The sequence below is a fragment of the Buteo buteo genome, chromosome 6 (assembly GCF_964188355.1).
Source record: "Buteo buteo chromosome 6, bButBut1.hap1.1, whole genome shotgun sequence".
In the NCBI taxonomy this organism is placed as follows: Eukaryota; Metazoa; Chordata; class Aves; order Accipitriformes; family Accipitridae; genus Buteo; species Buteo buteo.
This window is the reverse complement of record NC_134176.1, coordinates 42,378,469-42,450,557: the sequence shown is the minus strand read 5'-3', so window position 1 is coordinate 42,450,557 and position 72,089 is coordinate 42,378,469. Positions and strand designations below refer to the sequence as shown.

The following is a 72,089-nucleotide window of genomic DNA, read 5'->3' as shown; positions in this document are numbered from 1 at the left end:
AACTTCAAAATCTTAAGCAACTGGATCAACATGCTAACAAACCTCTAATGGTTGTGCACTGGTAAGAAGGAACCAGAGTGTCCCAGAAGTCTAGCGGCCATCCAGGCATCAGCCAGTTGCCACAGCAGAGGACCCTTCTACATGGCCAGTGGATTGGTGTGAGAATACACAACACACAGGTAACCAGGCAACTCAATATTCTTTTTGAAGCGTGTCATGGTTTAACAAAGCAAAGATACAGTATTACTGGTTCAAGCAGCTGCATGAAATAGCTTTTTAGAAACAAAAGCAATTTTCACAAATGTTTCAAGCTTCTCCAGCTATAAGCTAAGCATGAAGATCATCCCATCACACATTTTGTGCTGTCTCTTGACCTTGAAGTTATTCACGCATTGTCTCACTCTAACTCATGACACAGTGTACTGTGCCATATCCTGCTATAAATTTAATCTCCATATTTACATTTGAATGGGAGACACTTAGCTGTCCACCAACACAGCAATATACATGCTCTTGTTTTGGGATCAACTTCAAGTCATTACATGGAAAAAGTTGGTCGCAAAGTACAACCATTTTCATATAGTTGTCATAGTTGGCACTGCCTGATCTGCTGCAGACTTGCCCAAGTGAATGCCATCACATTTCTTATAACTGCAAGTAAGCATACTTTCTGCATACTATCTACTGCCACATTCTCTCTATACCGGCAAAGTTAACATATCTTTTAAACAACTCTGAGTTGATTTGAACCTGACCATTTTTATGCAAATACTGTATACAGCTTCTGCTGATGATATTCAAAGAATGTTTATTATGCTTTCCTAATGGAATTAGTTACATGTTTTAAAATACATCAGTTTAGCATACAATACAAAGGAGACGAATATTCAGCATCAATTTATCTGCCTTCTGCTGTTCTAGCCACCCCAAGCAAGATCAACCTTTTCAGAAGTTGTTATCTCTTTGGCAGTAGAAACTGTCAGATCTTTTTCCTCATAGTTTTTGCAGCAAGAGCTTTGGTAGATCTTGGGCTACCCAGAACAGATTCATAGAATAACTGAGGCTGAAAGAGACTTCTGGAGGCAACCAGTCCAGCCTGCTCAAAGCAGAAATAACTCCAAAACTAAATAAGGTTGCTCAGGGTCTTGCCCAAATTATTTGGAGACCACAAACACAAAACAGCCTCCCATGAGGAACAGCACAAAAGCAAAGGTGAAACTACGCTACAGGAAAAAACACAAATACTTCATTTTTTTTACACATTCATTACCCTTTACATCCCTGTCTAGCATAGATTCACTGAAGAACTTCCACCTAATCCATCCCCTCATATGAGGCAGGATTGGTATGCAAAAATCACCATACATAGATCTTCATCTCACTGATACTTAAAAACCTCAGATTTTGTAATCTCCCAAGGTAGTTCTTGTCCTAGTGCTACCTTCCTAACTGTACAAACAGTTTTCCCTTAAAATCTAATCCAAATCTCTCCTTGCAAATACAACTCTTCACATTCTTACCTTGATAGATACTGAGAATATCTGGTCGATATCTTCACTGCAACTACCTGGCATATATTAATATATTTTAAATCATATTCTTTTCCACCCAGTCCCTTTCATCTTTCTACATAGGTTACATTTTCTAGAACTCTGATCTCTCTCCCCCATTTGTCTATCACTCTCAAAACATGGTGCCAAAACTGGATACTTTTCTATCTGTTTATTTGATTTTTCCCTTTTCTAACCACTTGTCTTTACTGAATTTCATCTTACTGGATTTTACATAATTTCTTCAATTTACCAAGATCATTACAAATTCTAATTTTGTCCTCCAGAAGGCTGACAATCCTTTCTGGCTTGGTATTATCTGCAAATCCTATAAGCCTGTTTGTCCTCCCATTGTCAAAATAACAAATGAATATACTGAATAGCACTGGACCCAGGACAGATTTCTGATGACCACACTTGAATGTTCTCTCAGCTTGACAAAAAAATATTGATAGATTACTCAGTCTAGTTTTTCCTCTGGTTGAACCAATCTTATGTGCATTTTGCTTCCTGAGTTTGCATACAAGAGTGCCATCCAGCACTATGCCAAGCCTTACTTAAAATCAAGACACATCACAGCTGCCATGTCTACTTTTCCACTAGGCTGACAGCATGAACACAGCTGGTTCAAGCTTTGATACTAATTAAGATATAACAGATACCAATTTGAATATCATGTTTCAAAGTTGATCAGAAATGGTTATCCATACAGGTACACATGAATTCAGCTGCTCAGCATGGTGTACTGCAACATTTCTGCCCAGATTTCAGCCTGTGCCTTGCAGGCAGGAGTCCTGCACCAGACTCATTTGCCTCCCCTCTATGGTGGACTCTTGCCAGTTGTTGGGGAACCTCTGTGTTGCATCCCACACGCTCCAATTTGCTGGTAGTGAGTGAAGTCTGGACTCCCATTGCTTCCCACTTCAAAACATGCGAATTGGGAGTTAGGTGCCCACAAAGCTTGTTTAGCTGGCAAAATTATGAAAGGATTTTGTTATTTGTGTGGGTTTGTTTTTCTTAAAGGAATTCTGTTGTGTTTCTCATGTCCTCTGACTTCCCCTCTCCGACCTGTTGTGCAAGTCTGTTACTGTTCCCACACACCCAAAAACATGGGTTTGGTCCTTACTGCTATGACTGTTCTATCTTCTTCCCTGCCTTCTATCTCTTGTTGCTCTTCCAGTGATGAGCTTATCCCTCAATCTCTTAGTCAAATATCTCCTGCCTGTGCTGCTCTGTTCTGCATAGGATCTTCCTACTCCAAACCCCACCAAAACTCCTGTCCCCAGCACACCAGATCACTCCCACTGACTTCCAGTTCACTCTTCTCCTGGTGACCATCAGAAACACATGAGATATCACAACAACAGGCACTGTCTATAGCTTTGGGACTTTAAGGATGACCTTCAGTGTAGAATACCTCTTGCATCCTGAGATAGGGACTGAAAGATGCTGTGATTCAAATTCTCAAGTTCTCAAATGTGTCCCCTCTCTCCTTAAAGTTGCCACAGGCTCCCACATGTTAATTGCGAGTGTAAACTCTCCTGTCTTAAGTTTAATTCTTTAGGGATATAGAACAGCAAAAGCAAACAGATCCAGAATTAAGAAGAAAGTTTTCTAATTCAGTTGCCATTTGCTTAAGGGACAAAGAAAAGATAATGCAGAGGGTGAAAATTTGTAAGTAGTTTCACAGCAGTTCACCTTCCTGGAGAGTTTCTGTGTTCAGATAAGCAGAAGAGCCTTTACTTATCAGGCTCCTGCTAAGAAGTCCTCAGCCATTTTCACAGCAAAAGCTGAGGGGAAGGTAGAACAGCTTCTGCCCCAGGTAACCACAGACCCTGACAGGCAACCTTGTGGCCCTTCCTCTGATACACTAATTTGCCATAGGTGGAGCCAGCCTATTATCTAGGATGGCCCAGTTTCAGTGGGAGAGTACCAAAATTCACAACCGTTGTTGTACCTTGCTGCTATGGTCTTGGATGTACAGTCCAACACAGAAAGAAGAAAGAATGAAAGAGAAGGAAAAGAAACACAGTATTTAAATTGAGTCAGGTAATCAACATGCACACAACAAAAAGAATCCAACACCAAGCAGAAGTAAACAGCAAAAGTAAACAGATCAAGGTGGATTCCCAAGCTTGTGCAAGCTCTTATGGATGCTGTAGTGTCAGTGAATATCTGCCATGCGGGTGTAATTTCAACAAAGATTCACGGCACTCCACAAAGAGGAGCAGCTGAAACCAAAGTTATTTAGCAGGCTAACAAACAAGAGTTTCCACAAATGCATACTCCCACTTGAAAAAAAAAAAAAAAAAAAAGGAAAATTCCTTCCACTGTAGACCCTGCACTTCAGCATGGAATAACCTTAAAAGCATAACCTTAAATCTCACTTTTACATACACATTTCTATTCACCCACATCACAGTTATATGAGGCACAAGTATAGCTAAATGAAACTTCAGTGATTTCTAAATGTAAGCCATATGCTCAACCTTTCTGACCTCTGTCAGATTCTGCCTGGGTTTTGCTTCAAAATTTTATGCGGATAGTATTTGCATGTAAATTATCATACGACATCCTAAAATAGGACTGCATTGAAAACTGCGTCTAGGGGTCTCCAGAGATGGCTTAAATTTAAGCAAACATTCAGATACACTTTACAGATGGCCTGAAAAAATGTCAAATGTCTTAAACATATCGAGTAATATTTGCAGTTACACACCCTCAGTATCTGCTCTATTTGCACTGTTTCCTATTGCAATTCTGCAAACACGGCTGTAACCTGACATTTTTGTATATGAAACCGGCAAGTTTAAACTGGTGGGTAATTTGATTTGTAACAAAATACAAAGCCAGCCAAACTGGTTCTGGGTTCAGATTTCTCTGTAAATATTGCATGTGTCCAGTTATAGCTTAAATCCTGATGCAAGGACAGTCACGTGGCATCATCTGTTCATTGTCACCTGCACAAGTTCCCTGGGTGGAGCTGATGGGTGAGCTACATACCCGGCCTTTGTATCTCATACTTGGTTCCTATGGAAACTGCTATAAAGCCATGAATTCTACATAAAAACTTAATTGTTTCCTCTGAAACTAATGGTGTGGTGCATTTCAAAACAGGAGAGAAAATGCAGAAGAATACAAGAAGACAGATTTACATTCAGGCCATTATGTATTTGAATATCTTTTTAACCTTAAATGTGGCAAAAAATAGTGATGGCATAGTTTTGAAAGAAATCAAAGATCTAAAATAATAAATGGCTTAAGCTAGCTAGATCTTAACTGACAATCATTGCCCTAGGATATACTTTAGAAAAGTGATTTTCTGACCCTGTAAAGTGACTAATCCTTGGAAGAGCAGTTGCGGAGATCATATATTCACACTCTTGTCTAAGTGCTTAAGTACTAAAGAACAGACAGGAACCATTTCAGACCATAACTGGTGTTAGTGCACTAAGTAACGTCAAAATTTACAATAATATTCCTAATACTCATATTGAGACCAAAACCAAACACTAATCCAAAAACACTAGTACAGTGTACTAAAAATATGCTTTTTAAATACAGGTGTTAGTCAGGGATGGGAAAGCCTCTCAAAAGAAAAACGTTAGGACATTAAAATGCCTAGCAAAAGCAATTTGATATTGATGCCAGTGAACTGAGCTACCCTATCTCTCACAAAAAATGTGGTCACACTCCTGCCCTGATCCATCCAAACCTGTTCAGGAACGACCTTGCTCTCCAAGCATTGCACTGCCCCATGCAAGAGCTTCCCCTATCCCAACTCATCCCAAACTTCTTTCCCTAAACCCCCTTTCACCAACCTCTCTTCCCTTTCCAAGCCCCCCTCCTGGAAAGCCCCCCACCTCTTTAGCTGTCCCACCCAGAGATCCCCCCTTCCTTTCACCTATTTGAAATTTTCAACCCATCCAAGCAGTTACTTCTCAAAACTGTCTCACATTTCAGTACTTCTCTACCCCGTCCCTCTTCTCGCTCTGCGTAGACAAGACTGCTACCCTCACTTCAGACCTAACCCTCTCCTCCTGGCAAGCTCCTACCTGTCACTGGCAGTCAACGTTGCTTTCCTCTGGCCACAGCAGCCAGTCAAGCTCTCCTCATCCCTGGCTCTCCTGCAGGTTCCTACCTGGAAAAGGTTTCACTTTCCCATATGGGCTGGACTCCTTGAAACCCACCCACCCACACCTGACCACCTCAAAAGGCAGGAAAATGAAAATTAATGGATAGACATAAGAAATACTAAAAACAAGCCTTAAAAAGCTTTGCTGTGTACATAAACAACAAAGCATCTATTAAATAAGGGGAAGGAGGGAAAGAATCCTCCAGCCTGGTTTGAGATGGGATGGAGGTGGACTTTTTCCCGTGGGCAGACATTTGCAGCTTTTAAATCTTCTGCTGATTGCAGACCCAGCATGACATTTCCACTTTCCATAAACTCCTGTGAAAATGTTTCCACTCAGCCTAATGAAGCTTGCCATGGCTCCTCTTCACCCTCAGTCTTCAGCTGCTGCCTTGTATGGGAACTAATGAGATAACCGGCCATATTTCCTATCCATGTTTGCATTGGAAAGCTTAAGCACCTAAAACAATCACTTACAGATGCTCTGCCAGAGCAGAGCATCTTTCAATGGGTCAGAGGCACCTGAGAGGAGTGTATTTATATAGGCTAGGATTGTATCTCTGTGTCTCCAGGGGACCCAAATAGTCGTTTGTATTTGTATTGGGATATATGGGGAGGAGTACTGTGCCATCTCTTCACTTTGTTTTGCTGCTTCCTTTTGCCTTCCCAAACCCTCCTCTCTAAACTTCCACAGGACAGAGTATAATAAAGGGCATGTTACTGCCAGAGGACTTCTCCCAAGCACACATCTAAAACACAGCACGCTTAAGGGCTTGTGGCAAGTCAGCTACACATTTGGTGAAATAAGGGGTCTTCATTTCTACAAGCCTTGCCTCTTCCTGGTAGGCACGGACCAGGCAGGAAGGTGGGTGAAGCTTTGTGAAACTGCTGGGAAGGGGCCAGGGAAAAGCAGCAGAATTTTTGCTTGTTATTGCTTTAAATCTTTTTTTTGCAGCTCTGGAGAGACTCCTTGGTAGATTACTTCATGGACATGACCATGTTTGTTTGAAAACTCTCCCAGTGAGAGATAATTGTTTCCGCAGTCTGATAAAGGCAATGTAAATTAATCAGGCATATCACTACTTAATCCTTAATAGATGCTGGTGCAGAGGAAAGAGGAAAAAAAACCAACCTCTTAAATCACTGTACTCATGACACAAGATTACAGAAGTGCCCCATAATGCAGCTAATTAGATATGGCACTGGATCAGTGCTAATGAATTTAATTTCTTCCTTCTTCCAAATGAAGATATGAAGAAAAAAAAAAAGGCAGGGGCAGGGGGAAGATGTATATCCAGCTACTGTTTATTCCTGTGGTGTATTCCTCCAACACCAGGATAACATTGTTTATTATTCTTACTTATGATACTTTTCAGCAATCTCTTTAAAGGCTTCTAAATTCTTAAGGAAATGGGGAGGTTGCAAGTTCAACTTAAGGACATAGCAATTGAGTCAGTATCTATTTCAGCCCCAAATCCAATATATCCACACAGAAGAGTAGGATCTCCATGGATCTGAAGTGACAGACACAGGGTCCTATATGGAACTTATCTACAAAAGCACTAACATGACTTGTACTCTTTACACTGGCAATTCTAACTGGAATTCTGATAGGAAACCTTTTGAACATGACCAGGAGGCTGATAAGATTTTTGATCAGGCCATTCAGGTTCTGTGCAGATACTCTTGAATGATCCATATAAATGGGGTACATTCAATAACAGAAGACAGAAGTGAATACTAAAAACACACCCCATATCATATGTACCTATTACACCGTTCATCCAGATGGACAAAACCATGCCAAAAGTAGGTGGCTAATCTTGAATCACAGGCAGACTAAAAGCTTCCCTCACAATTAAATGAGAAAAGGAGTTTCTTTTAATTAAGCCAGAGTTTGCACTTAACAATGTGAGGTTATAGTTTACACATCCACTTCTGTTCAATACCTAGGAGATGAGAAAAGCTGTTGCCAGGACAGACAGTTATATCCTACCAAATGATCTGTGCTTGGGATTCAACTTTTCCAGTTGGTCTCCACCATGATACAATGTTTACTGCTGACCATCTGAATTCCTAATGAGGAATAGCAGCATTCCATCTTCTGGAATAAAAAGCTGGAGCTATAGCCCTGAAGAGAAGTGTCTATCAGAGCCATGTTTGAGTGACAGTCAAGCCTGGGGTAAAAGTGAAACAGAATAAGAGGATAAAGTTAAAATTCTTTAAGGGTCTTGACTTGGGTTACTTGGATGCTACTGAGAATCCTTCCAAATATATGTTACCTTTCTCCCCTTCCTTTATCCCCCAGTACTGACCTGTCCTGCTAGTGATGACCCTTTCCAAGGCAAGGATATATCCTATTAATCCCTTCCGTTCCTCCATTCTTCTTCATGGAAGTCTCAGTTCAAACACGACAAAGATAACTGATGTGTCAGAGACTCATGAGGATAAGTGCTACAAAATCCTGTTTTCCCCAGTGAAAGCAGGGCTTTTGTAAGCATCTGCACATGCCTTCAGATCAGGCTGCATAGGAAAACATAAGATTCACATTTGGGCAATCTTCATTTTCACTCCCCTCTACCACCATCAATTTGGAACAGAGGTGGGGTTTTTGTTTTCTTTCCCCTCCTTTTAGCACTAATGGGTCAGTGAACTTTATAGCTTGAAACCTTGACAGAACCATCTGTTCTTCATTAAAAGCCATTAATGGCAATGATAATGGCACTAATTAGGCTGCATGCAAGCATACACAAGCTTCAACAGCTCCCGAGCTACAGGCAATCAAAGATCCAAATTGAACCAGCTGTTGTATGGTATCGATAAACATTAATACCCCCCACTCTGCCTTGACCCAAAGTACAGGGACAGGCAATCGCCATCCAGCTGGACACATGGAGCAGGTGCTTCTGATACACATGTCAGTCAGGGTCTTTTGCCTTTGTTTCCACTGTCCTTCCACCATTTCCTCTTCCTTGTGTGTCAGGAACAATTGGGAAACACCACCACAGCCTGTGAGCATGTGTACTCCATCACCATCTGCCATTTTTAGTTCTCTTACAGGTAGAAGTGAGTGTGCATGCAGAGCTTGGAGAAGCATGTCATTGTGTTACACCTGGAAACTATTCCCAGCAAATGGCACTGACTTGTTACTTCCTCCAAACCTGACTTCTGGAAATCACTTTGTTAGTCCCTGCATTGGTTTCCTAGTCTTTAAAAGTAGAGACAGTACCACTGCACAGGCATCTGTGAGAGCTGCTTCAGAAAGGTTAGTGCTATGAAATCTTTGATGTGAACAACATCTGGAACTTGGAGCTATACTAATAAGACTTTCCTTTTATTATAACAGGTAGATCACAATAATCAAATGGTCAAGACCCCCAAAAAGACTGATTCATAAAAACACCATACATTGCAGCAAAGCCTGCTGGATTAAGTAGTAGACTTGCATGTGGAAAACTGGAAATCTAGGCCTGCCTCTGGTCTCAGGTTCCTCTGTAACCATAGGCAGGTCTCTTTCCTGCTCTTACCTTCCTCTTTGGGAATAAACATCTGTAAAAGAGGGATGATGAAACTGACCTCCTTTGTAAAATGCTTTGAGACACATTCAAACCAGTATTTTATAACAACAGTCCAATAACAGTACTCCTGGGAAGTATATCCACACACACTCTCCTAACAGATGTATAGTGTTGTTCATGTATGTATACTTAAGGTATATTATAAGTATAACGTTCAGGTATGCATAGTAGTAAATGAGGAACACGCTAGTTGCAACATAACCATCCACTCAGCACATTATGCATTCAGAGTCAGCGTAGTTGCTGAGACCCTTCAGACAACAGTTACTATGGATGCAAAACTGGCAGGGAGAATAAGCCAGAGCAGCACTGCTATGCAGCTGGTGGGAAACTTGGTATTTCAAACTGGGCTAAGCCCACCAATCAATACCAGGTTTTAAAATTAATTCAAAACGTGGAACAACCAAGTGCCTTGATGAGACTTTGAGCCAGAACCGAAAGAAGAGAGACTCAATCACTCTCCTATAGTGTGACTTTCTCAGAGGTGACCATTTTAGACTGACCACACTAACTCTTTGCTAATACCAAAAAACTTGAGCAAGGTCCCAACCTGTGTGGTCCACTGAGACAAACCACTTCGTCACCTTCCTGTTGTCAGGGGAACAGCAGCACATTGTTACCCTGTTCATAATGAACTAAAAACTCCAAAGAGGAATGGAAAGCAACAGCCAGAAGTTTTTAACTCCAGTGAATCTTTAGCACAAAGGACAGGGACATCTTGGAAAAATAAAGATTCTGAGAACAAATCTGATAACGTCCCAGCTATGAAGACAAGAACCACCTAGTCCCCTGTTTTAAAAGATTAGAAAGGTCCTCCACTTTTTGTATTACCATTCATCTTACACAACAGGGACTATTGTCTCAGCTGAACCATCATGCCCTAATAGAGGCTGTTTCTTCAGCTTTTGCTGCTTAATCTGTAGTCTCAGTCTCCAGACAGGAAGTCTTAAATAGACTAATCCATTCCTACCATTCTTCCATGATCATAACATTATATCAGCCAGGCTCCCAAAATTCTCTTTTCAATTTCAGAGAATGAATAACTGGATCAGAAGTAGTTTCTTGATATTATAGCATCTGATAAGCAATGTTAGAAAGCCGTACATTGCCTAGCTGGTTTGCAGAAATATCTAGAAATGAGATACCTTTCCTGTATAACAGGCTAGTGTACAAAAAACACTAACTGTGAGGTACATGTGTTAGTGCAGCTGTAAAAAAAGTAACTAGGCAATTTCAAAAGCAATACACAGCTACATTCTTTCTGCTTTATAGAAAGTAAAGTTTTGGTTTTACAGTGAACTTTTTTTTTTAAACACAAAGTACAGCATAAACCACGTGACAACTCAGCGTGCACAGACTGGAAGTGCTAGAGGACAATATCATATGAATTTTTCATACAGCTGAGTACAACATATATCAGCTAGAATCATGCCTGCTTAAATGCGAAGCTCAAATAAAACCAATATCTTGGTTTGAAAATCTTTATATTCTGACCTCCAGGCAATGCAAAATAGAAATTGGAAAAAAAAAAAATCATTCTTTTAGAAGGCAGGAGCCAGGCAATATCACAGTATCTATGTTTTAACAGCCTGGGTTTCCCAAAATGTATCAGTGTCATTTATTCCAGTGGTAATTTTGTATGCCCTGTGCTTTTTTGAAAGACACATCCATAAGCCTCCCGTACCTGTTTTCACCATACACCATTGCCCCCGCTCCCTCTCAGCCCTGCCCCAACCCACAGCAATATTTCTCTATAGTCAGATGTTAATAAAATGGTGTCCCTCTCTAGAAGCAACTCATTACCCAAGCAAGTTGAAGGAGGTTATCAGGAAGGCGGTATTACTGCACAGTGACCTGTGAAGGTTATTACTCCAAGACGGGAGATGATGAGGGGGGAGTACATGAGGAGATGCCTATGGCAGAGCAGTCCTATCACTATGCAGCCAACACCTGCTTTTGCATGGTTTTGTTCATCAATTCCCTTTCTTCCCCAGAGGGTCAAGATGAAGCTACCTGTCAGTCTGCAAGGGGTGCCTCCCAGCACACGGCAGCAGGGTAGGGAAAGGCTAACTCCCCCCAGGCAGCAAAAGGTGAGGTGCTTGGGCAGAAAGACTGGCAGCACCTTGCTGACAAGATCCAGGTTACAGGAGCAGCAGGGAATACCTGTGTGCTGGGTAAGATGGGCTGAGCAAAGAGAGCTCTGCGACCAGATCACGAACCATCGTGATGCTTTGCGGTGAAAGGAAGGAACCTTGGTTCTGTCCCTGAGGGGCTGGGGTCCCAGTCGTGAAAGGGCCAGGCTGGCTTAGGAGGAGGCCCATCTGAGTTGGTGCTGCTGAAGGCTGGTTATTCTGGGCCAGAGGAGTTGTCAGAGGGCAGGCTATGCACAGATCATAGCGATCAACTGTTCCCCGGGCCCTGCGCTCCAGCATTGAGAGCGCACACAGAAACAGTCAGGGAAGGGGAGCTACTGCTCTCATGGGACAACCTAACTGTTGGACAGAGGAGTGCTGAGGAGCAAGCCCTTGACCTCACCACTGTTAGTTATTCGTGAATTTAGGGCTTTCAAACAACAAATCTAGTCAAAACACATGAGCAAATTCAGACAAGCTGACTAATGAAGATACTACGAAAATTGCATAATTTGTTTTCAGTTGATTCATTATTCACAAAAAGATTCCACGTAGTTGAACTCAGGTCTCGGTTTATTAAATACCTCCTCTCTCCCATTAGTTTTCTCTTTTGTTTTGCTTAGACGACAAGCTCTTCAGAACAAAAGCTGCCTCTTCCCAGCCTTCTCCACAGCACTACACTGACAACAGTCCCCAGGCACCTCTCTAATTAAAGTAACTTTGTCAAGCCACAGAAATTAAAAGGAAACAAAACAATTCCCATTCATGTTGCAGAGGTTTGAACACACTGAAAGTATAGATCAGAAAGATCACAGGGTGTTAAAATTCTTGTGGCAGAACAGGCTCAGTGACTACCTTTTACAATTTATATGTAAACTTCATGTTTAACAGGAAAGTATGGATAGGAAGCACTGAGTAAGCATAGGGTTCCTTTTAAGTGTGTAGGAAAGGGACAACCTGACACTGGCCAGGGTTGCCCTAAGCTCAGGCAGCATTTGGAGACAGCTCATCCAGGGGATGCCTCCACAGAGTACAGTTGGCAGATGTTGAGCTCATTTTTACCTGTACTCCGAGACATCCCAAAAATCTGGTAACTGCATTAGCACAGCACTGAGCTTGAATTAATTACCACAGCTCTGGCTTTTAATTCAGGTTTTGTTCGGCAACAGAGGAAACCTGAATTTTCGATTCCTCATAGCAGGTTAGTAGTGGCATAACTGCACAATGCAAAATACTGAAGTGGTACGATATCACTCTGCTGGTTCACATTTTATACTGCTGAGCCCCAGCAGGGTAGGAGTTATAGAGTACTCAGTGGGGAATGACAGATTCAGGCTCATAGCTGGCTAACAGAGACATAATTCTTCAGCTTAGGGCACAGGCAGTGTGTACTCATTTTAGTCCGAATGCTGTACAGATATTCCCCAAAGTAGCAAGATGTCTATCCTGCTTGCATTGGAAAACTTTCCTCCTCCTGGTGGGACAGTGTAACCATCCTTACAGAGTTGAATGAAGCTAAGAAGGGAAGGCTCTTGGTGGGAGAAAGGATTGCAAAGTCTAATCTGCTGTAATGGATTAATGCTGTCGTGAAAAAACAAGCTAGGCTGAGCTGTCAGACCCTCTTCTCTTAAATATCTAGGACAGCGTTGAAAAATGCATGTGCCACCATTGCTGAGAAATGGACAACTTTTTTCCATTCCTCTTCCATTTGCCGGGTAAACAGGCCAATCGCAGAGTCAGCAGCCATGGCAATTTCTGAATCAATATTTATCAAGCCCTTCTCCAACTGCTATTTCATGCCTCATTGGTCAGAGAGCATCCTCTCCAAGTGAGCCAGAAAATCCTGACCTTGCAAATGACAGAGGAGCTGCTTGAGGATCACAAAGTAGAGCAGCTCCTCTAGCTTAAAAAAAAAAAAAAAAAAAAAAAAAAATCACAATTCATGTGAGTGCCCTCATGGCATTACACATTCTTCTTCCACCTCTTTCCTTTCTCCCATCCCTTCTTTCAGCGGCAACCCTTGAAGCTAAAGCTTCATTTAAGAGCCCTACACAAACAGCTTGTTCATTAGCAAAAATCAAGCTACATATAAAGGACATTAAAAGCCATGGATACCCGCAAGGGAATCTGTTTTGGGCTTTGGTTTTTTTTCTGTCTGTACTTTTAATGACATAGAAGATTGATTTCTTCCTGCCCCTCCCCTAGGCATAGTAAGTGAGTTCGCAATTATTCCATCAAAAAAAAATGACTGCAACAATTAGGGGAACAGACTGACAGAAAGACAGACATTTGGGGGCACAAAGATGCTATCCTCCATCCTAGCACTCCACAGAGGAGACTACAGAGGGCAGAGAAACCTGAGAGGCCAAGTGCTGTAAAAGATCACCTCTGGAAAACAGATTGCCAAAAATCAACCGACAGCTCAGGGACATTTGAAAGGAAAGAAAGCATTGCCCTTCCTAGTGAGAGAAAATAACTTGTTATAAAAACAAGTATGTCTATGATTCTTTGAAGAGATGAACTGGTGTTACTTACTAGCACACCCTCTGAAGTCTATGGATTGCCTCCAGGACCCATTCAGGCAAATCAGCATTAACTGTGCAGTTTAGTCCAGAAAGGATTCACAGTGCCACACAATCTGGTACCACAGCATGTCCCCCTGCTGCAGCTTGACATGCCTGAGGTTTTCTGGGAAAATACATGTGTATCTGAACACCTCATCAAAACATACACTGAAGGCTGAAGGTGAGGAATTGTTCCTGTCAAGAAGAAACTGAAAACAAACACAATCAAAGTGCAAATGTGAAGGATCAGAGAGGAGTCATCGCTCCATTTTTTTTTTCAAGCAGAAGAAGAGAATGTGTCCAAGCACACAAGGAAATTACACCTTCGAGTTTCCTCTGAGTCCTAGGCTAAGCAAAGAATTTCTGAATCTTTGACCACTGTAGTGTAGATGCCTTAGGCCTTCTCTGAACAAGTCCGTTATTCAAAACAAAACAACAAATAATAGGGATGATTGCTGTGCACATTTTCCTCCCATTAATCCCCATTATCTTCTGGGAACGCTTCTCCCAAAACAGTTTCTCTCTACTATTTCTCCCCCTCTTTTGCTTACTAGCTAATACAAAGCTGCTCTTTTTATTTTATTTTCATTATTTTTTGTAGGGTCTAGCAATAACCCACTTTGTTCTTTTCAGCTTTCCTGAACAGGTCCTCCCAGTTCTTCAGTCTCTCCGACTCTTTTCTGAGCTCTACTCAAAAGATCACATGACCACATTTCAAATAGTGCGCTGCACCCTGCATTTGAAATTATCTACTCATTCAGAGGATAGTCTTGTTCAGGTGAATTTTGCTATGGGACATCACTTGGATGTCAGCTCCAAATTACATGAAGTGATACAGCTTATCACCACCTTGCTCCCTGGGAAGAGGCCGCTGTCTGTGCACACCCAAGCCCAACTGATAGCATATGTCCATACATTCCATGTGGTTTGCTCAAAGTTTTATGGTTTTAATATTTTATACCTTCATTGAAAACTGGTTTGCTGCTAGATAACTGTATAAGTGAGATTCAATAAATGATCATATATTAACATTATGGTTGAAACAATAGACAAAGGGTAGCTGGGGAGGTAATTACAAAAGTGTAGTCAAGTGATTAACCAGCAATTATTCAGAAGCTTTGCAGTTCTTTGCTCTCATGACTAGACATTCCTGTACACTCCACGAGAACAATGTTGAAACTGACCACATGTGATTAACGCAGTTTCAAGCTTCAAGATCGAAGAACAAGGACGAGAATTAAGACTTCAAGGACAGCCAACAAGAACTTCAAATGGGTCGGTGGTCATAAAAGCAGCCCGTCGACTCAAATGGATCCTTCATTGCACATGATTGGATGTAGGCAATACTGATAATCAGTTATAATCATTTTTATGTATATGTATACTAATCTGATTAATATGTAATTAGTTATTCTATATAACCTGTTTGTGCTAAAGCTGTGGCATGCATGCTAGGTGGAATTATCCCCCATACATCCAGCACTGCAATAAAGAGCACCTGCTTTCTAAAACTCCAAAAAGAGTCTTGGAGAGTTTCTTCGACCAGCTTTTCAGTATCTCAATGATTCCAAGTGGTGCTGTGTTCCTAAGGAGCCCAAGCTGACCTCTCTCAACCGCTTTGGTACAGGTTTATTTCTCCAGTTAAGCCATGTTTCATATGATTTCCCGTTTGAATTCTGCTGTATTGACTTCTGTCCAGATTTCAAGACTTTTAGTTGCCTTTGTATTTATCTGGTACTCACAACGTTTTCCACATTAGCAGCATCAGTGAACTAATGGGCTATTTGTTGTTTCCCAGATCATTAGTCAAGGCCTTGAACAGAATAAGCCCTTCAGCAATACCCATCTTTGCCCAGGACACTGCTCCTCAGCTTCATTGCTACCAGTTTACCATTTCTAACATATACAGCCCTCTTGCTCACTCACAGAACATGCAATAGCACCTTCATGCATACCGATGCAAATGCATTTTTCATCACTTTCACTGTGTACAAAATACTTTAATGAATCCCAAGTATTTGGGATTCTTTCTGCATTTCTGCCAGCCAATCAACTAGCACCATGTTTTCCTTGAGATAAATATATATACATATGCATCACAGATATAGCAGCTACTGCAATGGAAAAAAAAAGAATAAAACCAAATCTTATTCCATAAGCAGTGGGACAGAGAAAGTTCAGGTTTTTATGCATTATCTCCTGCTACATTCTCATCCACATCTCCTAAACCTGACTTGGTAGTTTCAGGCTCCTGTGCCTTTCCCTGTTTTATGGAGTGGCACACCAGAAGGGCAGGATGGTCTGTGGCCAGTCTGGACCCACAGAGCTACTGAATGGGCTGCTAGTAGGCATGTGTTAACTGGCCAGCTGGCTCCTACCAGACTGAGCCGACGTGGGCAGAAATAGCCGAGCCATTCTCTCAGCAGAGGCACTAACAGATGCCTACTTCTCTTCTACTCAGCCACCAGTTCCCATGAAACACACAGGGACTTGATCTATTTGCTGTCTGTTCTGTTACATCAGTTTCAAATTGACCTGTGGGTTCAAATGTTATTAGAGAAGGTCTGAAGTGTAGCAGGATTCCCCAGACCTCATCCCTGAAGTAACCAGTCTAAAAACATATTTGCGTTGGTCTGCACATGTGCACACTTGCAGTGACAGTCATTTAGGAGTCAGTCATGGTGGCAGATGCACCATGTCAGGATCCTAAAGGCTCAGCAAGAGCGGTTCCTGCAGTCAAGCTCTGTGCAAGACCAGGGACCAAAGTTTGAAATTGCATTGGATAAATAATATATTTTAAAAGGTGAGCATTTTTTGAGGTGAGGTGGTATCAAAAGACCTTATTCTGGCTTCCCAGCCTAACAGTCACTGGCAAGTCCAAAAGCTGTGAAGTCTCAACCTCCACAAAAGCAGAGAAGGGGACTTGGTCATGGCAACAGGAGAGGAAAAGAGGGAAAGGCTTGCACAGGGATTACTCTCCCTCTGTGACATACTTCCATCGAGACCTTGGGCAGCTACCTTAGCAGTCTGTGCTGTATTTTCCCATCTGTCAAACAGGAGAAAGAAACAGACCATTTTGAGCAGGCATCAGGCTGCTTAGTGCATTAGCATTTGTAGACTGCTTTGAGATATACTGACGGGGGAAAAAAGCCAAATCCTGGTGGGGGTGGGGGGCAAAGATCAAATTTTGAGGCATCAACTTTAAAGGTGTCCCTCAGGGTTCAAATCTAAGGCCAGATCTATTCTGAAATAGTCTATTCTGTTCTAAACAGCAGAGTGCACAGGCAAAAAAAGCATGAAGCAAGCCTTTCAAATTTGCTGTGCCAGCTCAGAGCTCTGGGACAAGAAGTTTCCTCTAGATGAGTAGGCCTTGCTGATTTACCTTCCCCAGATGATTCAGAAACTTTGACTGATGTACAATACCACCAGTGATATTTTCATTTTTTATACTTGGTTTCCTTCTCCACCCACCTCTTCAAAAAGGACTGATTTGCTCCTACATTTCACTACAAGCTTATGCATCCCTTTTCTCTGCTGATGCCAACCAAGTCCCTCAAACAAGGCTGTTGCATTTAACCTTCAGAGTTCATGAGTCAAACAGTACAGTGTGACCAACTCAGTCTGCCATTCTATGGGCACATCAGTGATGAGATTACCCAGACTGCCAGCCAACCATATGACTGCAGCATCCTAAATAGCTTCCAAATCAAATCAAGGGTAATAATATATTGGTGGCTTGAGAGAGAAAAGCCTTTTGTCTCTGAACAAATTTATTTCTCTCTGAAATTAAGACCTTCTGATTTCAATTTCACCTCCTCTGCTGCTGCTGAAGTGAAGCTGCTAGAAGCACAGATGATGTGCAGCAATGTCCTCTTTAGGCTAAACAAAACTTCATAATAAACAGATGGAAGGACTTGGCACAGCTCATTCCTTGGGCACCCTGAAATAGGAGAGCATTTTCCTTTGCCTATTTTCTCCCATCTCAGATAACATCTGGCTCAGTCAGGGAGATCTTACTGCAGAGACACATTTCCTTGCTGCAGGCCAAACAGGCCTTCAACAGGAACCACAGGAATACACACTTTTGTGCTATCAAACACCACCACATCGAGTGTGCTTTTGCAGGCAATGTGGAAATCATATGACCACATATAAACGTGTGTGCGAGAGGGTGGAAATCAGATGGCCACACCATATAAACAATGAAGTTGTGAACTGCTATATACCTCTGCTATAAAGAAAAACACTTGCTAAGTTATATATAATATGCTAAGAATAGTTGGGAAGGGGAGCTCCTCTAGTTTGCTCACACATGCCTTTTCAGAGTGAAATAACTGTACCGGAAAGATTTTGCTTATACAATTCCTAGAATTTTTTTTAATATGTGTATACATGCACATACAAATCAGTTAACTCAGAAATTCTTAAAAGCAGGACTGGCATGGTATACACACCTACTGCATTTATGCAGTTTGCTATGGCTGCAGTTTTTACAGTAAGAGGCAATGAGGGGCCTTACAGAGAGGTGGCCACGTAGACAGAAAGATGAGCTCACCCAGAAAAAGCATTGGGAACTGGATACCCTCCTGAAGAACCCAGGAATTAATTGATTTTCAGGCCTAGATCAGTAAGCAGTTCTGTGCATAGCAGCAAATGACACACATACAAACTGGAAAATATTCTTTGCAGTCTCACTTTGGCCTGCCATGAAAAGGGAAAAACAAATAAAAAAGATACATCATAACAAAAACTCTTTAGAAACCTCCTCAGGCAAGGAATATAGGAAGGACTAAAAGCTTTGATGGCATTTAGACTCCTGGCTACACAAATCTCTTCTAAAATAAAGCAGTCTCTAGAATAGATAGTCAGATCAGACAATGACAGAGCAGTAGTTATAAGTTCATGATCTTTCAGATGAGACATAAAACTGGGTCCTGACCTTGTGTGATCATTAAAGATCTCATAACGCTTTTTGCAAAAAGAGGGTTGTTAATCCCACTGGTCTGGAAACACTCCAATTTAGGTAGCTACTTAAATCAATCTTACTGATTCATCTAAATAAGTACTCTCCTCTGTTCTCCAGTCTAAAATAACATGTGGCATTTCTGTGTGCTGTAATACACGACTGAAAGTCCTCCCTATCTCAGCATTAGGTGAAGCAATCTTTGTATATGCACGCACTGCCACTCCTACAAGGGAGTGATCCTTAACGTTTGCTAAGGAACTCGGAGATGCATAGTGCAATGGATAAGAAATTTATTAGTGTTCAACACAGTTCAGCTTTCATGAAACCTTTTCCACACTAGACTAGTTAGAAATCAGAGCTTCCCAAATTTTGAGTGCTAACAGACAAACTACAAAACTACAAACTACAGAAGAGTAGAATGCTTATGCCTTTGCCACTGAATAAGCATATCAGACAATATTCAAACAGAGACAAGACCGGGACAGCTCGTTATTGTCTGAATTACAGCTGCTGAACACATCGATCATCAGCAGGTGAAACTATAGGTGGTCCATACCACTAAATTTTCAAAACATAAGGATAGGGCTCTTTGATAGGCATTAAGGGAGAACACACAGGTTCATCCTAAGCACAGCTTCCACCCAAGATGACTCATAAGCATGTCTCATTTTCAAAACTTCTTTACAAATAACATCACCAGGGGTCCCAAAACTCCTTGTGGTTCATTCAATATGGAAATCCATAGGAGTGGATATGGGAGCAGACAAAACCAAACAACAGAAGCATCAACTGTGCTATTCAGTAAGGAGTTAGTCTCCCAACATAGTTAATAATTACCTTCGAGAGGAATAAAGCAGCAATAAAATCCTGAAGGCACACACAGTTTGAGCTACAGAAGACCTGAAATATGGATGTAGTAAAATAGTATGGAATTTTTACTCTAATAAAAGTGTAAGAGGACAATCACATCTGTCACCAGAAAGATTAAGCTTTGACAGATGTAGTGTCTTAACGTGACCATACCTGCACACACATATAAGAACACCCGGGCCAGGGTGTGCCTCTAGATACTAACAGCAAAGGCTGATTTTGACTTAAGCTTTCCATTCACAAATATCTGTTGAGGCAAGTATGTTATTATTGTGCAGCTAGATGAAAAGGAGAGCTCATTATCAAAGCAGCACTCAATTATGATTACTTACAGCACTTGCCTCTCGTGAGCCTTTGGCACTACTAAACAGAGGCCATGATTCCATTCCCATTAAAATCTAAGAATAGATTCCCTGGGGAAAAGATCAAGGCTAATCTGCAGATGATTTCAGAGATGTTCTCACCTGCATCTTCCTACAGCAGAACATCCAAGTTTTCTTCACCAGGAAAGCCTACTAGGTTACCATTTTCCTGGTCCTCACTATCCATTTACCTCAACAGTCACAGTACCTAACAAAAAGCCAAACACAACCTAAGAAAAAGGATCCAAAACCAAGTTGTTTCTTGTGGTGAAGCTTGCTTCTTTGATGAGCCTACAGAATAAGAGCACATGACAGCTCTTTTTTAACACATGCAACTTTCTGGTAAAACATTGTGCGCTGAAGTCAAGAGAGTACAACCCCAGTAGGACTCTCATGCTCACTCTTTCCTGTTCCTCTCACACTGGGAACAAAGCTGGCAAGCCAAAAAGGCACCAGTGAAGTTTAGCTTACGGTATGCAGTAAGGAGACTATGTGAACATTTACCAGTTACTGATTTAGTACAATTTGTTGGAACAATATGCAGTTACCAAAAAAGAAGCCTGAACTAAACCACAAACTACATTTATCACGCTCTAAGAACCTTTTTCCTGTAACAATTAATTCTGCATAAATAGTCTGTTGATGATGAACCAGAAAATAAGAATTCCATTTTGGGTACAACTTTGACACCATCACATTTAAGTTCACTGTAGCATGAGAAATGGTAACGTCAGAAAATTGGGAGAACCTTCCACATTAGAACAGCTGCTAGCTTAGTAATTGTGGTCTCCCACATCATGAAAGATTACCCTAACCTCAGGCTATTGGTCTTTCTGGGGTGCATCATATTTTCTCTCTAGTTTAGACCAGAAACTGCATTCTGGAAAATGTTCCTGGCAAGGGTTTAGTATGACTACAAAATTGCATTTTTTGTTTAAATAAAGGCCAAGAATTCCATGCTAGCTGTAGGCTTATTCCTTCTTTCTTCCATCTGCAGCGAGCTATAGGAATTACCCAAATAAATAGCTACAGAAAGCAGTAAGCAAAGATTGCTGGTTCAAAGGGAAAGTTAGGTTGCAAAATTGAGAATAGTTTGTTGATCTCAAGAGTATCTTGGTAGCAGAAGAGAGTCATACAAGGAAACAACTTACTGTCCCTAAGGCAATATTGGCAGTTACATACTAATTCTAGAGGAGCTCTGCAAAATGCACATGGGCACACCTGCTAACTTTTCCAACAGTGCAATGCTTGGCCTTTGTGGCACCAGTACACACTGGGAATGAAACTGTTTGACTCGTGATGCACAGGAGTAGTTATTTACAGTCACTGCTGAATACAAATACCCAAAGTTCTGCAACCTATTTTTAATTTGCAGATTGTACTGTTACAAAAAATATAAGCGCCCCCCCCCCCAAAAAAAAATTGACCTTCAGAGTTGACTATAAAATATAAAACTTGCTGATAAGAGCTCATTGCAAAGAAGTGCGGTCAGCAAGCCCACACTCTCCTCCATAAATATTTTAAGTGTTCACAAAACAGTACCAAAGAGAAAAAGACACTAAAAAACCCGTATTTTGCATCCCCTTTCCACCCACTCCTTTTAACAGTGGACAGACAGGAGAAGAGCAATGGCAGTTCCTGCCCAAATAATTTCATCAATCCAAACCTGATCAATCTTACAGCAGACACTACCAAGAAGAACAAAAATGAGCCACCATCTGTGGCATCTTCTGGGTGGCAGCACAACTAACATTTTGTGAGTGAGCTGACACTCATGTCAGAGACAAGAGACACACGATGCTTTAGCAGAAACTTTTGTATCATTCTAAATTTATTTTTGATAATCTATATTGAAAGAAATATTGATGCCAGGAGTAACAAGCTGCTTTCTTGTGAAGGATGCTAACATAGCTCCACAGTTGCACTCCACACTTGTGTGGCTGTCATTGTATCGTTGTGGTGTGGCACAAACCAACTCCCCTCCGAAACTGCAATTCACTACTGGCAAGACAATACCTGAAGTTAATTCAGAGCTCTTTGCACTTCTTGCTGCTCTGAAGAGATCAAAGAGCCACCCTGAAAGTGCATTGTGGTGGAAGCTGCTAACAAAAGCCCACATGCGCTGAAGAAGCCTGGGATATTGTTTTGGAGACATGCTCATTCATTTTGTGAGGCAAAAAACTTACTGTCGTGGAGGCAGTAAAAGTGAAGAAAAGTCACTTGATACAAAAGCGCCAGTCTTCCTTTCAGCAGACAAATCCAATAGATTAATTGCTAAAGCGTCATCAAATATCTGACAGAGCAGACCCAAATGGCATGGTGTGCTTATACCACCTACGCAGCAGGCAATCTGAGTCTTAAAAGTGAAGTTACAGCCTTCTTTGCTATAAGGTTTCCAAATGGGCATGCCGCTCACGTTATTTATGGACATCTGCCCAGACTTTCAGATGAACACCCCAAGAGACATGAGCTTCCACCTCAAGCTCAGTGGCAGCATCTCAGTTCTCCAGTTTAACTACTGAATTACTGATTGCTTCTGCAAACAGCCAAAAGAGTAAGAAAAGCCAACAAAGAACTAGAAGTTATTATGATAAGGGAAAATTCAAAATAGAAAGGCAGAGACAGGGAGGGAAGGAGAGCCTACTGAAGGACAACGGGGACACAGAAGAAAACACAAGGGGAGTACTGAGGAGGGGAGGAACCCTGTGGAGGGAGAGGGGGAACCACAAATTTCACCTCAATGCGAGAGACCCACAAACAACGGCACCCGAAAGCTGAGCCACCCTCTCCACTCACCGGCTCGCTCCATCCTTCCCTTTGTCCCTTCCCAAAGCCTCAGACTGGTCACTGTGGTCGGGGAGCAAGGTTGCGCTGTGGTGGGACCTCCACCGTCTGCTTTCCCGCTCCCCCATCCCCTCAGGTACTGCCAGGATTGGGCTTCTCCCGCCTCCCACCTCCACACAAGCGGCTGGAGGAGCCCGGGGCCTGCCAGAGCCCCCTCAGCGCACCCCAGGGCCCCACAAAACCACCCCAAGGTGAGGCCTCACCCAGGACAGCACAAGCACAAGGCTGAGGACTCAGGCAACCCTCCCTCGTTCCTCAGAGCAAGCGTGAGGCAACTGTCAGCGCAGCACCCAAACCCACAGCAATCACCTCAGCGCACAAAACACATGGTTAAAGCCACCAACTTGGTCCACGGCCTTGACAGCCCCTACCAGCCACCGGGCGCTCCAGAAAAGCAGATAAAATGGATGAAACACAGTATTTTCCTCCTGTCGATGCTGCTGCTGGCCCCTCCAGAAGCTCTCTGAGGGCTGCTGCTAGGCCCAGGTGTCCCCCGTTAACTCCCCCAGCCCCCCAGCTGCCACCCCTTAGGACAGGCTCCCAGCACCTAGATTGTTCCAGAAAACTTCCTTCCAACCTCAGCAATCAGCTAACACAGCAACCTCAGGTTTTAGCATACACTGTCACACCTGTAGCTGTGCTTTGATGATGGTAGTATTTCTAGGTCACACAAGCCCTCTTTTTGTTGTGGCCAGTACAAGCTGCTGCTTCATAACGAGCATTAACATCAGTGGTCTGGTTTGTCATCCATGTTAGATTGGGGCAGGGCAACACAGAGGGTAGATGCCCCGGCCTTCCTTATATACCTTAGACTTTGTTATGACGTCCATATACAATACTTTCTGGAAATATCCATCGCCCTGACTGGATTTATGAGCTGGTTGCTCAACAGGCAACAGAGTACTGCAGAAAAGTTGCCCAGGGCAATACACTGTCTAAAATGTCCTTTGTTTTAAGATGCTCTGGTCAGATCTGTCGTTATCTCAACCCTTCGTGCCCCACCTTGGGTGCCAACATGGGCTGTCGTGGTTTAACCCCAGCCAGCAACTAAGCACCATGCAGCCCCTCACTCACTTCCCCCCCCCACCCGGTGGGATGGGGGAGAGAACCAGAAGGAAAAAGGTAAGACTCCAGGGTTGAGATAAGAACAGTTTAACAGAAAGGAAGAAACTAATAATAATGACAATAATAATAATAAAAGAATTGAAATATACAAAACAAGTGATGCACAATGGAATTGCTCACCACTCGCCGACCGATGCCCAGTCAGTTCCCGAGCAGCGATCTGCACCCCCCCAGCCAACTCCCCCCAGTTTATATACTGGGCATGACATCCCATGGTCTGGAATACCCCTTTGGCCAGTTTGAGTCAGCTGTCCTGGCTGTGTCCCCTCCCAACTTCTTGTGCCCCTCCAGCCTTCTTGCTGGCTGGGCAGGAGAAGCTTGACTTAGTCTAAGCACTACTTAGCAACTGAAAACCTCAGTGTGTTATCAACATTGTTCTCATACTGAATCCAAGACATAACACTATACCGGCTACTAGAAAGAAAATTAACTCTATCCCAGCCAAAACCAGGACACCTGCACACAGCTATTGCTCAGGGTCAGGGTTGGCTGGAGGCTCACCACAACACTGCTTGTGCAGTGTCTAGTCCTTTTCCACAATATGACCTTGGTTGGGCTGAATTCAAGCTATTCATGATCTTCTTCAGGCTGGGGCTGGCCAGAAATCCACATACAGCATTTTTGCAACAGCTGTTTTGAGGCTCAAGATTACCACAAAAAAAGAGAGGGAGGGGAGCACACACAGTGGCCATTTTACCCCTGCATACAAACACCACTCATCACAGAAGACAGCAGCAGCTCTGAGTGCATGTCTTCACTGCGCATCCTCCATTCAAAGGGAGCAGGGGGGAAAGCTAGTTTTTTTAAAGACTAGGGCAGAGGCCAGTAAATTACCATAAAGTTATTTATACAAGGGATATCACAGGGCCAGCTTTCTCATCCCATTTCTATTTCTAAGGAGAACTTTGCAGAACTAGGAAGGAGCAAAAGCAAGGATTAACATGCCTTTCTGCTCTACTTTGACACCAAAAGAAATGCATTTGTCTGACCCGTAGTATATTTATACATCCACATCTTATGGCTTGTTCTATCTGTCCATGACTTCATCAGCAAAAGGTGTTTAGGGTTTGCCTGATATTAAGTGGCCAGACAGAATGCATTAGTCTAGAAATGGATTATTAAATTCCACTGTCAAACTGAAGTAGTCAATAAATACAGTGGAATGCAAGTGCTTTAATCATATAATGCTTCACGTATAGTTTGCCATTAAAAAGTTCCCATACAGTGGGGTTTCAGTCCTATTTTGATTTCTTCCATGCCTAACTCTTTACTTTCTTCTGCCAGGCTTTGCCCTACCTCAGTGTGTAGGAGTGAGGCCAGCTACCAAGTTGCCTACCTCTTCTTTGGGAACTGTCCCTGCTCAGCAAAGTGGGCCAAGTCACCAAATACGGATCCTAAACCCAGGAAATTCAAACCACTCACGCAGTCAAAGGATCACAAATCAACTCCATTTCTTCTAGGTAGAAAAGGACATGCTTACAAGCTGATGGGAATACTCTCCCTCCCCTTTCAAAATGCAAAGAAAGATTCAGTAGAATGGAGTAAACTGCTGCCATTGAAGTTATGGGATGTAAAACTAACAGCCCCACCATCTGACCTGACAACTCAACAGCAATACTAGAAGGATTATCTTCAACTCACCTCTAGTCCAATCAACCACTTGTTTTTTAAAACCACATTATTGCTGCCTTCTAAGACAGCTCCTGCTGAATTTGTCCCAATACAGATTCCTACTGTTCCTACATGGAATAACTAACATCAGTAACTTGGATGAAACCAAGCATCTTCTAGCCACAAAGGAACAGAAGATGGTTTGTTTGGGTTTTTTTTCTTTCTAAGAATTAAAAGACAGCATCTTTGGGAATTTTTTTATTTGGTTGTTGGTGGGTTTTTTGTCTTCTGACGACAGTTATCAGAAAACATATGCTGTTCTGAGTTAGAATCACTTCAACCCCAGAAACCTATTTGTGGGTCTTATTTCAGCAGAACTATTTTCTTCCCAAAGAAATCTTAAACATTTGATAAGGAGTTAAGAAGTCATACCAATTTTGGAGATGGTTTTAATTTTCTTTATCTCCTCACTTACTCTGATCAGGATTAAACTGGATTAACAGAACTGGCACACTTTGGTCCTGCTTCAGACTGCATTCAATTTAAGCTTTAAGCTTCCATTCACTCTACCAGGATTTTTCAAAAATGCTCCTGCTGGCAAAGCACTGAATGATTCTTAGCAACCAATCACATCAAAAAGTATTTAATTCTCCACACTTTCTCCAAAAGTATATGCAAAAATTTAAAAAGCAGAAAATTCAAACCAGGTTTAAGCGTTAGCTCTTTTGGGGTTTATTTTAAGTCCCAATCGCACTAAGCCGAGAAGGCTTGCATTTAAACTAGATAAAGCAATGCCCTCTAGTGTTCTGCAGAGAAACCTGGTACAAGGCTGCCCAAAGCTTGATCCTTTCCTTCCCGGAGTTCACAAAATAAATGAAACCCACCTCCTCTCTCATCACCTACAAATACCATCCATGGACAGTTTTTTTACCGTCTTCCGACCTGCAGCACATGACAAATCACACAATACCCACCCTGCACCTTCCCCACAAACACACAGGATTTGGTACCCTGTGTTAGTGGACCACCACACAAACAGAACGATGCCTTTGGCTTGAAGAGCTCTCTTACAGAGCTCCAAAGCTTAGTGATTTCTCCACAGCAGTAGCATTCCCAAGATATTGATAAATTGCAAACAGAACTATCCAAACTCAAGAAAGTTTTAAATAAAGGAGAGCATTCTCATAATTCCAAAACAACCTGCAGAGCTATCAAAATATTTATTTACACCCTGTACACATTACAAAACTCGGCATTGCAGAAAAGACTGGAAGAGTTTTTATAACTGGAGGTCTGAAAAGCAAAAGACAAAGTCCTTCATGAAGGCTGCTCTTGAACGGGCAGCTAGGAGTCCTTAAATTTTACCATCCATTGCTCTGGAAAGACAACTGCTGGGCTCTCACCATCTAGACAGAATAGAAACTTGAATGCCTTTGATTAAACTTTTAATGACATCAAGTATTTTTAAAATAATTAACAACAAAAAAAACCATGTTGACCACTGTGCTTTTGTTACTTTATGTGCCATTGATCTGCAGCAGAGAGAAACCACAGATCAAAAGCTGCAATAGAAGGAAAAAAAGCAGGGGGGCGGGGGGGGGGGGGGGGGGGAAGAGAGAGTTTAAAATGAAACATCAGTTCTGCCCATGTCCTATCTGAAATAAGGGGGAAAAAGATGAAACAGTATATTTTCTGGTGACCTAAGGGGGACTGGTACACTTAGAAAACTGCCAATGTAAAGACAGCACCACAGCTATAAAGCTGCTAGCTTGAATTTGTTTCTTGTCTGGAACAATTTCAACAGTTAGGAGCTGGCCTATTAACAGTGTTTCACACTCTTATTAGGACACTCACTGGAGCAACATTAATATAGGCATGGTTTCTTTGGAGGGAAGCTAGCTTGGCCTGTTTGATAGACAAAAAGAGAGAAGCTTAGGTCTTCAGGCCAGGCATCACCCTGCACCTTCCAGAGGAATTTATTCCTAAGAACAAAACAAAAGAAATAACTTTTACAAGTTTTGCTCATAAAAGTTCTCCAAACAAAAGCCTGCCATAGTGACTTTAGTTCTGCAAAAAATTATTGGATATAAACGAAACACCCAGTGAGTTCACACCTAGGGTAAATTCTGGACTTGACCTGGCACTTGTGATGAGCCTTTTAGGACACTGTACTGGTAGTTCTTGTGTCTGAGGCTGCAAGACAGAATTTGGATGTAGAAGTGGGATCAAATTAGGAATTTTTAAAATTAGGTTTAAGCTTAGGAACTCCACTTTACAATTTAAACTACATTCCCCTCTTCTCAGAGGGCAACCAATACATATCCTAGCTAAACAAGCAGATACTTCTTTTCCCCTCTAATGGGGAATGGTTACTGCCAAGCATCCTGCCCTGCAAAGAAATTATTTATCTTGTTATACATGTAACCAAATTAAGTGAGAAAAGAAAGCAGTTTAGAGACTATCCAAAAGACAGCCAAGGGAAGACATCCAGTGTTTATACCATTGCACTAGGAACTATTATTTCTTTGAGGTCTGACACAATATGTCTGCATGACTGTCACAGAACGCTGTCCTGGAGAAACTGCCTGTATATATATTTTTTAAAAAAAGAAGCTCTCAGGATCAGCTTCTTCCCTGTTGCATTGTAATTTTATTTGCAGGAGATGGTGTGGGGAAAGGACCATTCAAAATTCAGGGTCCAAAAAAGCAAAGGAAAGAACCCACAGTCTCCAGCCTGACTGAATGAAATAGCTTTTCCACTTCCTTCTGTTTATTCAACAGTCCAGTGCCTTTCAGACAAGTTCTCACCTTCTCCAGGGAGAAGCAGAACAACCTGAAACAGAATTGAGGAAAATGCTCCACCATTCATCATGGAAGACCACACACATACTGTCATATCTTGAGAAGATGTGTATTGTTCTACAGGGCTGGGAGCATTCTACTAGTGCTTCACTTTGCAAAGATGCCAAGAGCGTCCAGGTAAGACACTCAAACTGTCTCAAATGCACATAGGTTCATCAGTGAAGCGTAAACTGAGCTTTTCCATTCTTCACCTTGGCCCTCTTCTTGCATAATTGTTTTGCTATGAGACTAGCACTAGTGCATTCTTCTTATTTTCTTTGTGTCACCATCTGCAGGTACTTCAGTCGGACGGGAGGGAGCTGCTCATAAAGATCAAATCCCAAAGGGCTCTCTGCATTCAGCAGTCTGTAGTAGAGTAGGTGCTTTTTCAAGGTCTGAAGAAAGAAACAACAGTCATTAAGCGTGTCTGAAAAGAATCTAATCTTTTCCACCCTATCTCCAACACAACATAGCGACCTGCCAGATAGTATAATTCCATCAAGCCCGACGTATTTAATTGTATCATCTTCAATAGAAGAGCTATAAAAGGTGAGTTTCTTCCAAGAAAATTCACTTCTGATTTGCATAAGATCTCCTCTTCTGAACACAACTCCACTGCCTCCTCAGCAACCCCTCACAATGACTTCTTGACAGAAGCCCAAATCGGGTTTTGAGTGGGACCTAAAGAATTTACCCTGGATGCTAAACATAAAGGGCCAAATGACACAGCTCTGTTGCACAAATGATAGACTTTGGCAAGGTCCCTGAAAAAAAGAGAAACCTTACATCTGGTTTGGGTTTGAGGGAAGCATCCAACTAAGAGTTAAGGGAGATCACTGCTGGCCACCTATTCATAGTTGTGTTAGAATCATCCCTCTAGGACCTCTCACTATCCAGATATAATGCTGCTTGGGCAAGAGGCATGGAAATACAGTACAGGAGATTCATCTAGGTTCCAACGGGCTCAGTGTTTTGAGTTCAGTTACTACAAGAACTGGGTAACAATATTTATAGCCATTCGCAGGTCAAAATCCTACTGCTAATCACCCCTCATTCTCAAATTAGCAGTTAAACACAAATTTCAAAAGCCAAAGTTAAATCTGTAAGAGTACCATGTCTGAAAAACTTAAGTCCCAGTGGCACAGACTGAACCTTACAGATCCTACCTCATCCACCAACAGCCACGTCTTCCGCAGCATGCTTTTCCGAGCAGCATCAGTCTCCTGGGAACAAAACACATACTTTGCTTAATATAGCACAATGCTACCTTTGCCTACGGGAGTACAGCACTCCAGGAGGATGCTTTGCTCATTATGATGATGCTCCTAAGAGCAGGTTGTTCCAGCAGAAAGGGCTTAAGATGGCTATTGCTTGGATCCTGCCTCCCTCCTCCTTCCCCTGACCTGAAACTCAGCCAACTTCTCAACTTTCAGGTAGAACTGTAGATCAGAGAATTGTTAGCACAAGTAATCACTGCTAGAGGCCCCAAGGCCATAGGAAGGCTTCTGCTTGGTTATTCAAGAAAACTGAAAGGAAAGAGTACTCTACACCTTAAGATTGCCCCAGGCAGGGGCTAAATCTATTACAGGCTCTCTCTGCCTGATCAGCTCTCTCATCCTCCCTGCTTCATTCTTCCCCCTGTACCATAGCCCACATAGTTGCTGACTTCAAAGGTTTATGTAGGATTGGCTACCATTAATTCAAGTGGTTTAGGACATAATGAAAAAGAGCTGCTGTCCTGTCTCATATGTGGATTCTCAAACAGCTGACCAGTTCTCAGAACATTTGCTTACAATCTTTGTTTTCAAGCCCACCGTCAGTTATTCACCACAACCACACTGGACCCTTGGGAAGAGCAGATGCAAAACCCAAAGCTTCCAGCCCTGAGGCTCTGCTGTCTGTTACCTACCTGTGTCGTGCTGTCTTGGGAGAAAATAAAGCTGTTCACATGAGCCACAGCCACCACATAAAGAACAGGGCACCAGGTGTGGCGCAGCGCACCAGTGACCAGCGTTCGGAAGTACAGCCGCAGGAGGTTCAGGTTATCCTCAGGAGGGGAAGTGTATCGCTCAAGAGGCACAGGAAACTGCAACAAACCCACCCAGAGGCAAAATTACAATTTTTGTCAGGGTCTAAGTAGCAATGGGAAGTTCATGACTTTAGGGTGCCCTTCCCCAGCCCTTCCCCCAGTGCGTGCACTCCTATATAACATCATATACCTTGGTGGCATGACCCCCACTTGGAGCAGAGCTGTTGCTGCCCACACCAACTTATGTGACACACCTTTAATAAAGCATCCTCAAGACCTCTTCAGCTCTATGGAGAGATGTTTTACTGGTTAAATCACTGCAGTTGCTTTTTGGCACAGGTAAGAAGAATGGTTTTAAAGTGAGGAGGCAGAGTACTTTCAACAGCACCACAACCTGCTAATGTACCAGAAAGGCTTACTTTGTCCTATGCATTTAGCCAGAAAAGGAAACCAGATATATCTGCCAGAGTTAATGTTGTTAAGTGAAGTTTCGAACATTTTCTGACGTCGCTCCCTAGCTTGGAAAAATAGGTTAGAAAAGCTTTTAGAAACAACTTGGGTTTGCTTGCTTCTTCCTTCTCCAAAAGTCCAATTTTTGTTCTTCTCAATTTTGAGATAAGTTCTCTAGGGCTAAAATTACGTATTTCACTTTGGAGCATCTTCTTCGCATGATTAAAGACAATCATTGTTTTTACTCAATTCAAAAAGCAGTCTGCCCGCTAGGGTATTTTTAACTCAACTGAAGACAAAAAGGAAAAAAACCTAAACAACCAACACCTCCTCAAGTGATCTTGCTCAAATTTTCCAAAACATAGTTTGTTTTCAAGCAACGCAGCAATGAAAACATTGTTCAAAGTATTTGGCACTTAAAAAATTTCTAAGCACATGAAAAACAATCTGCTTTGAAATGTTCTCCATTGTAACACATGCCACAATTCTGGGATGTGGTGTTGAGGGATCAAGACGAGATAAAGCACGTGATGTAGAATCAAGGCTTTCATCTGGAAGATGGTGTTCAGCTCTGTTCCTACAGGTATTTGTGGAACTGCAATATAGACAGGGAAGGACTACTGCAAACATCCAGAGAACTTGCCATAAGAAGGAGGCCAGAATATCTTGGCTTACCTGGCTTAAGAAACAAAGGCTCATCTGGCCATAATGATATAGAAAAACTGGCCACAAGGCTACAACCAGAGCAAAAGTGCTGCAACCACGCAGTGGAAAGCACTGATCTCACATAAACTGCTGGTTCACAGTTGTTTGGAAAAAAAAAATTTTGAAAGGTTATCTTTGTATTAGCAAACTTTAGGCTAGATCAGGTATTGTCTGTCAACTGACATAGAACTTAAAGCCAGCTAAATCCCATCTCTTGTGCTCTGCTCATTCAAAAGAAACACAGTCTTACACTTGGCAGATGAAATTTTCTTGCCGAGTTACCCAGCAAAGTACAACTCCAGTATAACTAAATGTGGAAATATGGTTCAGAGGCAAAATAACTGTTTGTCCATGCATTGGGGAAGGAAAAGATTCTCACCAAGGTGAGAAAAGACTTAAAGGAAAGGTAATTGCTGGCAGAAGAACTGTCCTGGTTTCAGCCGGGATGGAGTTAACTGTCTTCCTAGTAGCTGGTACAGTGCTATGTTTTGAGTTCAGTATGTGAAGAATGTTGATAACACTGATGTTTTCAGTTGTTGCTCAGTAGTGTTTAGACTATGGTCGGGGATTTTTCAGCTTCTCATGCCCAGCCAGGGCACCTGACCCAAACTGGCCAACGGTGTATTCCATACCATGGGACGTCCCATCTAGTTCAGGAACTGGGAAGGGGTGGGGGGCGGGGATTCGCCACTCGGGGACTGGCTGGGTGTCAGTCGGCGGGTGGTGAGCAATTGCCCTGCGCATCATTTGTACATTCCAATCCTTTTATTACTTACTGTTGTCATTTTATTAGTGTTATCATTATCATTATTAGTTTCTTCTTTTCTGTTCTATTAAACCGTTCTTATCTCAACCCAGGAGTTTCACTTCTTTTCCTGATTTTCTCCCCCATCCCACTGGATGGGGGGGGAGTGAGTGAGCGGCTGCGTGGTGTTTAGTTGCTGGCTGGGGTTAAACCACGACAAGAACATAGGGTGCAGACTAGCCCTTCATACATACAGGCTATAAATTAGGAGATACTCAATCATTAGACCAAGCAGGGTGTGGGACAGTTTCCACTGAAGACTGAACAATTTCACAGTTCCTGCCCTCCACATATACACACCATCTGCTCTCAAAACAAAAGTTCAACAGGTTTCTGAAAATGATTATGTGACAAGGGCCTGCACCTACAGGGGCCGGACTCTGTTCTTCAGACTTACAATCAATCAAGCTGTTAAAAAAAAAAAAAAAAAAAAAAGAGAGAGAAAGAGAGAGAAACAACAACAAAAAACCATATACACTGCTGTCACAGCCCTAAATCAAAAGAACATTGCTCTCCATTCCTATTCTATTGTACATTCCATGCATTGGACTTTCTTCAGAGAGAACAAAAGCTTCTAAGCAAAGAAAGCATAATTATTCTACTGCACAAGGAGGGATGAGGAAGAAGGGCAAGTGCTTGGAGGATGCCCAAATCAAGGTTGGAGAAACACAGGCAAGAGCCCAGTAACCCAGAAATATGCAGTGACAGGCAACCACCATAAGCCAGGATTACCTGCTGGAGTGGCACTCCCAGTGCCTGTAGGATACTTGTGTGCTCCCCAAAAACAGAGAGACGCAGATGAACGCTGAAACGCTTCTGTAGAGGTAGAAGAACAAAGACTCCAAAGAGTGGATCTCCAAAGGAGACACCTTCAAACTGCTCCAGAAGACTTATATAGAGATCGTGGAAGGACGCCAAACCAGGGAGAGGAGCATCCAAGTTCAGGGAGTCCAATGCCTTGGGTTGGCAATACACAGAGAGAAGGGCAGCTGTGTAGCGGTGAATTGGTGCTTCTAGAAAGAGGTCACTGCCTGTGAGGAAGACACACATAAGCCGTGCAAGTTTGGCAGCAGTAGGGATGCTCTGAAGGGTTTTAGCACGCCAGGTTTCTAGCAACAAGACCCACTGCAGGTTCCAAGTCACAGTGTTGACGAGATCAAGTGGGAGAGAGTTCAGTACAGCCCCACGTGTCTCTGCATTAGTCACTTTATTGTAGAGGCTGATAAGTGGAAAGAACGACCAGTCTGAAGGCAGGATGGGCCCTTTGACCTCAGGAAGCAGCATTGACTGGATGAGGTAATTCCGTCCTTGGTAGAATGCTTGGGAACGCATAAAGGTAGGCTGCAAGTGGACAAAATGAGAAAGGTAGCAGGAGCGGATAAAAGGCAGATTCTGGTACGATTCTCTCAGTAGGGCACCACGGGTAGCCTTTGAAAAAAATGCTGCTGCAGAGCCAGGCTGTGCCAGTTTGGCACTGGTACCCAGATGCAGGATATCAGAGAAGTCAGCTGCTTCTGGCCCTCCAGCTTTCCCTTCACTGTAAGATAAAGACAGGCATCAGCTTAAGAAACAAAAAAAAAACCCCAAACACCAAACAAAAAAACATCACAGAAATTAATCTCTACAATCTTCCTGGATTGGGGACAATAGTGTATGCACAGCACTTGCAACACTTTCTACAGCATTCAGCTATGATAATACTGAGTGTCTGTAAAGCATCAGCTATCTTGGCATTTAAAGGGAATTCACAGAACTACATTTGGAGTTAGCAATACTAAGGCCCTGCTATGAAAAACCTCTACACAATGATCATGTAAGGCCTGCATGAATCAGTAAGACAACTCTCGAAATAGTAGCATTGCAGCTGGCAGAGGCAAGGTCAGGGGAACCATACAGACTGGTAGTTAGAAACTGGGGGGCGGGGAAGAAGGTGTTAGTCAAATCCATGTGCCACAATCTCAGAACAGACACTGACCATGGTCTCAGATTACTTGCCAAATTCTCACAAAATAGTAGCTCTATAGCAGGTATTTGAAAAAAACCCAAACCAAACCAAAAAAACCTCCCCCCCCAAAAGAAACAAACAAACAAATAAAACCACCAAAACCAAAACAAACCCCCCCAAACAATACTAACAAATCAGCCCACTCACAAACTTCAAACTTTCCTTCTTTCCGGAAAACTATAGTATCTCCTTGCACCACCTTGGTCCAACCTCCTACAGAAACGCACCATAGCAAATTTCAAAGAGACTGCGATGAACAAGATAAACTGCTACTATTTTCTTGGCCAGACATAGGAGGCTTCACATTTAAGATGCTCATGACTTCTTCCAGTGCAAGGTGGAAGACATCACAGTTGTCAAATCAGCAAAAATTTGTGTAAGAACTTGTATAATAAGGGTTTGAGGAAGATTTAATATGCTTTTCAGGCTATATCAAATTCCCATGTATTTTCTAGACTCACTACTTGCCACAGATGAGATCAAAAGAAAGTGGTCACTTTTCTCAACATTGGTACATCAGAGAGAAATCTGCAACCACATTGCTGGTCTGATTAGAAGGCTCTGTGACTAGAGAATATACCAATGAGTAACTAAAATCTGAATACAGGCCCTACTGAAGGCCAAAAATTATGACAAAATTGCAATGCCAACACATACTTCTTCAATTTTCCCAAGTTTTCCCATGTACCAGACTACAGAAAGGAAAAAATGCAAAGCTTACGGAAGAAACTCTGGATTAAAGGCAAGATCCAGTAGGACCTCGTAAGCCAGATGCTCACTCCCTGGCAACAGACGGCTTAGCAATGCCATGGCAACACAGTGATGGAGTGAGGCATGCTGGGCGTAATCCGGACAAGTGCCTGCCTGTACAGGAAACAAAACAACAGATAAAAGCACTATATCATTTGCCAACAAGGCAATCAACAAGGACAGGAGGGTCAACCAAGACACAGATCTCACCAGAAAGTGAGAGACTGAGGCAGACTGCAAGAACTGTCAGCATTCATATCAAGATCTTTCTGCTTCCCCTGATTGCCTTAGTCAGACATCTTTTTAAGTAGCACACTTGAAAACTTTGTTCTCTCTCTAGCCCAAAGACAGGCAAAAATATAATTTTGCCATCCAAAGTATTTTGGATCTAAATCCCCACGTCAGTAACTGTAAGGATGTTATTTGCTAATGGGGCATAAAATACAGCTGAAGAGTCACCAGACCTAAGCCAGATATGAGAAAGACCATGGATGCAAAAACCAGCTGCCAGTCTGACACCCTGAGTTGGAGAGGCCAAGGTGAAGTCAATTCCTCAGGTGAAAGAAATTAAAGGAATAATAATGATACCATTCTCCGAGCCAACGCTAACACAAAGTACTGCAGATGATATTCATGGCGCAGGATCCACGCAGATGAGGGAGTTACAGAGGGAGGTCTCATCTGCCAGCTTTGATGCAGATAATCCTTCAAGCCTCTGAAGCCCAGCACAGAGCTGTACTATAAAGAAATCAGAAGTGGAAATGAATACTACTAAGACAGTTCATGCTTAGAGGAAAGTAAAACATAGCTCTCCCCAAGACCTAGCCCCTACCTTCTCACAGGAGAATTCCTGTGGCTACTCCAAGAGGGATATTTAAAAATAGCCTGATAAATATCTGCTTCTCTGCCTCAGGGCTCACCTGCATCCACCATGACCATCCCCATCACAGGTAAACAATAGTCACTGCCTACATTTTCCATAGTGCTTTCTAAGGCAGAAGTCTGGCCAGTGGCTTAAGATGTTTTTCTCTCATCTGGCCAGATATTCCTATTAGTAACCAGTCAGCTAATTCAACATAAGGTGACAGAGGAAGGCTTTCAGAAAGCTTATGTTAGGTACTCCATCTCTCTGGGGCTCTGACATTTCCTCTTCAGAGTTTTCAATCTTCCATGACCCTCTCCTAAAAATTCAGGACAACCAGAAGCAGGAAGAAACCTCTTCAGTCACTGTAACACTCATTCTCTTAATTTTATCCCATTTTTCTTTGTTATATATGCTTCAACCATCCTTTTCCTCCTCTGACACCCAGTTATTTATCTTGCTTAGCCAAACAACAGTTATTTAACCCTTCTCAACATTCTTTATAAATCCATCCTTTAAGCATCATCATCATTCATCACCTGCTCTATAATTCCAGCTTCCCAGTGTCAACTGGATATTGGAATTCAAAGACAGAAGATATTTTTCAGATCTTCATCCCACCTGTTCTGAAAATTGAGGCATTTCTCCCTATAGTACTTTGGTATTTTTAAAATAAAAATACACAATAATTCCTTTTTAATAGTCCTACTGACATCACTCTTTAGGCTGGGAAGATACAAATACTAACCACCCTGACAAGTATGTCATCATTCACCTAGAAGTTACAGTGAAAAAGTCTATTCTCACCTTGATGGTCAGGCCCTTGTGGATGTGAGTGATGCTGTTGATGAGAAATAGGAGGGCAGTGAGGAAGGGGAAAGGTGACTTGGAGCCAACCAGGCTCAAAGGAGGTTTGCCTCCAGTGCAACTCAGAGATGCAATGCTGAAGACAGATTCTGGTCCTGGGGAACAGGACAGAGGGTTGCACAAAGCAGAGCATGGCCTGTGTGAACAGATAAAGAGAGAGGGGTCAGGTCAAAAGCACTCATACAACTCAAGAATTATCTTGTAGGAATGTTACTATCTGGACTGTGCCACACATTGCAGTAAAATGGAAGCCCTAAAGACCGTGCAAGGAAAAAACCTAGTATCGCAGTTGGTCAAGTAAACACTATCGCCATACAAGCTGTTCAGTGAGCTGTCATGAATTCTAATCTTCAGCTAAATTGTTCACGACACGCAGAAATACTGATGCAGTGACAGCAATGTCAAACATTTGAAAGCATTGGGCCTTTGATTAAAAAAATAAATAAATAAATACACATTTCCCCATGTACACACGTAAAGCAGGCTAATAAGGCTGCCCACCCACTCCAGACATTTCAATAATAAACTGGCAGGCAAAACCAAAATGACAGCTTACATCTAAAATTGACATTGAAAGAATGCTGCCCCTTATATACTCATGAAATGCGTATTTTTAAAGTCTATTCAGAAAGGACCTAGCTTTAACATAAGTGAACATGACCGTGCATACCGCTGTTGGTGTGTGTGCTCACTCTCCACGGGCGAAACTACAACTTTTCACACCAGCAGTGTTTGTGGGGCCCACACTAGACATACTATATCTGTACAAGCAAGACCACTACAAGGAAGAGTGATCATAAGCATGTTGCTCAATGGTAATGGGGCGATAGGGCAAATCCTGTCAAAGATCCATATTGTTACTCCATGACAGAGAACTAATTATTTAAACGCATTGCTTTTCCTTCCACTGGCATTACCATGTAGGAGATGTGTGAACACATCTGGGGCTCACAGAGTACCCTGAACTCCTGGTCCTAATCTGCCCAGAACGTTTAGACTAGATTTTCAAAATATTAAGGCAAAGATTAGCTGACTCCTCATTTTTACCAGCCAGCGTAAGAACAGCCTAGGAGAATTCTTGCTGATGGGCTTTTATAGCCTGACCAAACCCATTGTTTTCAGACCTCAGGGACAGGCAGAAAAGGGTCTAAGGAGTGCCCCTTTGTTGGAAGCTTTGGTGCTAAGAACTTCAGACCTCAGTTCTCAGTCATGAAAGAACATGGGCCAAACTGTTTGGTGACCATTCAAGTACCACTTAAAACCAAAGATTTCAAGTGCCCCTTATATCAGATGTTCTCAGAAGCAGCTGGATGTCTCCTTGACTACAAGTTAGGCCTTTTAGGTTCCCCCTCTCCAGAGGATTGATCACAGGCTAGGAGGGAGGCTCCCTCTACAGCAGAAAGACAGAATATCTGCAGTGCGTAACAGTTCCCAGAGCCAGAGACAAAGCTTATGTTATCCAAATGTCTGAAAGAACAGTTTGGTATCTGGCCTTTCACTTTCCTGCAGGGGCTTTCAAAGCCTTAATGAAGCTCTGCAGGAGCTTAAAGCAAGTGTCTAGTTTAAATTATTTTAAACAAGCAGCATCACACAGAGCACACGAATGGTACATGCACACACACACTCACCTCCTCAGTGTAAGAGGGACTCAAACTGATGTTACTTTTTTTTTTTTAAACCAGCGAAACCAAAGAAGAATCAAAGCCAAGAGCAACTAAAAACATTCTGAAATTGATACAAAAAATACAGCTACATAGAAAGGCATAGATGCAGACCCTGCAGCAGCACCAGTAGGAAAGGAGGAACTGGAGAACCTCAGTGACCATCACGCTTTTTGCTGCGAGGGGAGAGAGGATAAAGCAGGGTGTAGACAGAGCCCTCCTGCACTCTAATTCACACATATGGGGGCATCTATGTACAGGGAAAAGAAGTGGGAGGGGGAAACTGCCACATAGTACAGTATAGAAATGAGGCTCCCTTAGCTTCTGGCAACAGCATCTTAGCAGTGAAATGATTTTACCTGAGCAAGTCCCACATACTGTGCATGGCTGGCTGGCTGAGAAGGGGCTGCAGCACCTCAGATGTCAAACGTTCCAATTCCTCTAAGCAGTCAATTGGATTAACTGATGGCTGCAGACGACATGGAGAAAGACAGGAAAAGATGGTGAATGAAGGCATTCCAGTGAGGGCAAAAAGACAGGTTGATTTAATTGCTTTCTCTGTGTTTATTATCTTTTTGCCAGACCACATCATCAACATAGTGGTACTGCTCTAGGTTAGAGCTGGCCTCACTGCTGGTAGTGTGGAAGCTGAGAGCTGGCACCTCAAAGTGTTCTCACACTCAAGTATTAAAATGCATCACAAAGATTTCTTAATTGGCTGGAAGTAAGGTATGGGATCCTTGGGATCAAGATTCCCTAAATGAAAACTTGCCCTAAGTGGCTATATCCCCCTCCCTATACCATCTACATGCTGATCTCCCCATTTAAATTGAAGATGACACAAAGGTGATCAGAACTACCTTAAGAAAGCAGAGTGGCACCATGATGGTCTCCAAAAAAATTATTATTAAAACAAAATCAAATGCATAAAGTGCAATTGACCTACCCATCAAAGCATGACTGTGGATGAACACTGCACAGAGGAGGATCTGTGGCTTTAAGAGAACCATCCAAATTCTTCCAACCCTAGTAAGCAATATTCCAGGTTGAAGAATCATGCTGGCAAATTTTAATGTTCTTTCCCTTCATTAGCATGCTGCTTTAAGATACAGAAATACTTATTTCCATGACAGAAAAATCAGATTTTTCTACCAGGTGAAATCCCCCTCCAGAAATCAGTAAAATCTACAGGAATATATTAACCTTAGTTCTTAGTAATCTAACAAATATATTCCAAGAAGGCCCCCGTACACACGAATCTAGTTACTATACAAGTTGATTTTTTTTTTTTTTGCACTAGTCCATTCAAACACGCTACATGCAATTTCATATTTTTTTTAAATCAGATTAGCTAACCACAGGTAGGTGATTGAACTTCTTTTTAAGTGGAAATAAAAAAATCTTATGCCATAGTTCAAGGGCTTAAGAAACTATTTTGTCAGCCACTCTTCTGGGACATCTATAAAGGTTAAAAAGGAATATTAACCTCTTTGTTATCTTGGTTCTCTAATGCTCAGTTCTCTGATGACAGCATGTGAAGGGTACTACCAATCCTTGGGGCACTGAAGACATCTTTGAATCATACTGGCAGTTTCCACCCCAGCCACAACAGACTCAGTGCTTTGGGCAAGTTTCAGAGGAGTTGCAGAAGTGTGAATAACTACAGCCATTAAATTACCCCCACACCTTGACGACAGCTCTCCCAGGTCAGAACTCGGGCATGTCAGTTGGGCAGTAAAGAGGAAAATTGCATTTATCTTTAGAACATGAATCTTTAAGGTAGCTAAAGTATTAGACATTACTCTTCAACAGCATCACACAGATGTGTCACCTTCAGAAAACTCACTTTAAAAGATGACCACATACTACAACTGTAACTGGGTTACAGAATTTGACCTTGAATGTCAGTGGGACAGCAAATAAATTTATTTTTCTTGTTTCCTGTCCAAAGTTCATATGGCACGACCCTTAATGCTCAATCTTCCAACCAGATTATTGCAGCGTAGCTGTCCACATGTAAGCTCTCAGACCACAGCAAATGCAAAAATGTACAACTTGATTTAGCCCACAAGGAGAAAGGACTGCCAAACTAAATTAGGTCATACTTGCTTCATGCTTTGGATCTCTGCAGTAAATCAGAACAGTCACAGCACTACCACATACCTTGACTGAGACTCTGAGCCCAGAGCAAGAAAGTAAGACAGCGATATTTGGCACTGCTAATGTGAAGGATCAGCAGACTTATCTGGCCCTAAATGCCACACAGCCTAGATATGAGCTGTGGTAAACAAAATCTAGTCCTCAGCTAGATGCATCAATGTTTGTCTTTTTCAGCATTGCTTGTAAGTTCAGGTTTTCAGATGTAATACACAAGCTGATGATGGTGAGATGAAAAGACAACCTGTATTTTCAGGCCTTACCTGTTGGCTGCAAGCACTGTAATAAACTCCCAAGTAGATCACATAAGTTGTGGTCAGAGGCTGGAGAGTTTGCCAAGTTTCTGTCTGGGATATTTCCTGGAGGAATTTTTTCAGACTGGTCTCAAGGAAGGGCTGTAAGCCTGACACTTGATTCCACGCTACTGGAGGAGGTGGAATCTGTTCACTATCTTCTGAGCTATTACTGAAACACAATGGAAGAAAGAGACAGGATAGCAAATCTGTCTCAGAAACAATTGTTTCTCTAGATCATCATTTTTATAGCAAGATTTCCAACTGCATGGAGTCTGGAAGGCGATACTTGACAACAGCTACTAGGGGGGAAAAAAAAAGTCTTTGCAAATTCCCGCAGATCAGACCAAATCAATTTAGGCAGAAAGGACAAATGCAGAATGCACTACTCTGTCCTTGAGCTATGCTCTAATTTTACCAAACACACTACCTCAGTATCCAGCTTTAGTTAAAGAGTTTCTTGCTTTTCACCAGAAAAAGTACTTGTGTCTTTATCAAACCCTACTGCTTTGATGTCTATCAAAACCAACAACCTCTTAATCCTGACCCATCTTGGTCTCTGCAGAGAGGTTCTTTCTTCCAGACCTCAGGGAGGTTTTCTTTTCCCCAAAGTGAAGGTCAAAGGAGCTTCCTAGCTCCTTTCAGCAGGGCATTTGGCTAACACTGCCCTTCTGCCCCATAGCTGAATGGAGATTTTTACTCCTGCCTCTTACCAGGCTAGCAGGCGTACAGCTGTCAGACTAGATACCGCTTCTGACCTTGTGTCAGAGGAAATATACCCCACCATGCAGGGATTCACATGTGGGACAGTAAACCATCCAAAAAAAAAAAAAAAAGGAAAAAAAAAAAAAAGAAAAAGGTGATAGCCGGGTCTCCAAATCAAAGAGAAGGAAGACAGGATGCCAACTACTCAGACAGACAGAACTGGTGACAGAGAGGGCCTACCTGCTCAGCTTGGCCTGCAGCTCTGCTGTGTAGCCTGCTGTTTGTGTCACGTGTATCAGCAGAGTAACTACTGCCGTAGCTCGCTGGACAGACAACTCAATCATAGGGCTCTTCCCACGGCAAGTGCCGAGCAACTCAGGCAGGGACTGCAGTATCCTCACCAGCACAGGGTAGAGATCCCTACAGCATGAATCACAGAATAGATGAGGTTGGAAAGGGTCTCTGGAGATCATCTACAGTTCAACTCCCAGCTCAAGCCAGGTCAGCTAGAGCAAGTTTGCCCAGGAACATGTCCAGTTGGATTTTGAGTATCTTCAAGGATGGAGAGTCCACAGTCTCCCTGTGCAACCTGCTCCAGTGTTTGATCGCCTTCACAGTAAAAAATTTTTTCTTACACTTAAGTGAAATTTTATGTATTTCCATTTGTGCCCATTGCTTCTTGTACCTTCACTACATATCACTGGAAGAACCTGGCTCTATCTTCTTTACAACCTCCCATCACATATTTATAAAGACTGCTAATATGAGATTATGAGAACCATCACCACCACCAAAATAACAAAAGAAAACAGACACGGAAGAAAGATGACAAAGGAAGAATAGTATCATTCCAAATTCATCTGAATGGAACCTACCTAATACTCTGCCTCCAAGCATTCTGATAATCTCTTGGAAAAACTACTTTTATTTTAATTCTTTTTTTCCCTAGTTTTCAAATTCTCAGCCAAAGTATCCAGTTATAATCATGCAAATTTAAGGAATCTTCTGCTGTTTCTCTTTCCTCAACATTATTTACAGTGCTAAAAAATAATATATAGTTTTTACTCTTTATTAACCAATACACCTGATTGGGCTGGAGAACAACATGCTGTTGCAGAGAGAGAATCTCCCTTCTAAAACTTAATACTGACCTCCCTTTTACTCCTCTTCAGAGCAACTGCACAGCCACCTCTGTGCTTCCAAGTCAGTGCAGTGACAGGAAGAAGATTCAATGCTTGAGGTAGGTCAGACTTCTCCCAGTGCAGACCTTGACGGTCAAGCACAAGAACTGAAAGTTGATGCAGCATGCAGTTTGTCTGCATCAGTCTGCCTCCCTTAGCATGCACCCTCGTGACTGCTGCCCACAGACTGCCTTTAGATCATCGGATTTAATCCTAGGTGTGCTGCAAACTATGTGTCTTGATGTCACATAAGCACAGATTATTCAAAGGGGAAAAAGATGCAGCCCTAAAAAGTTAGGGTGATCTCCCATGGTATAGAGGAGAAACAACAAAATACAACTGCTTAAACAGAGGAGATAAAGAACAACCAGAAAATACTCCACAAAAATAGCTTTAGAAACTCTGAGTTTTACTGCAGGAGGCCAGAGAAAGGGAGATAAGACTCTCTGAAGGGAATAGAGACTGAGCCTGGAGATCCCTGTGTTTGTCCCTCTGGAAGAGGATGTCCATTTTCTCTGTTGTGCCCTCCACCCCTATTTCTCCAGCTTTGGGCTATACCTGTAGAGGTCGCAGGCCTGACCATAGCCAGCAGCCACAGCCCACAACCGGAAGGCTTCAGTGCTTAGCCTGATGGCTTCTTCCCTTGGCAGGAGCAGATCCAGCGGGTCTTCAGCTATAAATCGACTTAACCGACTTTTCATTTCAAATTTGTTAAGCTGTAAAACAAACAAACAAAAAAGAAAAGAACAAACAACAAAAGAGACAAAGGGATAAGAGACATCAGTTGCATGCATCATTACTTCATTACTCTGACACACCAAAAGAGCTGCAGATTTCAATTCAGCTCATTCTAAACTCCTCTTGCACTGTTCAAATCTGCCTTTATCTTGTGTAATCTTAAGGAGCATACTACAAAGGATCGATAAATGGTCAATGGCTATTAAGAGAGAAGTATTCCTGGAAGGGATGCCTATGTGTTACCTAATCCATTCCTAATGCAAGTCAACTACACCTAAATCATTCCTGACGGAGATTTGTGTAGCCCACACACACTCTTGTTCTGGATGCTCTCTGCAGCATTTAGCTGATTTTTAAAAAATATATTATCATCCTTCTTTAAGTAGTCATAAATATAACTCTATTAGTCAAGATTACATGTAAAGATAAATCTTATGAAAAACACTGTATACAAAAGTACTGAATTGATGCCAATATTCTTTTTGGGAGGTCACACTGAATGGCTTTCTGAGGTCCTACAACCTAAATCTTTCTATGATTCTGTGTTTATTTTATAAAAAGGGTACCTCCTGCCTATTACTTTTATAAGATTGTAGAATTTTGATGCCTTGGAAATGTTCTGAGGTTATTTTAGTATTGAATTAAGCATGACATGACTCATTTGCAGTTCTCTAGAAATAATTTTTATCCTCCCCAACAACTGGGTATTTTTGCTTAACCATAAAAAGGAGCTTCTCTTTCCTTCTCCCACACATACAAAAGCTTGTGTGTGCTCTGTCTAAACAAATGAGATAACAATGTCTTTTTCACAACACAAGGACATATTATGGATAATTTAAAATTCAAATGCTTTAGACACATCTTGTAGGGAAATCAATGCACACCAGCAAGAAAGCAAAGGAGCTGATGAATCAAACTCTGAATTCTGACACCCCTCCTACAGAACAGAGGGCAAAGTCAAATTTACTTCCAGAGGAGAAAGATGGAAGAATTTTGTTGTTCGCTAAAATAAATTCCTACATTGATGATTTTGATTTAGTTTTTTATTATCTTCCATTCCCATGTTCAAGTGCTTGTAACAAGCCATATGAGATTGCAACAGAACCAAAGCCTCAGTGGCATGAACCTTGTAAGCAATTTTTTGCATGCCTTGAAACACCTACAGTACGCAAAGCCTGAAATAGAGTAAAATTCAGAGATTTCATCTTACGTTCCTGGTACCACTTACAGCCTTTAAAGATCCCACTATCCATTATCAGCACATTATTCTATGTATTTTATAGCACAGACTCGTGTTCTTCTGCTGATGTTAGCAATTTCCTGGATGGCAATTTATTAGATGCTGTTAACAATACTGAACCAAAACGCCAAAGAGGTGGTCTGTAATGGGTACTGCTCTTGGTAGATGTTATGCATTTATAGCACCAGTGTGATGACCTATATGAGTGAACGCAATTATCTCTGAAGTGGAAAACCTGTCCAGAAGTAGGTAAGAGGAGTTGGAAATACTGATAAATGACCTCAGAATTATTAAGACAAATTAATGGCAGGGAAGTTCAACCAGAGTTGTAAAACACAAGGATAGTGATTAAATCTCTGGTTCATAGAGCCCTAAGCTGCCTATCACTGGAACACGGGCGAGTACAGAGCATCACACACCAATGTGTGCTCTAAACATCTACTATTGGTTAGTATCACTGAACTGTGCTATGAGATTTTGCGTAACTGCGCTACATAAAATTTAAAAAAGTAGATAAAAGCTTGAGACAGCTCTTCTAGTGGTACACAGCAGAAGGCATTATTATGACACTGTCAACAATTCCTTCAAAACACACATATGCACCTTCTGCACAATGATTGTTTCAGCTTCAGCTCAGAGTCACCTCCAATCAATCCTCTATCTTTACTTAGAAAGTAAGGCATAGAGAACAAAGGTCTTTGCAGGCAGACAAGGTCTTTGCAGGCAGAAAAGGTCTTCTGAGAATCACTTACCAGCCTGGCTGTTGCATTGCGGCCTCCAGATGCCAACACCCTGATGAACTTCATAGCAGTGGCACAAGCAACTCCATGGAGGCTGGTCAGTAAACACCCTGGTTCAGCCACTTGGGGATCCCACTGAGTAGGGAGAAATTCCCTGACAATGGTCTCAATCAACCGAGGACAGTCAAGCAGCTGCAGAGAAACAGCAGGCAGCACAAATAACTCAAGGTATCCAATTATGCAGACATGCAGAAGATATGCAAAACACACATTTGTCCCATCTCCTTGCCATAACTTTACCTGCTTCTTTCTTCCCTTTTTCAAACCTTTCTCTACCATTCCCAAGCTCCTGTACAATGCGAGATTTACCTGGTTACATGCTTCAGAGGAGTGCCTTGCTATGTGGGTGAGGATGTGCAGTATATCCAGGACTACTGTTGGAACAGGTCGTACCACCTCCAGGATGTACCTCAGCCGGTGCTGGATCCGTGTCTTCAGAAGTCCCTGAAAGGGGGGGGGGGGGGGGGGGGGGGGAAATCTCAACGATTGTTCTCTTAACAATTGCTCTCTGAACTGCAGTTGCTGGAAGACAAAAGCAGAGTCAAGTATATCTTCTGCAGAGGGACAGTTTTAAAATTACCAGTGGGGAAGCAAAGAAATAAGTTTCTGCAGATTTGCCACTACCAAATGAGCAAGAGTTAGCTCAAGAGAGCAGGAACAACTGAACTTTTGTTGTGAATCAGACCAGCGGTCACTGGTGGGGTTTGGATACTTGTGTTTTCCAGAGCATGAAACTGTAAGTAACAGGGAATAGGAAAATAACCTTCCCTACAAAGGACTACTAAAACCTAACGTAGGTGAAAAGGGTTCTCATGTTCCTTGAATCATTTTGGCTAGACACCACCCCCAGCTAATGCAGCACTGTCTGATAGTACCTGGTATATCAGAGAAAGCTGACAGAAGCAGAGAACAGACATGAATTCCTATTTTGCAGTAGGAAAAGAGAGATGCAGAGGGATGATGTGATTTTTATTTTACGGTTCACAAAGTAGAAGACTGTGATCAGTGGCAGTGCCAGGAAACAAATCTTCAGTTTAAGTGACAGCATTATACATTCCTAGTTCTGAGAAAAGGCAAATCCATAATAACCGAGTTCGTAGTACCAATACTTCTAAAAAGTCACAGCCAAGCAAGGTTGTAGTTCTAGGCCCAATAGAATTCAGCTGCTAGTTTAAATACTCCTTTTCTAACTGTGTGGAGTAATTGGATTGTAACAGCCAGTAAGTAGGTGTGAAAGGTAATTTCACAACTGGAACAGTGGAGAATTTTATCCCAAGTATCTTCTGAGTTCAGGCCACTTGGAACAAGTTAAAATCCATTATGCTGAACCATACAACTGTTTCCAGAATCACAAACTGATCTCACGTCTTCTATCTACAACTCTTCTGTTAAGCTTTTTATACAGTGTCACCTACTAGAATACATCTGAAATTATGAAGCCTTTAAACAAGATCAGATGACCAAGTACTGTAATTCATTTGCCCAGTGAAGCTTTTAACCAAGTGCCATTCAAACACAGGCTCAAGCACATAGGCTAAGTGATGTGGTCACAGGTTCTAGTGATTGCAGCAGGCAAGAGAGTTGCATCAGCTCCACCAAGGCTGAGTTTGAGAGAAAGATTGCTATTTTTAGATCTAGTATCAGGAATGTGGGATTAGGCTTAAATATGTGAGGAATTCCTTCCAAATGCTGTAACTCTAAGAAATGCAAATATGAAGAATGAGATTGGGGAAATGCTAAGTAGCTACCATACATCAAATACAAAAAGAATGTCATTGTACAAAACTAGTTCTGAACTATCTAGCTGTAATGCTCATGTTTAACTTACGAAAGCGCATACGGACACTTTAATAATGGCTGGAACCTCTTCACTTTTAGCTCAAGTAAGTGAGCTTAAAAACCATGTCTGTATGCCGTCTTTCAGCAAGTCTTACAAGGTCATCAGTGTGCTTGTTGCCAATTTCCCTAGAGGAAATTAAGAGATACTTAATGATACTGAAATCACACAGGTCAAGTCTCAACATTTTTAGAGATCAATAAAATCACCCTCCTGGTAATATATGACAGAAACATAACATCCAACAGCCAGGGAAGAGCTCTAATTCTTGTTCAGAATGTTCTTAACAGCATACAGGGAAGCGTAGATGTTTCAACAGCGCACACAGCGACTGTGCAGAGCCTATTTTCGTAAAAAGATTTCAGGTCTCTGTGCTTACCTTTACAACATCATATCGGGCCACATCTGGATCTGGCTTGTTTTCATCCTTTAATTTTTTATCTTGAGACTTCTCTGTTCCATTTAATTCTTCCTCTTCCTCCTCCTCTTCCTCCTCATTGCTGGGGACAAAGGGGAATGCAGCCATTCCTTGGTACCATGAGAAAGTCCAATCAAGATATTTCTATAAGGAGAGTAAAAGCACATAAAAAAACCTCACACAAAGAAATCATGGAAGACAAAAAATGTTCAAGGATGCTTTTGATTACAGAATGCTTTATTGATTCCCACCTAACACCAGGAAAATAGGAACACAATAAAGGGTATTCTAAACATGTACAAGTAGAATGCAATGCTTTTTCAGGGAAGTGATTTAACCTATGACCCACACACACTTGGGAAACCATGAAAAGCAATTACTGTGGGGTGAATTAAATTCACTATACAAGTAGCAGAAATGCAGCTTAACTGGAAAACATTAAGATAAAAATAAATAAATAAACCACCTAGAAGTTAAACTGGAATGTGGCATTTATTGGCTCTATCCCCATTTCTGGATCTGTGTGGAACTTAGGTCACAAATAATACAGAACAGTCATGTAAAAATTGGTATGTTAAAATAAAGACTGCCTGGTGTATTTGTTCATGGCTGTTTGGCTTTTGTTTGAACAATCCTCAGCTTCAGCAAATAAAAACCCTCTTTTTTGTTCATAGCTAATGACAGCATCAGATACTCTCAGGTTCTAGGGCAATACTGCAATAAGTGAGCTTTCAACTGTTCAGAGAGGGGATTGCTCCCATAGCAGACCTACTTCCCCTGCAATGTTTTAAAATATAAAAGACAGTCAAATCGAATGCTTGCACTACTTAACTGCTTTAAATTTCCATTTCCTGAACTGGCAATCAGAAAGAACTATCACATTAGTCAGAAAAGAAGTGGTAGACTTCAACTAAACCCTGAGCTGTTTTGAAAAACTTCAAATGCAAGTGCCAAGGAAGTGCAAGTTATTATCAGACATTAATTTAAAAAAGCAATATTAAACAAGGTTGGTGAGTGAGTGAATGACATGGTTGGAAGAGGCCTGACTTTAGGAGATAAAGCTATGAGTCCATCTGGAATAGAGTTTGGGACTACAGCCTTCCTTCCACCAAGAAAAGGAAAAGCACAAGACAGAGTATCTGGGTCTTCAAAGCAAACAAAGAGAAAGGTGCTTCCTTCCTACAGCCATTGATGAATGAACAAAACCTTCAGACAGCATGATTTTTATGCGTGTTGATCTTCTGTGTTTATAGTGGGGATAAATCCTGTTTGTCTACAAATCCTGGAGCAAAAGGCCAGACTTCCAGCCCTGTCCCTTCCTCAGAGACCTTTTGAAACTCGGCAGCACGGACTATAGAATTAGTCTCCGAATGAGAAAATATACTGACACAGCACTCACAGTGCTGCTTTTGGCATCAAGAGAGTCAGCAGTCTCTGCCTATACAAGACATCACACCACAAGCTTCGATCTGAGAACGAGAGCACTGCAGACACTTATAAACCAGAGCAGTACCAGAAGAAAGAGAAGCACATTAAGAAGCTGATTCATAGCATTAATTACCTACCATGGGTGGGCAGGACTCCATTAGGCTTACAGCTTAGAAAAGGAGCAAGATGTGGAGAAAGCTACCTCGTGCTTAATTTCTCTTGCCTCCCCATGAGGGATAGCTCTAAAGGCCTGGGAGAAGTTGCAGGGGGCTTCTTGAGATCTACCCACTCTTCTCTATCACCAGCCCCTTGCAGCCTGACACAGGAGCAGCTCTCACGAAGGAACTTGAAAGACAGCCCACAGACTGCTTCTGTCCAATCAGGAAGACATCTTAATCTTGCTGCTCAGGGCTCTCTAGTATCTCTGAACACCCAAAAAAAAGTTTCAACCTTCTAACAGGAAGAAAAGCATCAAGGGGAAAACAGACACACGAGAAGGTGAAATTAGGTATTTATCAGTGTAAGAAAACCACAGGAGAACAGCAGAAAATGGACAATGACAGAAAAAGAAAACAGCATCATTATGAGGCATAAGGAAAAGCAGGGAGAATATTTAATCTGTTCAGAAGTAGGAAAACTACAAAACAAGAAGCCAACAACATAAGAGGCCGTATTAAAAAAAACCCTAAATTGTACACACATTAGTAGTCACCTCATCTAGATTGTAAAGATGTCAAAAGGAAGAGAAACTCAGCAGCCTGCACTGAATTTAATCATGGGGCAGAGCTAATTCAAACAGGAGAAAAAATGTCTGAATCTCTCAAACTGGGATAACACACTCCCTTGTCTGCCTCAAAGCACAGCAATGGCATTCTATTGACCATTAAGCTAACCCATTCAGCAAGCCTTTGTTCAAGCTACTTACCATATCTTCTCATTCTGATTCCTGTAAACAGCTCAGCATGAAGTCAAACCCAAACCCAGGCACTTAATGATTGTCTCACCTCATCATCGAGTGACACCAGCAGAGCCCGAAGAGCACCAACAGATGCTGCCATGACATTATCCACTGCATCATCCAGTGAGAAGCGCAGCAAGAAGAGAAACCCAGCATCAAGCAGCAGACGCAGAATGCTGCCCTTCAAAGACAAAGTAAACTCTCCAGCCCTGGCCTGAAATGTATGCCACACAAAGCAAGTGTTAAAGCTGTCTCACTTCAACTGGGTACATCTCAACATTCTGCATGTTTGCCTCTTCCCACTTCTACGGTAAAGCAGCTAAACTGTGTGCAGGTTTTTTTTTTTCCTTTATTTTCTCCTCCTTCCATTCTACAGAGGCACCCAATCCCAGTTCCTCAATGCAGGAAACCTTCCTTTCTAAAGTCTGGACCCATCTTCTGACTTCACCCTGTTCTGCCCCATCATTCTTCTCTAAATCACCCTGTTTCTTCTCTGCCTCCACTGTCATTGGAGGGAAGGTCAGCACTTCCCCTAAGAGTTAGGTGGAGATGTGCACAGCAGTAAACATTCATTTTGCTTTATGCTATTGGCACATCGCTCTATGAGTAGGATGGTTCATTCTCACCTCCTACAGAAAACACACATCATGAAGCTGACTCAAACAACAGGAGCGAAAGGGTCATTGCCAAGGATAGGTTTGTCACAAAAGTAACACCAAAAAAATAATTTGTGTCCAAAGCAACAACAGAACTGAAGTTGCAGCACTGCTGCTGAATAACACTTGGAAGCATCTCCCTCCAGAGAAACCTGAAACTCAGTTTGCTATGTTCCAACACTTAACTTTACTAACAGTAAGGAGATCCTCAGCGAAAAAGAATGTCCTGCTTGTGATTTTGCTCACCTTCATTGAATAGTAGAAAGCAAACAACTAGTACCAGAGAATCTGGGCCCTGATACATCAGAAACTTGAATTATGGGGAGGAATTCCATAGAAAGCAACTTACCTTTTGAACAATACGACCCAAGACCTGTAGAGCCAGTGTCCTCTGTTGAGTAACTTGGCTGCGAGACAAATGAAAGAGCTCTTGGAGAGAATAACCAGCTCTCTAAATGGGGGGAAAGAAAAAAAAAAGCCAAAAAAACAAACCAAACAAACAAACCCCCCCCCCTCAGCTATAGGTAAAAACAGGCCCCTTACTCTTATTTTAACTGTAAAATACTGCATAACAGGAGATAAACTGCAATGCAACATTGTTTGCTGCTTTCTGGCAACTGCAAAAGAGAGTCTAATCATTCATGCGACAGGAGAAGACTGAACTTCTCAAGAAAAGGATGTATGTGCACCTTTTTCCAACATCACAGATCCTTAATGGCATTAAAGAGAAAAAGCATTAGTGGAGTTTTCTGAAAGCAAAGCAGTTAATGAATGCAGATCCAACTTCTCTTCAGGAGCTTGTTCAAAAGAAAGTCACCCATCTGCACTTTCCTAAGTTTTTTGTCACTGAAAAGCCTTGACACAAAAGGAATCTGCCAAATCAAACACAGAAAACTGAAATGGGTGTGCCCTTTCTACTATATTACACCTACCTCTGCCTCTTCTCCATGGTGATGCAGGCCTAGATGTGTCGGTAGATCAGCATCTGCAGGAATCAATTCTCCTTTTAAACTGAATCGAGCTTGCATTCCCTACAACAAAAGGGTGGAGGGAGAAAAAGATTATCTCTATTGCCTTCCACTCCATTCATCACTTAAAATACCACTTCTTACACCAACTGCTGGAAGGTGACAGTTCAAAAACTCCCCAGGTCAGACCTCAAATTCTTAAAAAAAAAAAAAAAAAAAAAAAAATTTGACTCCCCTCTTTCCTTTTTTACTTAGACCTGTTTCATCCCAGATTACGGTTGATAGACTCTCACTTCCTAGCTCTCTTGAGCATTACAGACTGAATTGACCACGTATCATCCCACCCTGTGGAAGAAACTGGGGAATCTCTCAGCCTGATGAAATCTTACATATTGAGTAACCAGAGGACTAGTTTTTGAAGCTTCAAAACTGTTACTGCTGAGAAACATTATCCAGACACAAACATGAAAAATATAAAATTCTGCTTTCAAACCTTTTTGGTTTTCTTCTGCCGGGGTGAGGGCAAATCTTTCATCCATTCCAGCTTCTCAAACTCCACATTGTCCATGTGTATCCATTCCTTCTTGGGCTTCACAGGTAGATCATCATCTTTGTTGGGGGGGAAAAATGGCAGTCTTACCTTCCAAGGAAGGGATGAAGAAAATACTATTCCCTCTCTGCCAACCTACTTGGCTTAAAGACTGCATCAAATATAGGATTCATGTAAAATAAGAAGAAAACAATTTTCAAACTGACTGTCGGCTGATGCATAAACATCAAAGGTTTAAAGCTGTTTTCATCTTTCTTGAAAGCTAGAAGAGGAAGTAAACAGCACTGTAATGAAATTCACAGACAAGGCTAATTTGGGAGAAGTTGAACAGAAGTCAGGACACAAATAAGGCAAAGTGATCAGAACCAGGGCAGAAAAATAGTATCTTTTGAGAAAGCAAACTAATATCATGCAAGGAGGGGCTGTTAGGAGAGATTCAAAAGTATTAATGCAGAGAGGTCCAAGCAAATTATTGGAAGCCAGTATGATTTCAGCCAGTATGATTTCAGCCTATACACACTGGAAAGAGCACAAACATTACTATTCATGTTGTCCTGGTTTCAGCTGTGATAGAGTTAATTTTCTTTCTAGCAGCTGGTATAGTGTTATGTCTTGGATTCAGTATGAGAAGAATGTTGATAACACACTGACGTTTTCAGTTATTGCTAAGTAATGTTTAGACTAAGTCAAGGATTTTTCAGCTTCTCATGCCCAGCCAGCAAGAAGGCTGGAGGGGCACAAGGAGTTGGGAGGGGACACAGCCAGGACAGCTGACTCAAACCGGCCAAAGGGGTATTCCCGACCATGTATTTGCAACACTGCTCTTCATTGTGTTCCCCTCTAAAGGCTTGAGATCAGCTTGCGAAGAAAAGATCAGAACAGCTGAAAATTTACACAGTTTGCCTGAGAAACAGCTCGGTGGGGAAACTGGACAGTTTAACAAGAATTTCAAAGGTGCAAGTACTAAAGGAAGAAATTACTGATTTAACTATAAAGAACTTTGACTAGAAGAATTTGAGAAACAAGACATTTATGCCTGACATCACAAGAGTTGCCCTAGGAAAGAGACAGATCAACATGTGGAAGAATCTCACAAGTGAAGGGACAGGAGAGATGTAACTAGAAATTATCTGAACACCAGGAAAGGTAATGCTTTGCTACTAGGATACTATCCCATACCGGCATGAGAAGAGATGAGCTAAGAAGTCTTTGCTATCTCAACAGAAATCACATATAAGGACAGGAACAGTCAGTCTGAGGGCATGAAAAGCAGCAGCATCACTCCTGCTGGAGCAGCCCAGAATTCATTTGCCTTGCAGCTATTAATCCTAGTGCTCTGGTCTTCTCTTGCAAGGAACAATGAGTTCCACTGAGACGCTCTTCTTTCATCAGATCTTTTCCTGCTGATAACTGGCCTGAAACCTAACCTTTTATTTTCCTCCAATTAGCAGATAAACTTTCAGGAAGGGCACTCATCCTTTCTAGGATGAGGCTTCACCCTAATGATCAATGTGGTATTGAGTCAGGCAAGGAATCAAGCACAGAGTTATATTCCTCAGCCAGAAAGCTGTTCCGCAGAATTTCAGCCAAAGACTCAGCACACATTTTAATTGAAGAGAAGAAAAAAGCATCTCAAATGTAAGAAAGTGGAATGTTTGTGGGTGGTAGGTGCAAAACTAGAGGAAATAAAATCAGCAGAAAAATGAAATCTATTGACATTTGTAATTCAACAAATAGTTTTCTCCATTAATCACTAAACTGATAGGGTTGAGTTAATCATTCTATGAATAGGATTACGCATATTACCACCAACCCTTAGTATTATGATCGTGTCAACAAGAAAAGACGGATATATATTCCAAGGCATCCACAGATTGTTCAGTTACTGCGAAATCCCTTTACAAAAACACAAGCTGACAGTGTGAATGCAACATTTGCACTGAACTTTTTCAGACTTGTGTTATAGTAAAGGCTACTATCCAACCTCTTCCCTTTCTGCTTTGCTTCTCCTTTTGTCTCAGTGCCAGAATTTACTTTTCCATTTGATAAGATTACAAGTTGCTGGATAAAGGCTTCACCATCCTGTTTATTAGAAACCATAGCTTTTTATCTCATTAGTGAGGCAGTTTTGACTTTTGAGCAATCCCATTGCTTTGTGTCACCATCCTCTCCCTGGGGAAATTCAGAATGACCATTTCTGCTAGGTTATTCATGATGAGTTTACTTCTGAGCACAAACAGATGCAAAATCCCAGCACTAAGTGCTAATGTCAAATTAATATTTTTACATCTCCTGTTGGCCAAAATGGGCTGCAGGCATAAACTCATGTGCTGGAAAGGTTTCCCTTGGTTTTATAACTGTGTTCCAGCTCACCCTTTCTTTATTATTTCAAATATCCTGGGAAAACTCCTCTTCTCCTTTCCTGTGCAGTCTTCCATGGGAAGCAAAAGATGTTGTCAGCACACGACACCCTGAACACGGAGCTATTCCCAAGAGCACTACTACAATCTTGTTCAGCCTTTACAGGCTGAACAAACTGCTTCTATTGCTCCCAGGTGAGTAAAAGAATGTCACTTAACCTGGTGCTATTTGTGCACTTGATTGTTCTCGAACTAAAAGGAACTAAAAATAGTCCTTTTGATTAAGACGGATTCGTGGAAAAGTAGAACTTGGGGAGAAACAGCAAAAGGACTGTTCAGTGAAGCGTTTTCCTCAATAAGAGGCTAATCAGCACATGTACACACACACACACACTCACAGACTCATCCCTCTCATCAAGAAAATGGTAAACGGTTGTTATCTCTTGCAAACACCAAGCTGAAATCCAGGAGTGATTTAGAGACCTCTTTAATCAGTCTGCACGTTGCACTGGGACACAAAGAATGCATCAGAAGAGAGGAGCAAGAGATGGAGACAGCCAAAAATTGACAGGAAACTGGGGTGGGAGGAAGCATGCTAATGAGGAGAGAGACATGCTAGGAACAAAAGTGTGCGAAAGATGAGAATGGAAGCCTAAAATCCCAACAGAGAAAAAGAAATGGCTAAAGAAAAAACTGCAGTGAGAAAAGCAACAATAAGAGCAGAAGCTCAAGGGGAAAACACTTTTCCCTGCCATGAGAACATATGGGTTGCTCTATCTGCTGGGGATAAAGCAACTTTCTCCTCATACAGGCATATATTGAATATTAAAGAGTTCTGTCATAAGAGGCAACAGCTCTGTACAATTCTACCAAAAAAGCGGAAGAACACTATGCCTTAACACATCCCTCCATCCACAGCACAAAGAAAAGAACTGTATCCTGTGGAAATCATGGCATGGTCTCTGAGATACAAGCCACAGAGTGGGGCCTTCAGGAGCAGTGTCATGGTAAGACATACATGCACTATATGAGTAGTTTCCCTGAAGTGAGATTGACTGTCATCTCCATGCTATCCTGAGAGCAAATCGCTAACTCTTATCTACCCAACACCCTCTTGTCCCCAACCAGTCCCAGTTAAAAGAAATTATTCAAGCAGCAGCTGAATCTCACTACCACACTCCTCTGTTTCCCTGTCCACACGACTGAACATAAGAGCATTGATGCCTAGTTTAAAACACATTTTCCCTTCAGACATCTCAGAAAAAAATTCAAAGCAAGATCTCCCACTGAATAGCTCACCTCCATTACACAGCGTATCACCCTTCTAATCTATGGAGCCCAGCTAGAAATAACAGAGATGTTCTTTCTTGAACCCAAAATATACATATTTTTAAAATATCATGATTAAATTCTGAGTTGGATAACTAACAAAGTGTCACATCAATCCAATCTGGATTGATGCAAACACCATACAAACCTTACATTTATGTTGAGAACATTAAAACATGTACTTTGTCTCTTACCTGTGAATTTTACCTTCCTATTTTCTTCCTTCCTTACAGATTCTTCCAGACCTGACTCCTGCGTGGAAAGAGATGATCCTACACCATGCCGAGCCACAGGCAGAGACTCCACAAACTCCTCCGGTCTGTTCCGTTCCATTTTTAACTCCTTTTTCTGGCCTTCATTGCCACCACGTCGTGACTTTAAGAAAGCAACTAAACTGGAATCTGGAGGTATTGACAAAGAGACAGACAGAGAAGTGACAGAAGGTCTCAAAATACTCTATATGCCTATAGCTCCTGCTATTTATGTTTTAGTCTTTTCATTTCCATTCCACATGCCCTCTTCTTCTGTACCAACTGTCACTTCTTTTCAAACTGAGGCACTTAACTGCTTTATGACCTCTTCAGCACATACGCTGGGTACAACTGACTGGTGAGGTGACACCAGAGAAAGAGCTGATAAATGTCTTTTCAACCACAAAAATTCTAGTTATTCTCCTAGCTTACAAATAAAGAAATAATTATTTCTTTCCCCTTCACTGCCACTGAAAAGGCACATGCAAACAAGACTACTCATTGTGGGGAGAATTCTGGTCTGTGACTTATGAGAGGGACCCAGGTCTGACAGTTTGCCTACCCTGCCTGTGGACTGCTCAGTGGCACCAATCTGAACGCTATGAGAATACATGGGACACCACAAAAAGAATCACCTGCTCTTTATTGAATTGCACTAGAGCTGCAGTGCATGGTCTAGATGTTATATTAGGAGCAGGAGATCTTGTTTGTTCTGAACTGACTCCCCATCCTGAGAGTCAGTTATGGTCTGACAACATCCAGAAAACAGACATGGCCGTTCTCTTCGTGCTTTGGAGGAGAACAACAAAATTTGGGAGGTAGCAGTGTTCTGAAGGACAGATAATGTTCCTATGGCTCTAAAACAGGAAAATGTCAGAAGATCATCATTTTCCTTTCAGATCTGCTACAGACATCCTACATGATTTTTGATGGAGTGCACTTTTTCTCCAAATACTCTTCATCTAGAAGATGGTGTTGGAATGTTTATGCCAGAGGTGAACAGCAAGAGCCTGTGCACTGCATCTCTAAAAGGTACAGAGATACTGCAATAAGCAGTGTCAGAGATGCATAAAGTAACAGAATATAACACCTACATTGGTTATTTATTCTTTGGAGGACAAAGGACAGGCAATTCAGAAATGCTCTGTACCTGAGAGAAGTCATCCCAAAAAGGAAATGACTCCCATGACTCTGAACAGTTCAAAGAGGATGCAGGGATCTATCCCACACTTGATTGCTGCGCACTCTCCTCATGATGCAGTTTAAACCTCCCTTGGCAAAGGGCAGGCATTCAGCCCAGTCTCATTAGGGCATGCATATTTTTTCCTGAATGCAAGCAGAGCTCTCACTTTCCCACTTCACTGTACACAGCAAGGAAAATACTGTATTCATTATTTCATCATTTCACACAAACGGTGACAAACAAGTCAGTGATTATGTCAATCTGTGCACAGTATGTCAGAAAGTAAGCCTACTTCTGCCCAGAGTCTCCATGGGCAAAACAAACACAGTATCAACAATAAGACCCTGAAGACACTGCCCAGCATGGAACTGCCTACCCATCCTCGTACTCTACACCATGGAGTCTCATCTGCTTCATAACCCAGAGGTTAATTCAGAGACTGGGCAGCATTAAACACCCACAAATTATTCACACTTCTGAATACAGAGAAAAAGTCTCTTTAATCCACATCTCTGTGCCTGTCCAGTTCCCAAGTTCATCTGTAAGCCAGCAATTTAGTTTAGGAGTTGCTTCATCATGCATAATCCCTAACCACAGATATTTTGGGAATGCCAAAATTACTCCCAGTTTCCTTAAGGCCTCAGAGACTGGAAGATCTACAATTTTAACCCACAGGGCATATAAACAAATACATTGTTTTAGAAAATAATTTATTGTTCAAAAATGCTTAAAATACACCCTATCCTTTTTAAACTCCTTAAGTATTCACTTCACTAATACCCCAAAGGATGGAGCAGTGGGGACAAGGCGCAAAGATCACAAATCAATCACAAGAAGAAAGTGCATAAACAAGATATTTTCATACACATGCCATTGTTATAAGCAGTGAAGTTAAAAAAAAAAAATTTTCACTTCAGGTAGTTTAGGGAGCTCAGCTCTCTGCATGAAGGATGTACCTAAACACTCTGTCTGCAATAATTATGCACAGTTCATTATACCCATGCTGCTTGCAATGAAAATCATTAATATGAACTTTAAGCTAAACCCACAAGAGACTTATGCATCTAAAATGCCACTCACACCTAAATTTGATGCTAGAGAATCTGAAATAATGAGAATTTCAAAAACCCTTGTCTACCACCTACATCTGTACGTCTGCTCTTCTAAAGCATAAAAAAAAAAAAAAAAAAAAATCACTGAAACCAATGCCAAGAAGTTTTACAGTGCCCTAGATCACACAGGGTCTTATCAAACATACCACATTCTGTGTTCTCCCCCATCTTGTCATCAGCTGTCAGTGACAGGCATTCCCAGAGCACCACTGTGGACAGGGGTCCAAACCAGAGACCAGATCCCTGCCAGAAGACCTGCACCCAACAACTAGACAATTAAATAATTTTTCCAAGAAGTTCAAGACTAGTTGTAAGTTCTTCTGCTCTACCAAGTACAGATTTGAATTTAAGTCTCCCACATGCCCACATGTTTCCCTTATCTGGGTACTGACAGTTCTGGCTCAAGTCTTGGGTATTTTGGAGGGGAAGACCAAGGGTGCTCTCTCACCTCTGCATTGCTACGGCCATCCTAAGCATAGCGTTGCTTTCTTATCTGCTTCAAAGAATTACATTTGAGGACTTCAATACATGTATATGTAACCGGGTATTTGGTGTGCAAAGTAACAGAGTGCATGGATCATCTTATCCCACAGCAAAGGGGAGACGAGACAGACTTAAGCTAAGCCCCCCTCTCATTGACGAATAAGCACTCTTAAGTCCTTCACACTTAATTCTTACTCATAAGCTACTGACATGACATGGAAGCTACATTATCTACACATACAATGAGCAGGAATCCCAAGCTCCCATCTTTGATCTGTGAATTTGGTAAGACTTCAGGACACCCACACATTCAATAAACTTCCATGTCTCTAGAATTCACCCTGGGAAGCACATACCCAGCTGAGCCAGAAGCCTTTCCTGCTCCTGCAGGATCTCTTCCTCAGACATGGACTGCAGCTTCTCCAAGTTCTCTTTGTGAATGGCTTGAACCTCCTGCTCACTCTTTTGGCTTCCAAGACCCTCTCCCGTTATGAGACAAGGCCGCTGAGAGGTCAAAAAGTCACCAGCTTTACCTATAAGATCCAGCAGAGAAAGCAGTTAGTAATTCAAGTGTCTATAGCATTATGAATGCATCTCAGTTTTGTCACTACCAGGCTTGCATAATTTTTTTTTTTTTAATATTAGTAGCCAAGTTAAAATAGGAGTAAAGAAGTTTAATTTAGCTTCAAACAAAACTAAAATATTTGGGCTTTCATCCCATGTCACGAAACAACATCATTTCCACCTTATTTCTTCAGGAGTTTGGGGAGGGATGGGGGGAAAGGAATTTTGTTTCTTTAATGCAAAGCAACAGCAAGAAAAGGTAAACTGGAACATAATTCACAACTGATGAGTCAGAGCATTCTTCCAAGTTAGTGATTACTAGATTCTTTCTCTGCCCAAGAACAGCTGAACCCACATTTTATATCAGCTGAACCATGACCTAGTGAATACCTGTTGAGTCAGACAGAAAATTAAAATTATTAGGTAAACCAGCTTCCGGAGTGATACAGGATCCATTCTCACACAAGCATGTTTGATTCTAACAATAGCCTGTATTCCCCTTTAAGGGTTAAACATATTAGAAGTTCTAGCAGGGGGGCATTTTTCCTACCCTGAATAAAATCAAGTCTCCTTTCTCACCTGATCTAAATCCTTTTTAAAGGCTCATTTCATTTAACTCTAGCAGCAGGGTAACGTGCTCCTTTGGTCAGAGCGAGACATTCCAGCTGTCCTGTAGCCCACTATATGAGAACCTGACTTAGTGGATATATTCCTTATATTTTGTTCTTATACTCAATATAGTGACTTGGAACATCCCTATGACCCTAAACCAGCCAACCCTGAAAGCATCAAACCCCTGTTCAAACAGCAGTAATGACACTCATCATAACATCAGTAAGGTTTGATGTCATTTCCACAGCAGGTTTTTTTGCTTATTGAGCAGAAAGTGATGAGAAGACAGAGTGACCTGGTGAAAGATTCAGTACGCTTCCCAACATCAGCAACTAAGCTGAGGGTTACCAGGCACAAACACATTGTTACTACAAGAAATAGAGCTCACCCTCTTCTCTTGCTTCTAATGATCCTAGTGGAACAATCTTGCTGAGGAGGCCAAGCCATTTTCTGATCCCTCTGTTGTGCTACTACATTTTAGAAGCGTTCTACTTCAAGAGGATCACAGCTATAGGGTTGCTGTATTTCCCTTTGAGATTTCTCAGACAGAAGTACACACGCACATTTGTAACAGGATATACAGTAAGCACAGTATATTGATCTGGATGGTGGATTTGTGCGTGCACAGCACATCTGGGGGTTCTCTTACCAATTCTCTGACAGGGGTCAGGGCAGACAGAAACCTTAGCCAAATGGCGATAATCCTCAAATGACACCTGGCCTCTATTTCAGTGTGAAAAAGAGAGTGTCAGGGAAAAACTCAAACACATGGTGGTCCTAAGAAAATAGGACTGCCCAAGACAAAAAAAAAAAAAAAAAAACAAACACCAAACAAAAAAAAAACCAGCCCGGAGATGCTGGTACCAGTTGAATTGGTTTCATCTTTCCTTGTCACGTTGCTGTCAGACAAGTAACTGCTGGAGGTGGCACTGACTCATCAGCACTGCCTCACAGTGCTTCCTTATGGAGCAAAGCCACAGTCTCATGGCAGCCGATCTGGTGACGGAAGACTGAGCTTTCAGCTTCTAGGCAGGAGTGAGAACCTGCATCACAGTGATCTCAAACACCTTCATCAGACACAAGAAGAACCCTCTTCCTAAAATTATGGAAATCAATGATGAAACAAGAAAAACTTTACATATAACAAACAGAGAGGAAAAGGAGGACAAGAACCTTGAAAAATAAATCTATTTGACCCTGTGTGAAGCAAAAAGGAAATCAGTGAGAAAGCTAACCCAATTTTTAGAATGTTAATTTGGGCCTCAGACCATTTCAAATCCTTGTCGTGCCACAGACATTCCAAGCGACCTTGAGATTCCAAAACTCAGGACAACAGTGGTACCCTAATTTAAAAATAAGGTGCGCTGATGTTATGGTTACTAAGGCTATGTAAATACAGTAAGCTGGATAAGCAGAACCTTCTCCACTTACCGCCCCTGATGCTGGGGAGAGGTGCCTCTCCTGCTGATCCCTCAGGATCCAGGGCATCCGATCTTATTTGCACGCACTCGGCAGCAGAGGGAGCCGTTGCTGCCTTTTCAGCAGCTCTTCTCGATGCCATCTTTTGTGCAAAGATGCTTTTTCTTCCAGATCCCACCTTCACCTGCAAACAGGGAAGCCATGTGTCACCACTTTCCTCTCCAGACTCCCCCGCACACCTGCCACTAACAAATGTATAGATCTGATCCTAAAGACGCCCTCAGATCAGACTTTGGGACATGACACAGAGAAGCTGCTGGCAGCCACCTGCCCTTTTCTGTGCATGTGCTATTTTTTTTTAACACATAGTTTAATGGTAGGACAGAGAGACAAAGACATAGAAGTTTTTACCACCTAGAGAAGGAAGATGATTAATTATAAGTGAATTCAAACCAGGCAAGTACACCTAAAATATCACCAAAACACAACAGTTCCAGCTTTCCTGCTGTTTGGAAACTCTGCATAGCTGAATACTTTGCATTTCTGAGGATAAATGGGACTATACTGCACTGTGCTCACCACATGCTTGGAACAGGCTTCTTATAAGGTGATTAGAAAGCAGCAGGGTGAAGAGATTTACACAGTAAGAAGTGGGCAAGTGGTGCTAAAATAATCCTGACTAAATTACTGTGCTGCTTGCCTAGGCGATGGAAGGGCATGGCTCTGAACAGCCTTGCACAGGATGCACAGAAAATCCAAAGCAGACTAAGCAAAAAACCTCTTGCATGTCCCCAGTCCAGAGAAGCAGTTTAAAAGGCAGTCTGAACATTTGGTAGCTGTTTTGTGCACTCCTGCATCAGGTAAAGAGAACCCGTAGTTTAAAAAGTATTAGTCTTTCCTTTCAAAAAGCTGTCCTTCAAAATAAGCTACCTCTTCAAAGCAACCACAGCTATCAATCACATACCAATTCCCAGCATCTGACTCCCACTCAGCTAGCAGCTCTTGCTACTACAGCAACGAATGCTGATAGCAGCCATGGCTTCCAGTTTTACAGCCTCAGAAAAAACAATTACATCAAAATCCTAAAAGCTGCAGAAGATAATCTGTGAAACCATACTCAAATGTCATGCCAGGAGACATCAGGTGCAACTTCAGTAAGTACAGACTTAATCAAACCTGCTGAACAAATTAACGGAGATTGTTCCTCAGAGAAAAACAAGCAGGACAGGATCGATTCTACTACAGCAGTGCAGAACAGATCCACTTCACTAAAGTTCGCTGAAGGGGATCACCTTTTTCTTAAACTGAAAGGATTCCAATGTTATTTAACCGTAGGGTATGGAGTGCATATTTGATGGCAGCTTGGTGGAAGAGCTCTCTCCTACACCAGCGTGGCAATGCCAGAGATATGTTGAGCTAGTTCATAATCTCCAGCATGCCAAGTCACTCATTTTGAGCCCTACCACCCACCAAGCATTAGGCTTTGATGTGGTGAAGTTTTAACTGTTAATGAAGGTAGCATAAAACAGCTGCTCCCAATCTTACCTCACTTTTTATCTCAGAGCGGTGAAATGTCCTTGGAAACGGGTCTCCTGTGGGCACTGGCATGGTCACTGCTACTGCACTTGTGTCTCGTTCCTGCAGCAAAAAGTTCAAACACTGTAGAAACCATCGCAGCAGCCAGACATGTTTATATCATTTGGCTAAGAGTGGACTCAAAATCTCACAGCTCTGCAGCTCACAAGCTTTCTGCTACACCACTGTCAGGCTCAGAATACCCTGTTCTTATTTAGAGCCAAAGTGAGGTTATTTTCCAAAAGGCTGGGCTACCAGACTCCACACGCCACTCAAAGAATCAGATAAAGGAAAACCTGGGCCAGTGCAGAGCAATGAGAACATCCCCCTTAGAGAGAGTCCAGAAACTCACCCAAATCCACAGTAGAGCACATGCCTGCATGCAAGCAGTGTGACCTGTAGGCAGTCTGGACTGGAGAGCAGATTCAAACCCATATTTAACTGACAGCAAAAATATACCCAAAGAGCTTTTTCTTTCAAGGTGCTCCAGGACGCTGGTCTGCAGTGCTATAACCGCTTCATTACACCGCAGAAATAAAAAGCAGCAACAGAACCCTTCATCCCTGTCCATTGCTTAGTTCACAGCATTCAAAAAAAAAACAACACTAGACCATCACATAAAAACCAGACATACAATAATTTTGCTGAAGACTGCTGTAATGTGTTGATCGTGACTCTCCAGTCTTTCCTCTGGATCTTCATCCTCAAAGTGGACACAGGCACTTTTGATCTTGGACTTTTTTGGAGGAGCTGGAGTTAGAGCTGGGAGAGTATCAGGAAAATCTAGGGAGCGGAAATAATAAGAAAAAAAAGCAGTCAAGTTACTCATATATAACTACTGTGCAATAGGTACCAGACCAAGGCTGCCTAATAGCACCTATTATTGATCTGATGAGAAACAAAGATGATGAGGAAGCAGTCAGACAATTAAGAGTCCTCTGTCTCTGACTGGCACTGGGTAGTGGAGAGAAACATGCTCAAGAATTCTATTATTTATGTATTGGCACCAAGGTCTTTTCAAAGAGCTTAATAAGCAGGAAAGGGTACTGAGGCCTGACTGCAAGTATTAAGGGTAGAAGCAAGGCTGTACAGAAACAAATAGGGTCCTTGCAGGTTGTGTTCAGGCACAGAAAAGCACATTTCCACTGCCAGCTCTAACAGTGAGTGATTTGTATGATCATGAGCAAGTCAAGGCCTCCTTTTCACTATCTATAAACTAGGATCTTATTTCCTTACCTGGAACCAAGCACTACAAGATTTAAGTTGTTGCTTTTAAGAAAGCACCTTGAGCTTCTGAGACTATTAAGCACATAGCAGAAGTGTTACAGTTACTACTGATGGAGGAAAACAAAACCGCAGGAAGGCGGCCTATCAAGCCTGATCTGCTGGCTGAAAGCTGGAGCTGTTAGCACAGCTAAATCTCAAAGACACTGAGAACAGGGTCTGGATAGATGGCGAAATAAGCAGTGACTGTCCAATGGGTACGTATCACAGAGAACGCCTCTTGCATTGAGGCTGGCAAGACACCACAGACAGCTGATTAATGTAGACAAAGGCCACGTGTTGGAAAGGTGGTTCTACTGGATGCTGGTAAAACTGGACAAGTGCATTCTCCAACAAGGCTAAGAACAAACAATACTGCAAGGAGGACACACATGCAGGGCAAAAGCAACACTGGGTTGAGAGGGAGATGAAAAGGCAAGCACTGAGGAACACTGAAAGGGACAAAGAATCGCAGTAATTCAAAGAAGCCCACAAGGGAAATTACCATCCAACATGACTACATCCTTGCTGTCTTGTAGCGGGGGTGTCTCGGCATCTGTGCTCCCTTTCTCCCCCTTCCTCTTGTCTGCTTTCTTCACAATCTTTACTGCAGGTGAAGCTCTGGCTGCCAGGAACTGGTTTTGGAAGTGTAGCAGGTCTGCCTCAGACTCTCCAGGCTTCGGTCTCGACAACATCCTGCCTTCTTGCTCTTGCAGCCTGGCCCTGCGTGCTGTTCACATGGAACCAACTGAAGACAAGGAAAACTGGTTACAGAACTGGATTTCCTGGGGATAGAAGGGGGACAACAAGGGAAAACTATTCATTTTTGTCCCACTCTGCTGTTCCTGTACACACTGCAGCCACCCTACTTCAGGATCACCCCAGGATACAACTAGTTGTGCCAGAGTCCCAGACAAACTGTTTACCTTTTTCTTCATTGCCAAACAACACGCTACTAGGCAAGCCAACACCTGGTCTGCCAGCCAGCTGGGAGCAGAATGGCATCCATCCAGCAAAAAGTCAGCCAACAAGTGCATCACTGCCAGAATGCCAACAACATGGCCTTGGGTTTGCAAAGCCACAGAAGCACCTGGCCCAAGACAACAGATTTGACTTACTCCATTATCAACACCAACCAGGAATATCAGAGGCACAATATCATGCAAACCTCCCCCCTCCAGCATATGGTCTTCTCAGGATCCTAGCATTAGCATCCCTGTCAGGATGCAAAAAGCCTGTTCATGTAGATTTGGACAATGCGCTCACTCTCACTGACTCCGTTTGCTCTCCTTCTCACTCAAATCTCCCAAGAAAAAAAAGGTTTTCTTCCTTATCTAGTCCTCCTGCTTTGGTTCTCTCTCACTCTTTCACTGCCCTCTTACTGGCAGAAGTCATGCTATTTCTAAGCATTTTCATTCACTGCCCAGGCCAGTTTTGGGTTGAAAGCCAAGGGTGGTATTTATTAAGACTTTTACCTCGGTGCATATGAGAACTTACTAGGAAGGCAACTATTCTACCTCTCATCTACTGGCCATGAAAATATTTGTGAGTATTACTCCCCACCTCTTACTCCCAGAGCCTGGGACCATCAATCCATTTCTCACAGGCAGCAAATAAAGTGTTTGCAAATACATTTCACACTAATTGAATCACTGATCAGCACTAATGCTACAGACTTGACACCCTCCCACGCTTAGTATGTTGAAATATTTTGTACATATTTGATCTCTTCCACTTCTAAAAGCCCATCAGGACTCAATGATGATTTATTGTGAAGTTGGAAAGGAAAGTAGATATGGATTTTTAAAACTACAGTTATCTGCCATAGGGATAGGCTGTACACATGAGAAAATGCAAAGATTGGAAGTGAATCTCTGTCTTAATCTGACCAAAACAAAGTTCAATCATTGTGCAGGCATAGCCACTGCCCTGAAGCCAATGTTTTGGTTTATGATTATCATACTTTATTGTAAAATATGTGGGGAGATACTTTGTGGGAAGGATGCTAACAGATACAAGAATTACTTCATGCAGTATTTATGACCTACACTTGGAATATTTATACTGTTTTCCAGGATCTCATTCTTGACCAAGGTTGGTTCCATGCGATGCTGCTGGTTCCAAGAGCACAAAGAGATCCAGGGAGTTTTATGTTTGGATGCTGGGGGTTTTTTTTAAACTCAAGGCCTTAGTGTAAAACCACCAACCATGCATAACTTGCTGAAATTCTTTTTCCTGCCCCTCATTTTGTGCAAAAGCCGGATTAAAACCATTCAGATTTAAGAGTTTTGTGTACCGAAAGAAAGTGGATTTTCAGAGTTTTCAAGGCTTCCAGGGACTCCTTTCACTTCAGCACTTCATGACTGAGGAACCAGACCTCTTCATCCAATGCCAACATCACGAGTTAGTTGCTCGATTTCAGACATCTCAAAACACTGACCTTAATGAAAGCTGTCAGCTCAAGAGTCCCAGAACAACAACTTCCATTTACACCAAGCCTGCATATGGCACAAGCAGCAGCAAGGGGAACTTCCCTGTACCCTCTGAACAATAAAACCCTCCCCCAGCACACAGGAAAAATGCCCGACTTCTCTACCAACGCTGTCAAAGACATCTGTGGAACACAGCCACTAGCAAAGGCTACTTCAGGGCAGGAAGGGAAGGGAGCACCCTGCTACGGTGCCTTGCTACTGTCGGAGAAGGACTTAACACAAAAACACCTGGGATGTCATTGCGGTTCTGACTGATGCTGAGAATGCAGAAACACTGCCTTTCAGCCCAGTTCCCTTGCAACTGCACAGCAAAAGTTGCAACTTCTGCAGACAGCTCCTTTTTTTGTGCACTCCTAGCATAAGCACACACGTACTTGCTGTTTATTTATGGAGCTTTCTGCCACAACAGGGGCTCCAATAGTCATACTTCAGTTGATAGGTCCCTCTTTGATATGCATGAGTAGCACCACATGCATCAGAAGCCAAGTGTTTCATGCCCTATCATCACAGGCTTCAAAGCCCAAATGAGGATGATGCTAGGATTAACAGACACAAAACATCCAGTTATAAGCAAAGCGTGCTGCTCATCTTTCTGCAATAAGCCTCGTCCACACAGGGATGTACATAAGCTTGTCCAAGCCTCTGCATATTAAAAAAGTTAATAAAGAAATATAGGAGGCCTTGAAACTGCCTTCATTTGTCTGGGGAACTGTCAGGCAAAAGCCAACTATGCAATCATTGTCTAAACAGGTTAGATTTTGTTCCAGGAACCATTTCCTCAAACTCACTCCTTCCTCCATGTGGATCTAGAGGCCACCCAAATGTAAAGAGTTACAAGATCGTAACACAGAGGTGGGCATTAGTTTGGTGCAAAAATAGTTATAAGCCTTAAATGTGTTCTTTCCATGTTCTAACTGGGTCTAGAAATTTAATACAACCAAGGCCTTTGACTTGGTCCATCTGCAGTCCAACAAGCTAGAAACTGCTTAAATACCTATGGGACTTGCAGACAGACAGAATGTAGTGAAAATAGTTTGCTTTCTAATGGTACCTTTTTCCATACCCCCTGCAATCCACCTAAGCACATTAGCACCACTCATCTGGCCATCATAAGGAGTAATTCTTACCCACCAGAGCTCAGAGAAAACACACAAGAAAAATAACACACTACTGATGATCAGCACTAACCCCAGCATCCTATGGTCTGGTTATCTCCAATCTTGCAGCTGGCTACTTGAAAGCTAACCACACACAAACCGCCTAGAGGTACCACCATCTAGCCGACACACGCAACCTGCTGAGGGTATTGCCCTAGGAACACATGTAAGGGATCAGAAATGCTGTCAAAGGACCACAAGCACCTGTACACACCAGAACATAGGGATTATTAAGTGAATACACTACTGTCTGCTGTTGTATCCCCTGTCTGCACTAAAAGTCGCAATACACAGTTTTCTGTCATGCTCTGGACTTTCCATGGATACTGTTTGAAAAGCCCATCAGTGCTGCAGGAAGTTTTACAAATGCAGCTCAGACCAGTGGTCTAAGTCAGACTAAAAGAAGACGCAAAATCACAGAAGGCAATAAAGCCACGGACTGCTTCAAGTGCCAAGATACACTTTTGGATTAACCAACTTCAGCCCAAGTGTATGCCTGAGAAGGAATGCCAGTTAGGGCAGTAAGGGACCCCAATCACCAATTAACACACCAGTGTGTCACGGAGAATGGCATTTACTTTACAGAGAAACTGAGGCCTATAATACTCTTCCAACGCTTGCCAGAAGCGGCATTTAAGCTTCTGAGGCATATACTACCAACCTCTGCCACTATTCTCAGCAGACCTAAAACAACATAAGAATCAGGCACAGCATTTGTTTAAGCAAAGTATCACTCCACTCCTGTCCAAAGTTTTTACAGGTGCCATCAGGCTACAAAAAGCTGTACTTACTTGATATAATTCAATACTGTTATGATTTTTATTTTATTCTAGTTCATCTGCATTTAGAATGCATTTTTCTTCCACAGCAGCAGAGCCCTACAGCCCAAAGGAGACACATCAGAACAACAGCCATGAATTAGACACAGTTAAAAGAGACAAAGTAGCAAGTACACCTACAAGCAAAGAATCATCTCTGACTCCTACTGATTTCTGAACCCTGTCATTTTTTCCCCATCCTCAAGTCTCTAACTTTGCATTCTTTTGCTAAAGTTATCAGGTTTGAGTTAAAGAAGAACACAAGGTCCTACTGTCACAATCAGTACCTCAAATCAATGTATTTCTTCAAACCTTGTTGGTTGAGGCAAGGAATTAAAAGGAGAAGCAAAGAGTCACATCTCAGCCTCTTCAAGGCAGCTCAGCAGTCAATGGAAAAGTACAATTCCTCCACTCTAGATAAGCAGTCAATGAAAGCCTCACTCAGGATTCTTGGCTACTTTGCAAAACGGTGCTCAGCTCTGTCACAAAAAACGCTTTCTGCACGCAGTACTGTAATGACCAATGGTCTAAAACATCTAGGCTTAACAAGACAGGCAGCAACTTTTACCTGCTATAGAGAAGGCCGATACCTGTAAAGACCCTCCTCCCAGAAGGAAAAGCCCAGTCAAAAGCTTTAAGAACGTCTCCTCAACGAGGCTCCAAGTTTCACGCTGGTCATTTAAAACTCTGTCACTGTTATGTTGCCTGTCAAAGGCATACCGTGTGCGTGCATACACCGTTTTGCCTCTGGAAAAGCTGCTGTCCCCAGCTTGCCTGAAGAGTCTCCACAACAAAAGAGGCACCAGCACGGCACAAAATAAAAGCAACGAGCTGCTATTAACGAACTAAAGAGCTGATGCATCCCGACGCTCCCACCGCCCCATCACAGCCCTCACGGGCTTTCCCTAAACCAGTCTGAACCGAAGTCTTAAACACGCAGACGTAGGCTAGGCCTGGAGGGAGGCCTGGAGAGGCCTCTACCTGACGGGGAACTGCTCGGGGGAGGGACCCAGCGAAACTGGGCCCCGCAGCGCACCGGGGCAGGGGGTGGAGGGAGGGGGGCGGCACGGCCGCTACCACAGAGGCCGCACGGCGCCGGTAAGCCGCGCTCCTCTTCTCCCTACAGTAAAGGTGAAGCCGTGGGGCCCCACTGGCTGCCCCAAGAGAGGCGAGGCCCGGCCTAGGCCCCGCCGCCGCCACCGCAGCTCCAGCCGCGAACTCACCGGCGCTCGGTCCCCGCTGCTCACCGCCAGCACTTCCGGTCTGCCCCGCGGCAGTTACTTCCGCCCGGCAATGCGTCACTTCCTCCCAGCCCTTGCCACCACCTCTCCGCCGGCGGGGGCGGGGCGGCGCCATTTTCCCTCCCCTCAAGGCTTTCGCCGGAGCTTCGCCGGCGGGCATGGTCCCTCTGAGGCAGGTCCCGTTGCCGGTTCCCCTACTGGCCCGGGAGAAGGCGTGGGGGGGCTGCTGCTGGCGGCTTGGTGCTCGTGAGAGGGCGTCCCGCCGCTGAACTACCTCTCCAAGTTGGCTCTTGGCTTGCGCAGTCCCAAGTGCGGGTTCCCTCAGGCGTTTTCGTCGGAACTAAATAGAAGGCACCTGGACCCAATAGCGTGTGTCTGCACATATAGAAGTGCGTGTGTGTAAATGCAGGATCTGTGCCTTTTCGTTATTAGAGGGCATTGATGCGCCTGAGACTGGAGGTATTTCAGGAGAGCAAATACATAAAGCTGTATAAACACGGCTGCAATTTATTATTCATGTCAGATTATTCATTTATTATATATGCCAAGCTTTATTAAAAACTACCAGAAAGCTGTCAGAACTTGCAGAAGCATTGATTTTAATACTGGTCATTAGTTTTAGTGCTTGGTTGCCTTTCAGCCTTTTTACCTGGGACATGAATTCCATGAGCATGAGAACAGGCACAGATTCTCATCGGGGCTTGGACTGGATCAGGTGGGCCCACAGTTTGGGAAGGACTCAGCACAAGTGTCTTAATGCTGTAAGAAAAGCAGCACTTTCTAGCCTACTGGATCTCACTGGGGTTTTTATCCCTTCAGAAAGCTGTGGTCCTACAGCAAAATTACAGCCAGAAACAAGTTTTATCCGTTATGAGTATTGAAAGCACTTAAATCTGTAGAAATGAAGATAAACCTTCTTCCTGTCAACACCCAGCCAGTCTTAACCACAGTGTCAGGGAACTAGGGCTGTGATGAACTTCTACAAAATTGAAATTCTCCGTGAAAATGCTGGGCAGAAAACATCTTCCTCAGCTGTGCACCTTCTGAGGAGCAACCATGTTCTTGAGGTGGTGACGTTGACAACTGCACTGTTTTAGGTCATTGAGCACTTCTTGAAGTAGGAACCACCAAAATCACTTGAAGATGCCCCATTAGACCAACTGACTTAAGTAGCCAAGAGTGACCCCGATTCTAACCTTATGAGCGGACATTTTTCTACCACCTGATTCTGGCACAGGTGTTTGAGCAGTTACTACTGTTACATCTGGTGCTTATAGGTGCCTGTAGCAGGAGAAATAAATAGAGCTGCTCTTAATTACATTTGGAGATTCTCAGAAGGGAGCCTCAAGAGTGTTGGGAGTGCTTCTCAGGTACTGCCCTGCCAGACTGCAGTTCATCAGCTGGTGGAGCTCTGCTTTGCACTCCCTAAAGGAACTGGAATCAGATTAAAGTCAAACCTAGTTCAAGAATAGCAGTGACTGCTTGAGACAAAAGGTAGAACTAGGATTTTAGGATTTTGCACTGTTCAGACCATACAAGAGAGCACCATTGATTTTACAAAAGGGTTTGGTGCAAGTAGAAGACCCCTT

General features: G+C 42.4%; 1 protein-coding gene across 1 annotated transcript; it reads right to left on the bottom strand.

Moving 5' to 3' along the window:
• Window positions 1-26,938: 26,938 nt before the first annotated feature.
• On the bottom strand, window positions 26,939-70,544 carry RPAP1 (RNA polymerase II associated protein 1). The gene is given in 26 exon segments (XM_075030704.1): window positions 26,939-28,859; window positions 28,861-28,973; window positions 29,745-29,801; window positions 30,488-30,664; window positions 33,300-34,104; window positions 35,294-35,436; window positions 35,911-36,060; window positions 36,992-37,187; window positions 39,072-39,181; window positions 41,133-41,334; window positions 42,108-42,287; window positions 43,607-43,764; window positions 45,779-45,958; window positions 46,136-46,270; window positions 48,043-48,225; window positions 50,514-50,681; window positions 51,473-51,574; window positions 52,056-52,154; window positions 52,585-52,700; window positions 56,525-56,731; window positions 59,716-59,892; window positions 61,967-62,138; window positions 63,500-63,592; window positions 64,164-64,312; window positions 65,298-65,577; window positions 70,483-70,544. Coding segments are annotated over 25 exon segments (4,302 nt in total). The 5' UTR covers window positions 65,488-65,577; window positions 70,483-70,544; the 3' UTR covers window positions 26,939-28,819.
• Between the last annotated feature and the right edge of the window lie 1,545 nt (window positions 70,545-72,089).